A 56897-nucleotide genomic window follows, 5' to 3' on the forward strand; every position below is an offset into this window, starting at 1 on the left:
CTTTGACTATTTCAGCCAAGTTGGATCAGTTAAATTCTGCATAGCAGACTGCTATTTTTACTCTTGACCAGATGGACCAACGCCTGATTGTCGCCAAAGACTTGAATCTTGAAAGACCACTCTACCAGTCTTGCCTACCAGCGTTTAACTGTTGCTAAGAGGCCCAGGCTGATCCGGCCCAGGGTCCGCTACATACCACACATAGCGAATATCAGTGGAGAACTCGTCACAGCTTGACACCGTTGCCGGGTAACCTCGGCCTCTCTGTGGGAAATCCTCGCCCGGAAGTCGTGTATCATCCGGCGCTGACCACAGCGGCCTCCAGCTGAACGGCATCATCTCTGCAGCGATGCTCCATTCAAAGTAGGCTCGAGTCAAATCTGCTGCCTTTGATAAGAGCTGATGTCAAATAGCAATCTGAAATCTTACTTTTAAGCCTTAGAGAGATTTTAGTCGTTTCATAGCACCCCGCCTTCTCCGGTAGTTCTGAAATCACCTACTAAGCTGCACCATCGCCAAATTAAGTGATATCTAGTATTTTACCAGTTGAAAGCAATTTCACTCACTTATTGAATTCTAGTTTTCCATTTAAGTTGATTATCGTTGCCTCATTTATTCATCTGCTCATTCATTTATCAACTTATTCATTTATGCAATTGTTGGTAGACATTCAGCCAGTAATAAATGATTCTGTTACTGAAAGTCGTTACATGCGTGTATCTCTAAAGTAGAATCAGAAATCCTTGTAATCGTAAATTTACAATTACATTTCAGTCAGTGAAGTATAAGTTTACCCAATTATTCAAACATAAGTAAATGACCTGAACAAAAGAGCATATGTCTGTGAAACAAAACGAAACATTTGTGACTTCCATCCTTGAAGTGTTAACTCAACTTCTACGTTGGGAGGGGAACCCCTTAACCCTGAAAGTGCCCCTCCCTGTACCACACCATATCTCTGACATCAGACCGATGCACATAGAAAACTAGGCTTCAGTTCCCAGACCCAGACATACAAGCAGTTTAACTGGATCATGTCAAAGTAGGAAAATTCGCCTGATTATACAATACAATGCAATCAGATCTGGTGTTAGATATGATAATCTTACCAATCTCTGTAGTTTAATCTTGCATTCACAGTACAGGAAGTCCTCATGAAGCACCCTTGTTGCGTCGAAACCCCTTGAGCTTGTCTTGGATATGCTTGAGACGGGCTTCTCGGCGTTGGCGTGATTTTGCGCGCGCTGTTTCCCAGGTAGGTTGTTTTGGTCTCGCCGAAGGTGTGTTTTGCACGGAGGTCTCAGCTCCACTGGATGAATCCCCTTTTCTTCAAATCGTCCCTCCTGCGTGCTGTTGTACTCAGCTGGGCCAATGTCGAAGAACATTGAATTTCAGTGGGTCTGGAAACGAATTTCCTTCTCCTTAAGTGCTTTTCTAAAGAAGGAGTACGCCTTTCTTTTCATGAGTATCTCGGTCGTGTAGTGCTGCTCAAAAACAGACTCTTCTTCCACCGTAGTGGATCTCTTTCTTTCTCCAAGTGGAGCAGAGAACAGACTCTTTAGTTGTGTACTCCAGGAAATAGACGAGCATGGACCTTGGGTTAGAGCCTTGCGACGGTCTGGGTTCCAAGCAGTGACCGGTGGCAGCGGTTTCCTGCCACGATTTCATTATTCAGTGATGATTTTGTGCAACGTGTAGGAAGGACGACAAGGAGACTTGGTGGTGGAATGAGGAAGTACAGAAAATTATACAGAGGAAGAGGTTGGCAAAGAAGAAGTGGGATAGTCAGAGAGATGAAGAAAGTAGACAAGAGTACAAGGAGATGCAGTGTAAAGTGAAGAGAGAGGTGGCAAAGGCAAAGAAAAAGGCGTATGGTGAGTTGTATGAGAGGTTAGACACTAAGGAAGGAGAAAAGGACTTGTACTGATTGGCTAGACAGAGGGACCGAGCTGGGAAGGATGTGCAGCAAGTTACGGCGATCAAGGATAGAGAAGGAAATGCACTGACAAGCGAGGAGAGTGTGTTGAGAAGGTGGAAGGAGTACTTTGAGGGGTTGATGAATGAAGAAAATGAGAGAAAGAGAAGGTTGGATGATATCAGGAAGTGCAGTGGATTAGCAAGGAGGAAGTGAGGGAAGCTATGAAGAGGATGAAGAGTGGAAAGGCAGTTGGTCCTGATGACATACCTGTGGAGGCATGGAGGTGTTTAGGAGAGATGGCAGTGGAGTTTTTAACTAGATTGTTTAACACAATCTTGGAAAGCGAGAAGATACCTGAGGAGTGGAGAAGAAGCATACTGGTACCGATTTTCAAGAACAAGGGTGATGTGCAGAACTGTAGCAACTACAGAGGTATAAAGCTGATCAGCCACAGCATGAAGATATGGGAAAGAGTAATAGAAGCTAGGTTAAGAGGAGAGGTACAATTAGTGAGCAGCAGTATGGTTTCATGCCATAAAAGAGCAGCACAGGTGCAATGTTTGCTTTGAGAATGTTGATTGAGAAGTATGGAGAAGTCCAGAAGGAGGTACATTGTGTCTTTGTGGTTTTAGAGAAAGCATACGACAGGGTGCCGAGAGAGGATGTGTGGTATTGTATGAGGAAGTTGCGAGTGGCAGAGAAGTATGTAGGAGTGGTGCAGGATATGTATGAGGGCAGTGTGACAGTGGTGAGGTGTGTGGTAGGAACGACAGATGGGTTCAAGGTGGAGGTGGGACTACATCAAGGATCGGCTCTGAGCCCTTTCTTGTTTGCAATGATGATGGACAGGTTGACGGACGAGATCAGGCAGGAGTCTCCGTGGACGATGATGTTCGTGGATGACTTTGTGATCTGTAGCAAGAGAAGGGTGCAGGTGGAGGAGAGCCTGGAGAGGTGGAGGTATGCACTGGAGAGAAGAGGAATGAAAGTCAGTAGGAGCAAGATGGAATACCTATGTGTGAATGAGAGGGAGGACAGTGGAATGGTGAGGATGCAAGGAGTAGAGGTGACGAAGGCATACGAGTTTAAATACTTCGGGTCAACTGTCCAAAGTAACGGGGTGTGCAGAAGAGAGGTGAAGAAGAGAGTGCAGGCAGGGTGGAGTGGGTGGAGAAGAGTGTCAGGAGTGATTTGCGACAGAAGGGTACCAGCAAGAGTTAAAGGGAAGGTTTACAAGATGGTTGTGAGACCAGCTATGTTATATGGTTTAGAGACAGTGGCACTGACGAAAAGACAGGAGGCGGAGCTGGAGGTGGCAGAGTTGAAGATGATAAGATTTTCATTGGGAGTGATGAAGAAGGACAGGATTAGGAATGATTATATTAGAGGGACTGCTCAAGTTGGACGATTTTGAGACAAAGCAAGAGAGGCAAGATTGAGATGGCTTGGACATGTCTGGAGGAGAGATGCTGGGTATATTGGGAGAAGGATGCTGAATATGCAGCTGCCAGGGAAGGGGGAAAGAGGAGGTTTATGGATGTGGTGAGTGAAGAAGGAGCTGAGCCGGAAGGCAAAGCTCTCAATTTACCTGCTAATCTTCGTTCCAATCCTCACCTATGGTCATGAGCTTTGGGTAGTGACCGAAAGGGTGAGATCGCGGATACAAGTGGCTGAAACGAGTTTCCTCCACAGGGTGCCCGGGCTCAGCCTTAGAGATCGGGTGAGGAGCTCGGACATCCGGAGGGAGCTCGGAGTAGAGCTGCTGCTTTTTCGCATCAAAAGGAGCCAGTTGAGATGGTTCGGGCATCTGATCAGGATGCCTTCTGGGCGCCTTCCTTTGGAGTTTTACCGGGCATGGCCAACTGGTAGGAGATCCCGGGGTAGACACAGAACTCGCAGGAGGGACTGCACGTCCAATCTGGCCTGGGAACATCTTGGGATCCCTCGGGAGGAGCCGGAGGGTGTTGCTGGGGAGAAGGACGACTGAAGTGCCCTACTTAGCTTGCTGCCACTGCGACCCGACCCCGGAAAAGCGGCTGACGATTAGATGAGATGAGAGATGAGGGAAGACATGCAGGTGGCTGGTGTGACAGAGGAAGATGTAGAAGACAGTAAGAAATGGAAACGGATGATCCGCTGTGGCGACCCCTAGCGGGAGCAGCCGAAAGTAGTAGTAGTAGTAGTAGTAATAGTAGTAGTAGGTAAAGCAGTGGTTAGCGCGGTCGCCTGACAGCAGGAAGGTCCTGGGTTCGGGCCCCGGGGTAGTCCAATCTTGGGGGTCGTCCTCTGGAGTTGCATGTTTTCCCCATGTCTACTTGGGTTTCCTCCGGGTGCTCCGGTGTGGAGTTTGTGTGTTTCTTCCGGGTGCTCCGGTTTCCTTTCACAGTCCAAAGACATGTAGGTCAGGTGAATCTGCCGTACTAAATTGTCCCTAGAGGTGTGTGTGTGTGTGTGTGTGTGGGGGGGGGGGTTATCCTTATCATGGATTGGCGGCCTGTCCAGGGTGTCTCCCCGCCTGCCGCCCAATGACTGCTGGGATAGGCTCCACCATCCCCGTGACCCTGAGCAGGATGAGCGGTTTGGATAAAGGGGGTGCAGCATCAAAGGTCTGTCAGAGACAGAGGACAAACAATTACAGGTGTAATAGGCTTAATTTATTCAAATACTTAAACTCAGCAGGTTTACTAACGTCATGACGTTACACGCTCCAGTAGGTGGCGGCATGAATCTTTTAAGGTGTGTTTTGTAGTCCGCCAGTAAAACCGAGGAAGAAGCAGAAGAAGAAGCAGAAGAAGAAGAAGACGTCGCGTTTGTTGTCTTTTTCTCGTCCAGTCGCGTCGCCTCGGTGAGCCGCCTTGCCAGCTATGGACATACGGAAGAGTGTCATGAGGAGTCCGCCTCAGCCCCCGTCCCCAGAACCTGGTTCGGCAGCATCAGCCAGTGAGCCGCGGCCAGAGGGTTTTTCAGGTTTGTGGATCCGCAGCTGTAACTTCGGCTAGTAGCAGTGAGTTGGAGAGGCGACGTCCCTGATATGGATTGCTGGCTAGCTAGCTAACGTTAGCTACCCGCGGGACGACCCGCACATCAGTACTAGCTAACTAATATTAGCTAGCTAGTGGTGATGCGCGGGTCGGGCGGGTTCGGGTGAGCTTATTAGAAAATATGACGGGTTCGGGCGGACGGTACCAAAAGTGACAAAGCAGCGCTCCGAGTGAGTCATACATAACTTACAGAAACCTGGCGTGCAGTAGGCTATGCTGTGTATTACCAGTCCACCTCTCCCTCTCCCTCTCTCTCTCTCTCTCTCTCTGTCTCTCTCTGTCTCTCTCTCTCTCTCTCTCTCTCTCTCTCTCTCTCTCTCTGCCTCTCTCTCTGTCTCTCTCTCTGTCTCTCTGTCTCTGCCTCTCTCTCTGTCTCTCTCTCTGTCTCTCTGTCTCTGCCTCTCTCTCTCTCTCTCTCTCTCTCTCTGTCTCTCTCTGTCTCTCTCTCTGTCTCTCTCTCGCTCTGCCTCTCTCTCTGCCTCTCTCTCTGTCTCTCTCTCTGTCTCTCTCTCCCTCTCTCTCTCTCTCTCTCCCTCTCTCTCTGTGTCTCTCTGTGTCTCTCTCTCTCTCTCTCTCTCTCTCTCTCTCTCTCTCTCTCTCTCTCTCTCTCTCTCTCTCTCTCTCGCAAACACGCACGCGCGCAAGCAGCTTCGTCATCATTGTTGTCGTTGCATGTGTTTTGAGGTGTTGATTAACACTGTTGTCCATGACATCAACATGAGTTGCACGTGATGGCACGTAGTATCATGTGCAACACGTTTTATACAAACCCCAATTCCAATGAAGTTGGGACGTTGTGCAAAACGTGAAAAAAAACAGAATACAATGACTTGCAAATCCTTTTCGACCTATATTCTATTGAATACGCTACAAAGACAAGATATTTAATGTTAAAACTGATAAACTTTATTGTTTTTTTTTGCAAATATTCACTCATTGTGAATGTGATGCTGCAATACGCTCCAAAGAAGCTGGGACAGGGGCAACAAAAGACTGGGAAAGTTGAGGAATGCTCAAAAAACACCTGTCTGGAACATTCCACAGGTGAACAGGTTAACTGGAAACAGATGAGTGTCCTGATTGGGTAAAAAAGGAGGATCCCCGAAAGGCTCAGTCGTTCACAAGCAAGGGTGGGGCGAGGGTCACCACTTTGTGAACAACTGCGTGAGCAAATAGTCCAACAGTTTAAGAACAACGTTTCTCAATGTACAACTGCAAGGAATTTAGGGATTTCATCATCTACAGTCCATAATATCATCACAAGATTCAGAGAATCCCGAGAAATCTCTGCATGTAAGCGGCAAGGCCCAAAACCAACACTGAATGCCCGTGACCTTCGACCCCTCAGGCAGCACTGCATTAAAAACCGACATCATTGTGTAAAGGATATGATCAAGTGGGCTCAGGAACACTTGGGAAAACCATCGTCAGTTAACACAGTTGGTCGCTACATCTACAAGTGCAAGTTAAAACTCTACCATGCAAAGCCAAAGCCAGATATCAACACCACCCAGAAACACCACCCGCCGGCTTCTCTGGCCCGAGCTCATCTGAGATGGACTGACCCAAAGTGGACAAGTGTGCTGTGGTCTGATGAGTCCACATCTCACATTGTTTTTGGAAATCATGGACGTTGTGTCCTCCGGGCTAAAGAGGAAAAGGACCATCCAGATTGTTATCAGCCCGAAGTTCAAAAGCCAGCATCTGTGATGGTATGGGGGGTGTTAGGGCCCCATGGCATCATGGGTAACTTGCACATCTGTGAAGGCACCATTAATGCTGAAAGGTACATACAGGTTTTGGAGCAACATATGCTGCCATCCAAGCGACGTCTTTTTCAGGGACGTCCCTGCTTGTTTCAGCAAGACAATGCCAAGCCACATTCTGCAGGTGTCCCACCAGCAGGGCTTCGTAGTAAAAGAGTGCGGGTACTGGACTGGCCTGCCTGCAGTCCAGACCTGGCCCCCATTGAACATGTGTGGCCCATTATGAAGCGCAAAATACGACAACGGAGACCCCGGACTGTTGAGCAACTGACGTCGTACATCAAGCAAGAATGGGAAAGAATTCCACCTACAAAGCTTCAACAACTAGTGTCCTCAGTTCCCAAACGCTTATTGACTGTTGTTAAAAGGAAAGGTGGTGTAACACAGTGGTGAACATGCCCCTGCCCCAGCTTCTTTGGAATGTGTTGCAGGCATCACATTCAAAATGAGTGAATATTTGCACAAAAAAAACCCAATAAAGTTTATCAGTGTGAACATTAAATATCTTGTCTTTGTAGTGGATTCAATTGAATATAGGTCGAAAAGGATTTGCAAATCATTGTATTCTGTTTTTATTTACGTTTTACACAACGTCCCAACTTCATTGGTATTAGGGTTTGTAGATGTATAAATTGGACCTTCTATAACACCAATTCAAAGAAAATTGAAAATGAATAGACAGCTATGGCCTAACTAGCCGTTAGCTCAAATCTGCTCGGAATCATATCTAGATTGATTGGACACAGTAGGGCACATTGTTGGGCGTAATTTCATCACCAATTACCAAAATTTTGATAATTAAAAAAGTGGACTTTACAATTTGATTGATTTGAAAATAAAATAATATCGTGTGTGTGTGTGTGTGTGAGATGGCCCGGCAGCCTGTCCAGGGTGTCTCCCTGCCTGCCGCTCAATGACTGCTGGGATAGGCTCCATCATCCCCGCGACCCTGACAGCAGGATAAGCAGTTTGGATGGATGGATGGATGGATGATGCCATGTTTGATGACCGCCTCTCTAATAGCGAGTTCATGCACAGCACTGACAATATTTGGCCAAATACAGATGGCAAATCTAAACTTTTGGACGAAGTGATAACAGAGATGATTGTTAGTGACAACCAACCTTTCACAGTGGTGTCTGATGCTGGCTTCAAGCTCCTCATGGCGGTAGCTGAACCAAGATATACACTGAAAAGCAAAAAGTATTACCACACAGAAATGATGGAAGAAATTTACTGCAAGGTTGTAAAGAAGATAAAAAACTTACCGATAACTGATATTGGTATTGTCCCTGGAAAAAAAAAGAAATATCGGTCGACCCCTAATTAGGATGTAGGAAGATGGCCTGAAGAAATGTCTTTCCAGGGCAGCACTGATGGTATGAATGGCAAAAGGGTGGAAAAGATTGATCAAATGTGAATGGAAAATATCAAGACTTTTTCAATTCACGATAACCTATGGATTCAAAAATAGTCAATATTAAAGCTTGAATCGGGCCTGAAAATTCTGACTCAGCCATGGCTTGACAACATTCTATTCAAGCCCAACCACCAACATCAATAAAGTTTGAAACTGAACTTCATTACAGCCCAACATTTTCTTACAAATGGCATTTTCCCATTGACGAGGGAAAAAAGCTTCCTCGTTAACTCTTACGTTGATGTTGACCAAGAACAGGCCTTGAAAACATTCTTAAAATAGCCTGAAACAAAGGCCACATAAAATAATTTCATCCATCCATCCGTTATCCAAAGCACTTATCCTGGTCTGAGGGTCGTGGGGATGCTGGAGTAATCAAAAATGTGTATTGATCACGATAACGGGTATGGAGCAGGACATTGGACAATTTTGTAGTTTGATTACACTCAGTCTAAAAGAAATATGAGTCTTCCAGGCCTATAAAATAAATGTTCTAGCCTTAGGTTTACAACAGGCTGTATAACTAGGTTATCAGAAAAAAAATATTAGTATAAAGCAGGTCTGAGGAAGAAACTTATAATTTTTTCGGTGGGCACAAATGAAAAAGTATGGGTTTGGTTTTTTTGGGGGGGGTGTCTTTTAAAACTCTCGATTAGAATACATTCTGGTTGTTTTTGAGTATGAAATACTTCACTTACAAGTCTTTATTGCTTAGAACTTTATTTAAAGCATCCAGTAATGCACTTTTTCTCTCACCTCCAGACTTCCAGTTGGTCTTAGTTTCTAAAGAGAAGATTCACTCTGTGAAGCAGGAGTGGAGCCCCAGTCTGGGGCAGGAAGAGCCAGATCTCCCACATATTAAAGTGGAACAGGAGAAACTCTTGATCAGCCAAGAGGGAGAGCAGCTTCAAAAACAGGAGGAGACTGATATCAAGTTTCCATTCACTCCTGTCCCTGTAAAGAGTGGACATGATGAAGAGAAACCTCATTCCTTACAGCGTCATCAAAGCCAAACTGAGGAGGACAAACAGGCAAAGCCATCAGACAATACTTCAACTCAACAGATGAAAACAGAAGTTGATGGAGAGGACTTTGGATTGTCAGAACCAGCCAGTAACCAAGATCAGGATGGTGATTTAGAACCAGCTAGTAATGGTGAGTCCATCTCTTCAGACTATTTTGAAAGTGAGACTGAAGACAGTGATGATGACTGGAACAAAACTAGAGAACCTCAGTCCAGTTTGCATACAAAAGATGACAATAACATAAGTCACCAGAGATCTATTAAAAAAAAAAAGGTTTATTTGCTCCATCTGTGGCAAAGTATTTACTCAAAGAACAGATATGCTGAGACACATGAGAATACATACTGGAGAGAAGCCATGGGTTTAGTAGAAGTGAACATTTGAACACAGGAAAACACATATTGCAGATAAGGCCTTTAGTTGCTCAGTCTGTGGCAAAAGGTTTTCTCAGAAAAGAATATGCAGACACACATGAAAACACACACAGGAGAGAAACTTTTTAGCTGACAGTTTGTGGGGAAATATTTTCTCAAAGAAGAAAAATGCAGACACATGAGAATACATACAGGAGAGAAACCTTTCACCTGCTCAGTTTGTGGTAAAGGCTTTACTCAAAATGGAAATATGCAGGCACACATGAGAACACATGCAGGAGAGAAGCCATTTAGTCGTACAATCTGTGATAAAGGGTTTTCTCAAAATAATACTTGTGCAGATATACATAAGAATGCATACAAGAGAGAAACCTTATAGTTGTACTACCTATGATAAAGGGTTTCTTACAAGCAACCAATTGAAGACACGTAGGAATACATACAGGAGAGAAATCATTTGCTTGCTCAGTCTGTGGCAAAAGGTTTTCTCAAAGAGGAGATGTGCAGATCCATAAGAACGCATACAGGAGAGAAACCTTTCATTTGTTCAGTTTGTGTTAAAGGGTTTTAACAACAACAACAACAACAAAAAACGTGCAGATACACATGAAAATACATACAAGAGAAACAACTACTGTTTGTGTCAGGACTGTGGTGAACGTTGTCGGCAGAACTGTTAGACAAAACACATGACATATCACAGAGAAGAAAACTGGATTACTTGGCTCAGCTTGTGTAATAAAAACTGTTCACATGCCGTGATCAGATCATCATTTCAGTGGAGTGAAGGAAGAAAGCCGCGCTTATTTTACAATGACATTTGTTTCACCCATCATATTGTATAGGAGCAGTAGGCAGCTGCAGCTCCCGGGGACCAACTCCAGTTCTTTTTCTTATTGCCTTTGAATTTTTGTACTTCGGTCCTTGTCGCACGGTACTAGTATTACCTGGGGACCTCTTGTAGTTTGTAATAATTGCGGAGGCCATCTGTGATCTTAATCACAGGCTAATCAGTAATTTGTAAAGTAAAAATTCCAGCGCAAATTACCAACCATATTTCCGTGAACACAGAGGTCATTTGATGATTAGTGCTGATCGGCATCTCAGGGTCATTTGGGGTCTTTCTTTTTTTTAACTCTAGAACGACCAAGACGGTCATTATGACTGTTTTGGATTTTCAAAGTTTAATAACTCTGTGGTAGAAAAAAAATGATTCAGACCTGTTGCTCCCCGAATTCTCCTAAAATTGCATATATTTGCATTAAAATTAGTTTTAGATCAATTGCATTAAAAAAAAAGTTGTGCTAAGATCTACCTAAAATGACTCTGGCTGGTCAAAATGACCGTCTCGTAATTTACACGTGATCGTGTGCGTCATGTCAGTATTTATGACGTTTGTTGTTGCATCATTTCCTTCGTGAAGTTCGTTGCTCTGTCCTCGAACAAAAACTAGCGTTCTCCAGTGCAGAGAAATAGTCTAAACTTGATTTTTGAGTATTTCCAACATGTCTGGTTACACACGCCGTTACAGACACACCATGACTACCACTGAGGCATTGCAGTATTTACAGGCGTTGGACAGCAGCCATTTTAAATTATTTGAAAAAAGTTTTAAATTTATTAAAATTTTACTTTTGGCGTCAGTTAGTTTCTTAACAGACATACTAATGTATGTAATGCACTAATATCTCAATTGGGTATTTATCTTGACAGAATATAGAGTAAAAATCGTGGCGGTCAAAATGACGATCCACAATCGTTCTGGGCATAGTTTTGAACTGTTTCAATATTTAATGTCGGTTCTTTTTACATTTAACGTTTTATAGGCTTTGTTAAGTTTGTTAGATTAACAATTTGTGTTTTCCATTTTGTTTTTCATGTACTATTTTCACTTCCTTAATTTTGCTAATCAAGTTTGACCATGTCTCTCTGAAGTTTAAATTGTGTAAAAATAGTATTATGGTTGTTAAAATGTTAATTTTGGTATCAGTTGTTTCCTAACAGACACACTAACATGGGCAATGCATTAATATCTCAATTGGGTATTTATCTTGACAGAATGTAGAGTTTAAAAACCGGCCGCCATTTGGACCGCCCATGGTCGTTTTAGGTAGGAGTGAAATCCTGGTTGTTCTAGTGTTAAGCAAGATTTTGTTTTCTCTGTGCCTTTCTTCTGCCCCTTTCCCAGTCAAGAATTGTGGGGGCTGTGGTGGGAGTTATGAATGAAAGTTTTGACAGCATTTTGGGTGCAGATTTAGGAGGCTCATCTCGCTACACAGCATGGAGATCCATTTGCCGAATGAGCGAGCTCTAATCCACCAGAAGAGCGAAGTCTCTGCAATTGAATTGAGAGCTGGTGTGCACCGGCTTAGGTGGGGGCCCATATCGCCCGCACCCTCGGGGAGGTGGCACGTGCAGTAGTACCTGAGAGATGGTGAACTATGCCTGGGCAGGACGAAGGCAGAGGAAGATTTCAGAAGTGGATGTCAGGCGGAGCCTTGACATTTTCAAATATGGGGGGGGATAATGTCAGTACATCTGAGTAAAATACAGACTTAGCTTATACCATGTGAATGCGCTGCACGAAACACAGACATGGGGGGGCGGGGGTTTCTAAATCACATGAGATCCCCAGGTAGTATTAGTCCGGTGCGAATAGGACTTCAGTTGTAGTGAGGACTTTGTTCGGTTTGGGTACCGAACTCGATACTTTTAAGGGTATCAACCGAATTACATCTGTACTAGAGAGTACATATTGATGTTGGATCAGTTGGTGACAATTTTTGGTACCTTGACACTGGGTCGTGTTGTGAATTAAAATAAACTTTGATAAGCCAAAGAAGGTTGAATCAGTTCATCTGGATGCAACATTTATGGACAGATACGTTTCATCATTCAAGTAGTTGACATCTTCAGTGTAAACTGACTGCAGGTATCCCCACCCTTATAAACAATACAGTTCAATACAGTTGCCAAACGACGACGCTAACGACCAGTTTCATATGTAAATGTGGGTGTGACCATTAATTGGAACTTAAAAGGCCATGTGTGCTATTCACAAAGGACAAGGGAATTTTGCAATCACAGCATTGTTAGATGGCGACAGATGTATAACGGCTGAAATCAAGGACCAGTTTCATATGCAAATATGGTTGTGACCATTAACTAGCGTTTCGGTGGCCATGTGTACTATTCACAGAGGATTTGGGGATGTTTGCAATCACAGTATTTTAAGACGCATCAAGGATGTGCACATCCTCATCCCTGAGAGGGTGGCCACTGGCCTGTAGATGGTGTAGACTGTGGAGTCCTGGCCTGACGTGTTAGCTCCCCTGTGTTGTGCCATTCTTTTGTTCAGCGTCTGTCTAGTTTCCCCAATGTACAAGTCATGGCAATCCTCCTGGTACTTAACAGCGCGCACTATATTGCTCTGTTTGTGCCAGGGGACCTGATCCTTGGGGTAGACCAACTTCCGGCACAGCGTGTTTTGGGGTTTGAAAGCAATTGAGACGTGGTGTTTTGACAATAGGCACCTCGGCTTTTTCGACACTCCCACCACATACGGACTCACCACTGGTTTAGGCTTACGTAGCTGTTGTCCTTCTCCTCTCTTCGATGAGCTGATGCACTGTTTGGGCATCTTCCTGGCTTTGACAAAAGCCCAGTTAGGATAACCACACTTAACCAGGGCCTGTTTAATGTGGGATTTCTCCCCTTCCCCGGACGCTGTGTCGGTGGGGACGTTGTCAGCTCAGTGGTCCAGTGTCCTGGTGACTCCTAGTTTGTGCTCCAGTGGATGATAAGAGTCAAACCTTTAGTACTGATCAGTATGTGTTGGTTTACAGTAAACATCAACAATCAGATGTCCCTCATCACCAATTGCAATTTCACAGTGTCAGAAGGCTACCCTGTCATGTTCCTCATCCTCCCTGGTGAACTTGATGTGGTGTCCACAGAGTTCATGTGGTCGGTTAAACGTGGTACATCCTGAGATTTAATGTTAACCCAGGTGTCGTCCACAAATCTGAACCAATGGCTAGGTGATGTCCCTGGATAGGACATCAGAGCCTCTTTTCCACTTCCTCCATATACAAGTTGGCCACTACAGGTGAGACTGGGGAACCCAGAGCACACCCATGCCTCTGCCTATAGTACTGCCCCCTGTATGTGAAGTACATGGACTGAAGACACAGTTTCAGGAGCAAACACACTTGGTCAGTGTTAAGGGTGGTCCTAATGCTAAGGGTGGGGTGGTTTTATTATTTCATATGGACCACCTCCACCGCTTCATCAACAGGAACGCACGTGAAGACAGACTTAACACTAGAACGACCAAGGCCGTCATTTTGACGATTTTCAAAGTTTAGTAACTTTGTGGGCGGAAAAAAAAGATACAGACCTGTTGCTCCATGAATGCTCCTAAAATTGCATTTATTTGAATTAAGATGACTTTTACATTATGTGCAAAAAAAATTATGGTACGATCTACCTGAAACGACCATGAGCCGCCAAAAAGACCGCTCGTAATTTGCACTTGATTGTGTGCGTCATGTCATTTTTTACTGTGTGTTGGTTGCATCATTTCCTGCGAGAAGTTCATCGCTCTGTCCTAGAAACACACCAGCGCCCCCCAGTGCAGAGAAGTAGTCTAAACTTGATTTTTGATGATTGCCAACATGTCTGGTTACAGACACCGTTGCAGACGCAACATGACTACCACCGAGGCATTGCAGTATTTACAGGTGTTGGACAGCGGCCATTTTAAATTGTTTGAAAAATAGTATTGAAGTTTTTAAAATGTTAATTTTGGTGTCAGTTAGTTTCTTAACAGACATAACATATGTAATGTATTAATATCTCAACTGGGTATTTTCCTTAACAACCGTGATCTTGACAAAAAACAAAAAACACTGCGGTATATTTTTCGTGCGACACCATTCATACGTAAAAGAGGTAACAAATATACAGTTACAGTTTGTCATGCTGTCTACATGAATGAGTTTGCGTGAGCCAGATGAGCAGCGGTGATGTGGCCTGAGGAGGTGGCGATGAGAGTGTGACAGACAGCAAGACTTGAGGCAGAAAAGACTTCTGACTGATGGCGAGATGAGTCCGCCGTGTTTTAACGTGTCACTGGAAGGCCTGGTTTTTGGACAGGCAGAAGAGCTCTGGCCAGGTGCAGACACTAAGTCCACTCTTCTTCTCCCCACAGGGAGGTAGATGACCTAGCTACATGTGTGGTGCTTTTCATGTGTTTTTTTCCTTCCCCAGGAGGGTTTGGGTATCTTTGAAGTTAAAAATTCTAAGCTTCTTTTGTTGATGGTAGTGTCTTGCTCCACTGCTCTTCTTGCACCATTAGCACAGTCATACACCTCGTGAGCTTTTAGGCTTGTTAGATGACATTTACTCTTTGTATTTTGACAATTTGTAGTCTGTCATTTCTTGCACGTAGATACAAATACATAGCAAACCTATTCAGACCGTTTTTGTTTTTTTCCCATTGTGGTTGGAATCTGGCTGTTGTACATCTGATTTTGTTCCATTTGCTGTCATCAAACACAGATGTGTGAATGTTAGTTCCCTTCTGTGCTTTGCTCGTGCATAATGTGTCTCCACTTCACTAAGCTGTAAGTTAAGGACATGGTGGTAGGTAGCTCTCTGTACATTGGTTAAAATGTAAGAGCAAGTGAGGATTTTTCTAATATAGTACTCTAAAGTCTAGTCTTGGCCTCAAGCAGGCCATATAATTTTAAATAAATCTGTCAACAGAAAAAAAAAATTATGATTGCTCAAACCTTCTTTAATTTAAAGCAACCACTAATGTATATTTCTCTCTCACCTCCAGACTTCCAGCAGCTCTTAGTTCCTAAAGAGGAGGTTCACGCTGTGAAGCAGGAGTGGCGCCCCAGTCTGGACCAGGAGGAGCCAGATCTCCCACACATTAAAGTGGAACAGGAGAAACTGTTGATAAGCCAAGAGGGAGAGCAGCTTCAAAAACAGGAGGAGGCTGATGTCAGGTTTCCATTCCCTCCTGTCCCTGTAAAGAGTGGAAGTGATGAAGAGAAACCTCACTCCTCACAGCTTCATCAAAGCCAAACTGAGGAGGACAAACTGGTAGAGCCACCAGACGGAACTTCAACTGAACAGATGAAAACAGAACCTGATGGAGAGGACTTTGGACTGTCAGGACCAGCCAGCAACCTAGATCAGGATGGTGATTTAAAACCAACTAGTGATGGTGAGCCCCTGCCTTCAGACTATGATGAAAGTGAGACCGAAGACAGTGATGATGACTGGAACAAAACTAGAGAACCTTGGTCCAGTTTGGATGCACAAGATAACAATGAAAAAAGTCAACAGAGATCTGGTAAAAAACAACTTTCATTTGAAAAAGTCTTTAGTTACTCAGTATGTGGTAAAAAGTTTTCTCAAAGAGAAATGCAGAGACACACAAGATCACATAGAGGAGAGAAACCCTTTAGTTGCTCAGTCTGCGGTACAGGATTTTCTAAAAATGTAAATATGCAGACACATATGAGAACACATACAAGAGAGAAGCCATTTTGTTGCACAGTCTGTGGTAAAGGGTTTTCTAAAAATGGAAATATGCAGACACATATCAGAACACATACAAGAGAGAAGCCATTTAGTTGCTCAGTCTGCGGTAAAGGGTTTTCTCTTAAGGGAAATATGCAGACACACATGAGGACACATACAGGAGAGAAGCCATTTAGTTGCTCAGTCTGTGGTAAAGGGTTTTCTCAAAGAGGACATATCCAACTACACATGAGATCACATACAGGAGAGAAGCCATTTAGTTGTACAGTTTGTGGTAAAGGGTTTTCTATGAATAGAAAAATGCAGGAACACATGAGAACACATACAGGAGAGAAACCATTCACGTGCTCAGTCTGTGGTAAAGGGTTTTCTCTTAAGAGAAATATGCAGACACATATGAGAACACATACAGGAGAGAAGCCATTTAGTTGCTCAGTCTGTGGTAAAGAGTTTTCTCAAAAAAGAGTTCTGCAGACACACGTCAGAATACATACAGGAGAGAAACCTTTCACCTGCTCAGTTTGTGGTAAAGGGTTTACTCAAAATGTAAATATGCAGGCACACATGAGAACACATGCAGGAGAGAAGCCATTTAGTCGTACAATCTGTGATAAAGGGTTTTCTCAAAATAACACGTGTGCAGATACACATAAGAATGCATACAAGAGAGAAACCTTATAGTTGTACTACCTGCGATAAAGGGTTTCTTAGAAGCGACCAATTGAAGACATGTAGGAATACATACGGGAGAGAAATCATTTGCTTGCTCAGCCTGTGGCAAAAGGTTTTCTCAAAGAGGAGATGTGCAGATCCATAAGAACGCATACAGGAGAGAAACCTTTCATTTGTTCAGTTTGTGGTAAAGGGTTTTAACAACAGCAACAAAAAACGTGCAGATACACATCAACATACATACAAGAGACACAACTACTGTTTGTGTCAGGACTGTGGTGATCGTTGTCGGCAGAACTGTTAGACAAAACACATGACATATCACAGAGAAGAAAACTGGATTACTTGGCTCAGCTTGTGTAATAAAAACTGTTCACATGCCGTGATCAGATCATCATTTCAGTGGAGTGAAGGAAGAAAGCCGCTCTTATTTTACAATGACATTTGTTTCACCCATCATATTGTATAGGAGCAGTAGGCAGCTGCAGCTCCCGGGGAACAACTCCAGTTCTTTTTCTTATTGCCTTTGAATTTTTGTACTTCTGTCCTTGTTGCATGGTACTAGTATTACCTGGGGACCTCTTGTAGTTTGTAATAATTGTTGAGGCCGTCTGTGATCTTAATCACGGGCTAATCAGCCATGTCCGTAATTTGTAAAGTAAAAATTCCAGCGCAAATTACCAACCATATTTCCGTGAACACAGAGGTCATCTGATAATTAGCGCTAATCGGCATCTCAGGGTCATTTGGGGTCTTTCTTTTTTTAACTCTAGAACGACCAAGACGGTCATTATGACGGTTTTGGATTTTCAAAGTTTAATAACTTTGTGGGGAAAAAAAGATTCAGTCCTGTTGCTCCCCGAATTCTCCTAAAATTGCATATATTTGCATTAAAATGAGTTTTAGATTAATTGCGCAAAAAAAAGTTAAGATACGCTCAACCTAAAGTGACCATGACTGGTCAAAATGACCGTCTTGTAATTTGTGCGTGATCGTGTGCGTCATGTCAGTATATATGACGTGTTTTGCTCACATCATTTCCTTCGTGAAGTTCGCTGCTCTGTCCTCATAAAAACTAGTGTTCTCCAGTGCAGAGAAATAGTCTAACCTTGATGTCTGATTATTTCCAACATGTCTGGTTACAGACACCGTTACAGACGCAACAAGACTACCACTGAGGCGTTGCAGTATTTACAGGTGTTGGACAGCGGCCATTTTAAATTGTTTGAAAAATAGTATTAAAATTGTTAACATGTTAATTTTGGTGTCAGTTGTTTCTTAACAGACATACTAACCTATGCAATACATTAATATCTCAACTGGGTATTTATCTTGACAACCGTGATCTTGACAAAAAAAACAAAACACCGGTATATTTTTCGTGTGACACCATTCATACGTAAAAGAGGTAAAAAATATACAGTTACAGTTTGTCATGCTGTCTACATGAATGAGTTTGCGTGAGCCAGATGAGCAGCGGTGATGTGGCCTGAGGAGGTGGTGATGAGAGTGTGACAGACAGCAAGACTTAAGGCAGAAAAGACTTCTGACTCATGGCGAGATGAGTCCGCCGTGTTTTAACGTGTCACTGGAAGGCCTGGTTTTTGGACAGGCAGAAGAGCTCTGGCCAGGTGCAGACACTAAGTCCACTCTTCTTCTCCCCACAGGGAGGTAGATGACCTAGCTACATGTGTGGTGCTTTTCATGTGTTTTTTTCCTTCCCCAGGAGGGTTTGGGTATCTTTGAAGTTAAAAATTCTAAGCTTCTTTTGTTGATGGTAGTGTCTTGCTCCACTGCTCTTCTTGCACCATTAGCACAGTCATACACCTCGTGAGCTTTTAGGCTTGTTAGATGACATTTACTCTTTGTATTTTGACAATTTGTAGTCTGTCATTTCTTGCACGTAGATACAAATACATAGCAAACCTATTCAGACCGTTTTTGTTTTTTTCCCATTGTGGTTGGAATCTGGCTGTTGTACATCTGATTTTGTTCCATTTGCTGTCATCAAACACAGATGTGTGAATGTTAGTTCCCTTCTGTGCTTTGCTCGTGCATAATGTGTCTCCACTTCACTAAGCTGTAAGTTAAGGACATGGTGGTAGGTAGCTCTCTGTACATTGGTTAAAATGTAAGAGCAAGTGAGGATTTTTCTAATATAGTACTCTAAAGTTTTGAAATATATGTTGCAGTATTGTCCCATAGCACCCACAGGACCATGATGTACTGCCTAGTTTGCTGTGGGCTACTCTTTAAACAATAAATCATTGATTTCCACCCAGTTGTGTACACAAACAAACTGTTTAAATGTAAAAGTCAGATGGAATGAAGTGTTACATCGGCATATGGCTGTGATTCGTCATGGCATGTTTGTTTTTGCCATCATTGGTTGGCAGTTGGTCCATACCCCCTCCAGTCAAACATTACAAGAGGCACAGATGAAAGAAGCCATTAGGACATTGAAAATTACAACACTGAAAAGTACAAAAAACTTTTTTTTTTAAGTTTTTGTTTCATAAATTTCCCAAATGCCTTTTGAATTTACAAAATCCATTCAAAATAGGTATTTGGGGATCTGAAAAAGACAATTGATAATAACAAGCTCTTGTTTATATTTTAATACAGGAAATAGAGGAAAAGATACCTGAAAAGGTATCTGAAAAATGTATTTCCAGGGCAGCACTGATGCTATAAATGGCAAAAGTGTCAAATAATTCATGATAACCTATGGATGCAAAAATGGCTGCTATTAAAGTTCAAATTGGGCCTGAAATTTTGGAGCTGACCGTGGCTCGACAATATTCTATTCAAACCCGTCCACCAGCATCAATTAACTATGAAACCGAACTTGATTACAGCCCAACATTTTCTTGCAAATGGCATTTTCCCATTGATGGAAAAAAAAGGCTTCTGAATTAAATCTTAAATCAATATTGGCCAAGAACAGGAGTTATTCTGTCATTTTAAATGTTATTTAGTCATGAAAACATTCTTACAATGGCTTCTAACAAAGGCCACATAGATTAAAATCAGAGTAATAAAAAATGTGTAAACTATTGACCACGATAACGGGTATGGGGCAGGACATCGGAAATTTTGAAGTGTGATTAAACTCTCAGTCTTAAAGAAATTCAAGTCTTACAGGCCTATGAAATAATGGTCTAGTCTTGGGCTTCAAGCAGGCCATATAATTTTAAATAAATCTGTCAACAGAAAAAAATTTTATGATTGCTCAAACCTTCTTTAATTTAAAGCGACCACTAATGTATATTTCTCTCTCACCTCCAGACTTCCAGCAGCTCTTAGTTCCTAAAGAGGAGGTTCACGCTGTGAAGCAGGAGTGGCGCCCCAGTCTGGACCAGGAGGAGCCAGATCTCCCACACATTAAAGTGGAACAGGAGAAACTGTTGATAAGCCAAGAGGGAGAGCAGCTTCAAAAACAGGAGGAGGCTGATGTCAGGTTTCCATTCACTCCTGTCCCTGTAAAGAGTGAAAGTGATGAAGAGAAACCTCATTCCTCACAGCTTCATCAAAGCCAAACTGAGCAGGACAAACTGGTAGAGCCACCAGACAGAACTTCAACTGAACAGATGAAAACAGAACCTGATGGAGAGGACTTTGGACTGTCAGGACCAGCCAGCAACCTAGATCAGGATGGTGATTTAGAACCAACTAGTGATGGTGAGCCCCTGCCTTCAGACTATTGTGAAAGTGAGACCGAAGACAGTGATGATGACTGGAACAAAACTAGAGAACCTTGGTCCAGTTTGGATGCACAAGATAACAATGAAAAAAGTCAACAGAGATCTGGTAAAAAACAACTTTCATTTGAAAAAGTCTTTAGTTACTCAGTATGTGGTAAAAAGTTTTCTCAAAGAGAAATGCAGAGACACACACGATCACATAGAGGAGAGAAACCCTTTAGTTGCTCAGTCTGCGGTAAAGGGTTTTCTAAAAATGTAAATATGCAGACACATATGAGAACACATACAAGAGAGAAGCCATTTTGTTGCACAGTCTGTGGTAAAGGGTTTTCTAAAAATGGAAATATGCAGACACATATCAGAACACATACAAGAGAGAAGCCATTTAGTTGCTCAGTCTGCGGTAAAGGGTTTTCTCTTAAGGGAAATATGCAGACACACATGAGGACACATACAGGAGAGAAGCCATTTAGTTGCTCAGTCTGTGGTAAAGGGTTTTCTCAAAGAGGACATATCCAACTACACATGAGATCACATACAGGAGAGAAGCCATTTAGTTGTACAGTTTGTGGTAAAGGGTTTTCTATGAATAGAAAAATGCAGGAACACATGAGAACACATACAGGAGAGAAACCATTCATGTGCTCAGTCTGTGGTAAAGGGTTTTCTCTTAAGAGAAATATGCAGACACATATGAGAACACATACAGGAGAGAAGCCATTTAGTTGCTCAGTCTGTGGTAAAGGCTTTTCTCAAAAAAGAGTTCTGCAGACACACGTCAGAATACATACAGGAGAGAAACCTTTCACCTGCTCAGTTTGTGGTAAAGGGTTTACTCAAAATGTAAATATGCAGGCACACATGAGAACACATGCAGGAGAGAAGCCATTTAGTCGTACAATCTGTGATAAAGGGTTTTCTCAAAATAACACTTGTGCAGATACACATAAGAATGCATACAAGAGAGAAACCTTATAGTTGTACTACCTGCGATAAAGGGTTTCTTAGAAGCGACCAATTGAAGACATGTAGGAATACATACGGGAGAGAAATCATTTGCTTGCTCAGTCTGTGGCAAAAGGTTTTCTCAAAGAGGAGATGTGCAGATCCATAAGAACGCATACAGGAGAGAAACCTTTCATTTGTTCACTTTGTGGTAAAGGGTTTTAACAACAGCAACAAAAAACGTGCAGATACACATCAACATACATACAAGAGACACAACTACTGTTTGTGTCAGGACTGTGGTGATCGTTGTCGGCAGAACTGTTAGACAAAACACATGACATATCACAGAGAAGAAAACTGGATTACTTGGCTCAGCTTGTGGAATAAAAACTGTTCACATGCCGTGATCAGATCATCCTTTCAGTGGAGTGAAGGAAGAAAGCCGCTCTTATTTTACAATGACATTTGTTTCACCCATCATATTGTATAGGAGCAGTAGGCAGCTGCAGCTCCCGGGGACCAACTCCAGTTCTTTTTCTTATTGCCTTTGAATTTTTGTACTTCGGTCCTTGTTGCATGGTACTAGTATTACCTGGGGACCTCTTGTAGTTTGTAATAATTGCGGAGGCCATCTGTGATCTTAATCACAGGCTAATCAGCAATGTCCGTAATTTGTAAAGTAAAAATCCCAGCGCAAATTACCAACCATATTTCCGTGAACACAGAGGTCATCCGATGATTAGTGCTAATCGGCATCTCAGTTATTTGGGGTCATTTTCCTTTTTTCAACCCTAGAACGACCAAGACGGTCATTATGACCATTTTGGATTTTCAAAGTTTAATAACTTTGTCGGGGAAAAAAAGTTTCAGACCTGTTGCTCCCCGAATTCTCCTAAAATTGCATATATTTGCATTAAAATGAGTTTTAGATTAATTGCGCAAAAAAAAGTTAAGATACGCTCAACCTAAAGTGACCATGACTGGTCAAAATGACCGTCTTGTAATTTGTGCGTGATCGTGTGCATCATGTCAGTATTTATGACGTGTTTTGCTCACATCATTTCCTTCGTGAAGTTCGCTGCTCTGTCCTTGTAAAAACTAGTGTTCTCCAGTGCAGAGAAATAGTCTAACCTTGATGTCTGATTATTTCCAACATGTCTGGTTACAGACACTGTTCCAGACGCAACAAGACTGCCACTGAGGCGTTGCAGTATTTACAGGCATTGGACAGCGGCCATTTTAAACTGTTTGAAAAATAGTATTAAAATTGTTAAAATGTTAATTTTGGTGTCAGTTGTTTCATAACAGACATACTAACCTATGCAATACATTAATATCTCAACTGGGTATTTATCTTGACAACCGTGATCTTGACAAAAAAAACAAAACACCGGTATATTTTTCGTGTGACACCATTCATACGTAAAAGAGGTAACAAATATACAGTTACAGTTTGTCATGCTGTCTACATGAATGAGTTTGCGTGAGCCAGATGAGCAGCGGTGATGTGGCCTGAGGAGGTGGTGATGAGAGTGTGACAGACAGCAAGACTTAAGGCAGAAAAGACTTCTGACTCGTGGCGAGATGAGTCCGCCGTGTTTTAACGTGTCACTGGAAGGCCTGGTTTTTGGACAGGCAGAAGAGCTCTGGCCAGGTGCAGACACTAAGTCCACTCTTCTTCTCCACACAGGGAGGTAGATGACCTCGCTACATGTGTGGTGCTTTGCATGTTTTTTTCCTTCCCCAGGAGGGTTTGGGTATCTTTGAAGTTAAAAATTCTAAGCTTCTTTTGTTGATGATAGTGTCTTGCTCCACTGCTCTTCTTGCACCATTAGCACAGTCATACACCTCGTGAGCTTTTAGGTTTGTTAGATGACATTTACTCTTTGTATTTTGACAATTTGTAGTCTGTCATTTCTTGCACGTAGATACAAATACATAGCAAAACCATTCTGACCGTTTTTGTTTTTTTCCCATTGTGGTTGGAATCTGGCTGTTGTACATCTGATTTTGTTCCATTTGCTGTCATAAAACACAAATGTGTGAATGTTAGTTCCCTTCTGTGCTTTGCTCGTGCATAATGTGTCTCCACTTCACTAAGCTGTAAGTTAAGGACATGGTGGTAGGTAGCTCTCTGTACATTGGTTAAAATGTAAGAGCAAGTGAGGATTTTTCTAATATAGTACTCTAAAGTTTTGAAATATATGTTGCAGTATTGTCCCATAGCACCCACAGGACCATCATGTACTGCCTAGTTTGCTGCGGGCTACTCTTTAAACAATAAATCATTGATTTCCACCCAGTTGTGTACACAAACAAACTGTTTAAATGTAAAAGTCAGATGGAATGAAGTGTTACATCGGCATATGGCTGTGATTCGTCATGGCATGTTTGTTTTTGCCATCATTGGTTGGCAGTTGGTCCATACCCCCTCCAGTCAAACGTTACAAAGAGGCACAGATGAAAGAAGCCATTAGGACATTGAAAATTACAACACTGAAAAGTACAAAAAAAATTTTTTTTAAAGTTTTTGTTTCATAAATTTCCCAAATGCCTTTTGAATTTACAAAATCCATTCCAAAATAGGTATTTGGGGATCTGAAAAAGACAATTTATAACAGCAAGTTCTTTTTCATATTTTAATACAGGAACTAGAGGAAAAGATACCTGAAAAGGTATCTGAAAAATGTATTTCCAGGGCAGCACTGATGTTATAAATGGCAAAAGTGTCAAATAATTCATGATAACCTCTGGATTCAAAAATGGTCACTATTAAAGTTCAAATTGGGCCTGAAATTTTGGAGCTGACCGTGGCTCGACAATATTCTATTCAAACCCGTCCACCAGCATCAATTAACTATGAAACCGAACTTGATTACAGCCCAACATTTTCTTGCAAATGGCATTTTCCCATTGATGGAAAAAAAAGGCTTCTGAATTAAATCTTAAATCAATATTGGCCAAGAACAGGAGTTATTCTGTCATTTTAAATGTTATTTAGTCATGAAAACATTCTTACAATGGCTTCTAACAAAGGCCACATAGATTAAAATCAGAGTAATAAAAAATGTGTAAACTATTGACCACGATAACGGGTATGGGGCAGGACATCGGAAATTTTGAAGTGTGATTAAACTCTCAGTCTTAAAGAAATTCAAGTCTTACAGGCCTATGAAATAATGGTCTAGTCTTGGGCTTCAAGCAGGCCATATAATTTTAAATAAATCTGTCAACAGAAAAAAAATTTATGATTGCTCAAACCTTCTTTAATTTAAAGCGACCACTAATGTATATTTCTCTCTCACCTCCAGACTTCCAGCAGCTCTTAGTTCCTAAAGAGGAGGTTCACGCTGTGAAGCAGGAGTGGCGCCCCAGTCTGGACCAGGAGGAGCCAGATCTCCCACACATTAAAGTGGAACAGGAGAAACTGTTGATAAGCCAAGAGGGAGAGCAGCTTCAAAAACAGGAGGAGGCTGATGTCAGGTTTCCATTCACTCCTGTCCCTGTAAAGAGTGAAAGTGATGAAGAGAAACCTCATTCCTCACAGCTTCATCAAAGCCAAACTGAGCAGGACAAACTGGTAGAGCCACCAGACAGAACTTCAACTGAACAGATGAAAACAGAACCTGATGGAGAGGACTTTGGACTGTCAGGACCAGCCAGCAACCTAGATCAGGATGGTGATTTAGAACCAACTAGTGATGGTGAGCCCCTGCCTTCAGACTATTGTGAAAGTGAGACCGAAGACAGTGATGATGACTGGAACAAAACTAGAGAACCTTGGTCCAGTTTGGATGCACAAGATAACAATGAAAAAAGTCAACAGAGATCTGGTAAAAAACAACTTTCATTTGAAAAAGTCTTTAGTTACTCAGTATGTGGTAAAAAGTTTTCTCAAAGAGAAATGCAGAGACACACACGATCACATAGAGGAGAGAAACCCTTTAGTTGCTCAGTCTGCGGTAAAGGGTTTTCTAAAAATGTAAATATGCAGACACATATGAGAACACATACAAGAGAGAAGCCATTTTGTTGCACAGTCTGTGGTAAAGGGTTTTCTAAAAATGGAAATATGCAGACACATATCAGAACACATACAAGAGAGAAGCCATTTAGTTGCTCAGTCTGCGGTAAAGGGTTTTCTCTTAAGGGAAATATGCAGACACACATGAGGACACATACAGGAGAGAAGCCATTTAGTTGCTCAGTCTGTGGTAAAGGGTTTTCTCAAAGAGGACATATCCAACTACACATGAGATCACATACAGGAGAGAAGCCATTTAGTTGTACAGTTTGTGGTAAAGGGTTTTCTATGAATAGAAAAATGCAGGAACACATGAGAACACATACAGGAGAGAAACCATTCATGTGCTCAGTCTGTGGTAAAGGGTTTTCTCTTAAGAGAAATATGCAGACACATATGAGAACACATACAGGAGAGAAGCCATTTAGTTGCTCAGTCTGTGGTAAAGGCTTTTCTCAAAAAAGAGTTCTGCAGACACACGTCAGAATACATACAGGAGAGAAACCTTTCACCTGCTCAGTTTGTGGTAAAGGGTTTACTCAAAATGTAAATATGCAGGCACACATGAGAACACATGCAGGAGAGAAGCCATTTAGTCGTACAATCTGTGATAAAGGGTTTTCTCAAAATAACACTTGTGCAGATACACATAAGAATGCATACAAGAGAGAAACCTTATAGTTGTACTACCTGCGATAAAGGGTTTCTTAGAAGCGACCAATTGAAGACATGTAGGAATACATACGGGAGAGAAATCATTTGCTTGCTCAGTCTGTGGCAAAAGGTTTTCTCAAAGAGGAGATGTGCAGATCCATAAGAACGCATACAGGAGAGAAACCTTTCATTTGTTCACTTTGTGGTAAAGGGTTTTAACAACAGCAACAAAAAACGTGCAGATACACATCAACATACATACAAGAGACACAACTACTGTTTGTGTCAGGACTGTGGTGATCGTTGTCGGCAGAACTGTTAGACAAAACACATGACATATCACAGAGAAGAAAACTGGATTACTTGGCTCAGCTTGTGGAATAAAAACTGTTCACATGCCGTGATCAGATCATCCTTTCAGTGGAGTGAAGGAAGAAAGCCGCTCTTATTTTACAATGACATTTGTTTCACCCATCATATTGTATAGGAGCAGTAGGCAGCTGCAGCTCCCGGGGACCAACTCCAGTTCTTTTTCTTATTGCCTTTGAATTTTTGTACTTCGGTCCTTGTTGCATGGTACTAGTATTACCTGGGGACCTCTTGTAGTTTGTAATAATTGCGGAGGCCATCTGTGATCTTAATCACAGGCTAATCAGCAATGTCCGTAATTTGTAAAGTAAAAATCCCAGCGCAAATTACCAACCATATTTCCGTGAACACAGAGGTCATCCGATGATTAGTGCTAATCGGCATCTCAGTTATTTGGGGTCATTTTCCTTTTTTCAACCCTAGAACGACCAAGACGGTCATTATGACCATTTTGGATTTTCAAAGTTTAATAACTTTGTCGGGGAAAAAAAGTTTCAGACCTGTTGCTCCCCGAATTCTCCTAAAATTGCATATATTTGCATTAAAATGAGTTTTAGATTAATTGCGCAAAAAAAAGTTAAGATACGCTCAACCTAAAGTGACCATGACTGGTCAAAATGACCGTCTTGTAATTTGTGCGTGATCGTGTGCATCATGTCAGTATTTATGACGTGTTTTGCTCACATCATTTCCTTCGTGAAGTTCGCTGCTCTGTCCTTGTAAAAACTAGTGTTCTCCAGTGCAGAGAAATAGTCTAACCTTGATGTCTGATTATTTCCAACATGTCTGGTTACAGACACTGTTCCAGACGCAACAAGACTGCCACTGAGGCGTTGCAGTATTTACAGGCATTGGACAGCGGCCATTTTAAACTGTTTGAAAAATAGTATTAAAATTGTTAAAATGTTAATTTTGGTGTCAGTTGTTTCATAACAGACATACTAACCTATGCAATACATTAATATCTCAACTGGGTATTTATCTTGACAACCGTGATCTTGACAAAAAAAACAAAACACCGGTATATTTTTCGTGTGACACCATTCATACGTAAAAGAGGTAACAAATATACAGTTACAGTTTGTCATGCTGTCTACATGAATGAGTTTGCGTGAGCCAGATGAGCAGCGGTGATGTGGCCTGAGGAGGTGGTGATGAGAGTGTGACAGACAGCAAGACTTAAGGCAGAAAAGACTTCTGACTCGTGGCGAGATGAGTCCGCCGTGTTTTAACGTGTCACTGGAAGGCCTGGTTTTTGGACAGGCAGAAGAGCTCTGGCCAGGTGCAGACACTAAGTCCACTCTTCTTCTCCACACAGGGAGGTAGATGACCTCGCTACATGTGTGGTGCTTTGCATGTTTTTTTCCTTCCCCAGGAGGGTTTGGGTATCTTTGAAGTTAAAAATTCTAAGCTTCTTTTGTTGATGATAGTGTCTTGCTCCACTGCTCTTCTTGCACCATTAGCACAGTCATACACCTCGTGAGCTTTTAGGTTTGTTAGATGACATTTACTCTTTGTATTTTGACAATTTGTAGTCTGTCATTTCTTGCACGTAGATACAAATACATAGCAAAACCATTCTGACCGTTTTTGTTTTTTTCCCATTGTGGTTGGAATCTGGCTGTTGTACATCTGATTTTGTTCCATTTGCTGTCATAAAACACAAATGTGTGAATGTTAGTTCCCTTCTGTGCTTTGCTCGTGCATAATGTGTCTCCACTTCACTAAGCTGTAAGTTAAGGACATGGTGGTAGGTAGCTCTCTGTACATTGGTTAAAATGTAAGAGCAAGTGAGGATTTTTCTAATATAGTACTCTAAAGTTTTGAAATATATGTTGCAGTATTGTCCCATAGCACCCACAGGACCATCATGTACTGCCTAGTTTGCTGCGGGCTACTCTTTAAACAATAAATCATTGATTTCCACCCAGTTGTGTACACAAACAAACTGTTTAAATGTAAAAGTCAGATGGAATGAAGTGTTACATCGGCATATGGCTGTGATTCGTCATGGCATGTTTGTTTTTGCCATCATTGGTTGGCAGTTGGTCCATACCCCCTCCAGTCAAACGTTACAAAGAGGCACAGATGAAAGAAGCCATTAGGACATTGAAAATTACAACACTGAAAAGTACAAAAAAAATTTTTTTTAAAGTTTTTGTTTCATAAATTTCCCAAATGCCTTTTGAATTTACAAAATCCATTCCAAAATAGGTATTTGGGGATCTGAAAAAGACAATTTATAACAGCAAGTTCTTTTTCATATTTTAATACAGGAACTAGAGGAAAAGATACCTGAAAAGGTATCTGAAAAATGTATTTCCAGGGCAGCACTGATGTTATAAATGGCAAAAGTGTCAAATAATTCATGATAACCTCTGGATTCAAAAATGGTCACTATTAAAGTTCAAATTGGGCCTGAAATTTTGGAGCTGACCGTGGCTCGACAATATTCTATTCAAACCCGTCCACCAGCATCAATTAACTATGAAACCGAACTTGATTACAGCCCAACATTTTCTTACAAATGGCATTTTCCCATTGATGGAAAAAAAGGCTTCTGAATTAAATCTTAATGCAATATTGGCCAAGAACAGGAGTCATTCTGCCATTTTTAAACATTCTTTAGTCATTAAAACATTCTTACAATGGCTTCTAACAAAGGCCACATAGATTAAAATCAGAGTAATGAAAAATGTGTAAACTATTGACCACGATAACGGGTATGGGGCAGGACATCAGACAATTTTGAAGTGTGATTAAACTCTCAGTCTTAAAGAAATTCAAGTCTTACAGGCCTATGAAATAATGGTCTAGTCTTGGGCTTCAAGCAGGCCATATAATTTTAAATAAATCTGTCAACAGAAAAAAAAATTTATGATTGCTCAAACCTTCTTTAATTTAAAGCAACCACTAATGTATATTTCTCTCTCACCTCCAGACTTCCAGCAGCTCTTAGTTCCTAAAGAGGAGGTTCACGCTGTGAAGCAGGAGTGGCGCCCCAGTCTGGACCAGGAGGAGCCAGATCTCCCACACATTAAAGTGGAACAGGAGAAACTGTTGATCAGCCAAGAGGGAGAGCAGCTTCAAAAACAGGAGGAGGCTGATATCAGGTTTCCATTCACTCCTGTCCTTGTAAAGAGTGGAAGTGATGAAGAGAAACCTCACTCCTCACAGCTTCATCAAAGCCAAACTGAGGAGGACAAACAGGTAGAGCCACCAGACAGCAATTCAACTCAACAGATGAAAACAGAACCTGATGGAGAGGACTTTGGACTGTCAGCACCAGCCAGTAACCTAGATCAGGATGGTGATTTAGAACCAACTAGTGATGGTGAGCCCCTGCCTTCAGACTATGGTGAAAGTGAGACCGAAGACAGTGATGATGACTGGAACAAAACTAGAGAACCTCGGTCCAGTTTGGATGTACAAGATAACAATGAAAAAAGTCAACAGAGATCTGGTAAAAAACAACTTTCATTTGAAAAAGTCTTTAGTTACTCAGTATGTGGTAAAAAGTTTTCTCAAAGAGAAATGCAGAGTCACACACGATCACATAGAGGAGAGAAACCCTTTAGTTGCTCAGTCTGCGGTAAAGGGTTTTCTAAAAATGTAAATATGCAGACACATATGAGAACACATACAAGAGAGAAGCCATTTAGTTGCTCAGTCTGTGGTAAAGGCTTTTCTGTTAAGGGAAATATGCAGACACATATGAGAACACACACAGGAGAGAAGCCATTTAGTTGCTCAGTCTGTGGTAAAGGGTTTTCTGTTAAGAGAAATATGCAGACACATATGAGAACACATACAGGAGAGAAGCCATTTAGCTGCTCAGTCTGTGGTAAAGGGTTTTCTCTTAAGAGAAATATGCAGACACATATGAGAACACATACAGGAGAGAAGCCATTTAGCTGCTCAGTCTGTGGTAAAGGGTTTTCTCAAAAAAAAGTTCTGCAGGCACACAGAAGAACACACACACGAGAGAAACCTTATAGTTGCACTGTCTGCAGTAAACGGTTTTCTGAAAATGGAAATATGCAGACCCATATGAGAACACATACAGGAGAGAAACCTTTCACCTGCTCAGTGTGTGGTAAAGGGTTTACTCAAAATGGAAATATGCAGGTACACATGAGAACACATGTAGGAGAGAAGCCATTTAGTGGCAGTCTGTGTTAAAGGGTTTTCTCAAAACAAGAACACACACAGGAGAGAAACCTTATAGTTGCACTACCCGTGTTAAAGGGTTTTGTTGAAGCACTGAATTGAAGACACGTGAGAATCCGTATGGGTGAGAAATCATTTGATTGCTCAGTCTGTGGAAAAAGTTTTTTTCAAAGAGGAGACGCGCAGACCCATAAGAACGCATACAGGAGAGACACCTTTCATTTTTTCAGTTTGTGGTGAAGGGTTTAAGAAGAAAAAAAGTGTGCCGATACACATGAAAATACATACCAGAGATAAAACTACTGTTTGTGTCAAGACTGTGGTGACAGTCGTCGGCAGAACTGTCAGACAAAACATGACATACCACAGAGAAGTGAATTGGATTACTTGGCTCAACTTGTGGAAAAAAAACTAGTCACATGCTGTGATCAGATCATCGTTTGAATGGTGAGACAGAAGAAAGCCACTCTATTTTGTCATTGTAGGTTACAATGATTTTGTAGGTTACAATTTGTTTGCTGTTTGTTTGTTTTTGTTTTTTCATTTAACCCATCATATTACATTGGAGCAGAGGGCAGCTGCAGCCCCCGGGGACCAACTCCAGTTCTTTTTCCTATTGCCTTTGAATTTTTTTAATTATGTTCTAGTCGCATGGTACTAGTATTACCTAGGGACGTCTTGTAGTTAAACTAATTGTGGAGGCTGTCTGTGATCTTAATCTCGGGCGAACCGGCAATGTCTGTAACTTGTAAGGAAAATATTCCAGCCCAAATTACCTACCATATTTCGGTGAACACAGAGGTCATCTGATTAGTGTCATTGTTCTAGTGCAGGGTGCCCAACTCCAGGCCTCGAGGGCCGCAGTGGCCACAGGTATTTGTTGCAACCATGCGCTATACCACCCGATTTAACTAATTGCTTTCCCTCCTTGGTCCAAGAGTTGAGCTAATTAGTTAAATCAAGTGGTGTAGTGCATGGTTGGAACAAATACCCGCAGACACTGCGGCCCTGGAGGCCTGGAGTTGGGCACCCCTGTTCTAGTGTTAAGTAAATTTTTTGTGTTCTCTGTGCCTTTCTTCTGCCTCTTTCCCAGTCAAAACTAGAGAACCTCGGTCCAGTTTGGATGCACAAGATAACAATGAAAAAAGTCAACAGAGATCTGGTAAAAAACAACTTTCATTTCAGGACAAACTGGTAGAGCCACCAGACAGAACTTCAACTGAACAGATGAAAACAGAACCTGATGGAGAGGACTTTGGACTGTCAGGACCAGCCAGCAACCTAGATCAGGATGGTGATTTAGAACCAACTAGTGATGGTGAGCCCCTGCCTTCAGGCTATTGTGAAAGTGAGACCGAAGACAGTGATGATGACTGGAACAAAACTAGAGAACCTTGGTCCAGTTTGGATGCACGAGATAACAATGAAAAAAGTCAACAGAGATCTGGTAAAAAACAACTTTCATTTGAAAAACTATTTCGTTACTCAGTATGTGGTAAAAAGTTTTCTCAAAGAGAAATGCAAAGACACACGAGATCGCGTAGAGGAGAGAAACCCTTTAGTTGCTCAGTCTGCGGTAAAGGATTTTCTAAAAATGTAAATATGCAGACACGTATGAGAACACATACAAGAGAGAAGCCATTTAGTTGCTCAGTCTGTGGTAAAGGGTTTTCTGTTAAGGGAAATATGCAGACACACATGAGAACACATACAGGAGAGAAGCCATTTAGTTGCTCAGTCTGTGGTAAAGGGTTTTCTGTTAAGGGAAATATGCAGACACACATGAGAACACATACAGGAGAGAAGCCATTTAGTTGCTCAGTCTGTGGTAAAGGGTTTTCTGTTAAGGGAAATATGCAGACACACATGAGAACACATACAGGAGAGAAGCCATTTAGTTGCTCAGTCTGTGGTAAAGGGTTTTCTGTTAAGGGAAATATGCAGACACACATGAGAACACATACAGGAGAGAAGCCATTTAGTTGCTCAGTCTGTGGTAAAGGGTTTTCTCGAAAAAGAGTTCTGCAGACACACGTCAGAATACATACAGGAGAGAAACCTTTCACCTGCTCAGTTTGTGGTAAAGGGTTTACTCAGAATGGAAATATGCAGGTACACATGAGAACACATACAGGAGAGAAGCCATTTAGTCGTACAGTCTTTGGTAAAGGGTTTTCTCAAAATAACACTTGTGTAGATGCACATAAGAACACACACAGGAGAGAAACCTTATAGTTGCACTGTCTGTGGTAAAGGGTTTTTTAGAAGCGACCAATTGAAAACACATGAGAATATGTACAGGAGAGAAATCATTTGCTTGCTCAGTCTGTGGTAAAAGGTTTTCTCAAAGAGAAGATGTGCAGACCCATAAGAACGCATACAGGAGAGAAACCTTTCATTTGTTCAGTTTGTGGTAAAAGGTTTTAGCAAAAACCCTTTGCTAAAACCCTTTGCAGATATACATGAAAATGCATACTAGAGACAAAACTACGGTTTGTGTCGAGACTGTGGTGAACGTATTTGGCAGAACTATTGGAGAAAACGCTGTTCACATGCCATGATCAGATCATCATTTGAGTGGAGAGAAAGAAGAAAGCCACTCTTATTTTGTCATTGTAGGTTACAATTTGTTTTGTTTTGTTCTTTGTTTCATTTCACCCATCATATTGTATAAGAGCAGAGGGCAGCTGCAGCTCCCGGGGACCAACTCCAGTTCTTTTTCGTATTACCTTTAAATTTTTCTAATTATGTCCTAGTCGCACGGTACTAGTATTACCCGGGGACCTCTTGTAGTTTGTAATAATTGCAGAGGCCATCTGTGAGCTTAATCACGGACGAAACGACAATGTCCATAATTTGCAAAGTAAAAATTCCAGCCCAGATTACCTACCATATTTCAGTGAACACAGAGATCATCTGATAATTAGTGTGGTCGTTCTAGTGTTAAGCAAGGTTTTGTTTTCTCTGTGCCTTTCTTCTGCCTCTTTCCCAGTCGAGAATTGTGGGGGCTGCGGTGGGAGTTAGGAATGAAAGTTTTGACAGCATTTTGGGTGCAAATTTAAATCACATGAGATCCCCAGGTAATATCAGTCCAGTGCGAATAGGACTTCAGTTGTAGTGAGGACTCTGTTATGGTTGGGTACCAAACTCGATACTTTTGAGGGTACTGACCAAATTACATCGGTACTGTCGAGTACCTATTGGTGCTAGATCAATTGGTGACAATTTTTGGTACCTTGACAATGGGTGGCGCAGTGGTTTGCATGGTCGCCTCACAGCAAGAAGGTTCTGGGTTTGAGCCCTGGGCTAGTCCAACCTTGGGGGTCGTCCCGGGTCGTCCTCTGTGTGGAGTTTGCATGTTCTCCCCATATCTGTGTGGGTTTCCTCCGGGTGCTCTGGTTTCCTCCCACAGTCCAAACTCATGTAGGTGAGGTGGATCGATCGTATTAAATTGTCCCTACTTATGAATATGTGTGTGTATCTCGGCCCTGTGTGATGACCTGGCGGCCTGTCCAGGGTGTCTCCCCACCTGCCGCTGAATGACTGCTGGGATAGGCTCCAGCATTCCCACGACCCTGAGAGCAGGATAAGCGGTTCGGATGATGGATGGATGGGTGGATGGTATCCGCAGCTCTTGTTTACACCGCCAAAACTCTTTTTGGTCAGAAAAAGAGGCTTGTGGTGAGTGAGTGAGTGAGTGAGTGAGTGAGTGAGTGAGTGAGTGAGTGAGTGTGAGAGAGAGAGAGAGAGTTCATGTCTTTAATGAATGGCTCCTTGTTTTGCTGCTATTCAACAATAAAGAATACCGTTTGGAACAATTCGTCTGTTTATTTAGTAGCCTAGTACCAGACGCTGTTAGACTGAGATACAATAGGCTATGCCTTGTTGCAGTCAACGTATCGTGCTGAGCAAATAGCCCAAAAAGGAAACAGTGCAACGCTGCTCACTTCGCTTGTAGCCTAGGCTAAATTTGGAGGTTTGTGGGTTGGGTCAGGTTCGATGTGTTAATCAACCTATATTTTAGCAGGTCGGGTGGTGCGGATTGGCTCTCATAACGGTTGGGGGGTTGTGGGTAGGGGGGTTCGGAACCAGGAGGGGGGGGGGCGTAGGGGACAAGTCCCCCTCAATGTTGGAGGGAGGCAAAAAAGTCCCCTCCCCCCCAATAAACAAGAACATCCACTACTAGATGTATGCATAAATGTATATCATATTGGACATATTCTCCCTGTACGTGTCAGCATTCATGTCATTCCCATCCCACAATATGTAAAAGTATTAGTTTTTAACAATAACAAGAAATCCCCCCCCCTCCCCATGTCTTTGGTACTGGCAGCAGCCTGCTGGGACGTGACTGCGGTGACGTGGCAGTGCTACTCACAACTTTTCAAGGCAGCAACGATGAGTCCTCCTCTGTTCACCATCACTCACAGGTTTGTAAATTCCCTCACGAACAAAGTGTACTTTGTACAAAGTGTACATTTTTAAAAGATAAACATGTCGTTATGATGAAACCTGAGGTTGAAGCATATCTATTAAATTAAGTGAATGTATTTTTGCCATCTCCTGTCAATGCTAGTCAGTGAGCAGGAAGGCTAACTTTAGCTAGCAGAGAACACACATTTCAGAGTACTGTGTTTTATATAGCATGTACATTCATTTCAGAGTACTGTGTTTTATATAGCATGTACATTCATTTCAGAGTACTGTGTTTTGGTAGTTTGGTAACTTCATAATGTGTTGCTAAGCTGTTGGGTAACTTTGCTAGCTAGTTAAGCTTAATGTGAGAAATGAAAACGTTGCATACAGTACAGCAACCTGACCTGACAAGGCTGTACAGCATTTACAGTATACAGTACAGGCAGGGTAAATGCATATTTTGTTGCACTTTGTTGCATATTGCTTTCTTGCATTGTTCTCTTTGTTATCAATACAATCTTCCGGGGGAGGCCTTATCATATGGCCACCATGAAACATGTTTTTCAATGCTGAGAACTGTCATGAAATGGCAGTTTAAAACTGTTTTTAAAAAAATGTTCTGCGGTAGCATTACCCCGGACCCCCTACAGGGTTTTGTCCTCCTCTAATATCAAACTCTCTTACACTGAAAACAGTTAATGATGAAAGAGTTGATAGCTTGTCTGTGCTTCTGGATTTTCAGGAGTCTGTAATTCCTGAAAAAGTTGAAATCAGGGATATGAGCTTTCCAGTTGGGCCCTATATCCCTCCTCTGCTTCGCTGTTACCAGTGCCAGAGATATGGACATGTGGCAGCAGTTTGCAAAGGAAAGCAGAGGTGTCCCAAATGTGGAGGTGAGCACAGAATTGAAGATTGCAAAGATAATGTGCAGGAAAAGTGTTGTGATTGTGGTGGATAACACAGGGTAACATATGGTGGTTGTGAAGTCAGAAAGAGGGTTGTGGAAATTGGGCAAGTGAAAGTTATTAACAACATAAGCTTTGTAGAAGCAGTGAAGAGGGTACAAGGACAAAGGAGAAGGGATGAAATGGACAAAATTAATCAACCTTTGAGATCAGAAGTCGGTCAAACAGAGAAACCTAACACAGCACTGACGGGGGATAAACTGATTCTGTTCATTGCCTATGTTATCAACTGTTCTGATCATTCAAACACAAAACAAAGAAAATTAGAATAATTGTCAAAGGAGCTGAGAAGTTTTTGGGTATAAAAGATGTATCCTGGGAGCATATTACTAAAAGACTCGAAGCAGATGGAAAGCCGGGAGGACCAGGTGATAGGACAATCTGATCATTTTGCAATGGAATGCAAGAAGTTTGACATCGAATTGCCAAGAGTTTAAAGGATTCATTAAAGAGCTTAAAAAGAAGCCAGAAATCATGTGTTCAGGAAACCTGGCTTAAACCAGAATTAGAATTTATTATCAGAATCAGAAACAATTTATTGTCATCTCAGTCATGTACTCTCATACACACAAAAGAGACGAAATTTCGTTTCTCAGCCCACAGCAGTGCAACACGAAAGACAAAAAACACATATCCAAAAGAAAATGACACCACCAAAAACATACAAAAACGAAGAGAACAAAGAAGGAAAAAAAACACAAACGGTCAACAACACAGTCCATTTAGTAAATTTGCAACACAGTCCAAAAATGTCACTGTCCAGAGAATGAACACCAGCCAGGAGGACTGTCAAAACCACCGGTCTGCATGGGCTAGCACTTAGCCTAGCCTGCCCCGCTTCCACGTCCAGTCAGACCGCCCTCGGTGTTTCCTCTTTGGGCGCAGCTCTAGGCAGGGCCGTGGTCCCTGGGCCCACAGGACGCAGCAGACCAGGCTCCCTCAGCCAATCCAATTCCAGTTCTCCCAGCCAGACATCTCCCCCGTACTCCACACGATGACACAACCGCAGACGCAGACAAACCACTGCACAGCTGATGCTAGGTGAAGCCGCCGCCAAACCGCCCTCGGTGTTATCGGAACCGCAGGTCTGCATGGGCTAGCAGCTAGATTAGCCTGCTCTGCATCCCCACTTCCCTGTCCTGTCAGACCGCCCTCGGTGTTTCCTCTTCGGGCGCAGCTCCAGGCAGGGCCGTGGGCCCACAGGACGCAGCAGACCAAGCTCTCCCAGCCATCAAACGAAATCGACGATCACAGACATCATTCTTCACACAATGACACAAACTCAGATGAAGACATGGATAAAGACACTGCATAGTCGGAACTGGGGGAGGCCACCGCCTCCCCAAGTTCGCGCCGCCATTTTCCCATGTGTTCTTACCAAGGGATATGATAGTTTCCACAGAGATAGGGGGGAGGGCAACGGAGGAGGGTGTATTATATTTTTGAAGCAAGGGGTGCAATATAGAGTTTTGAGGAAATGAACAGAGATGGAATATTTGGTAATTGAAGTTTGGAAAAGAGAGGGAAATGTTAAAGTTGTTAACTTTTACAATCCATGTAAGAAGCTATCGAAAGAATTAATGGATGAGCTCACTGCATATTTAGGAGGGAAAGTGATGTGTTGTGGTGATTTTAACGCCCATAGCACGTTATGGGGTAGTGGTAATGATGACAATGGAATGGTGATTGAAGAGTTCATGGAGAATAAAAACTAAGTGTGCCTAAATGACGGAAGTGGTACAAGAATTGATATCAGAACAGGCACAGAATCGGCATTAGATCTTTCACTAGTAGTGTCAGATTCATTGGCAGGTGTTTGCTCGTGGGAAGTAATTAGAGCAACGACTGTAGGACCGTGACCACTATCCTATAGTCACTGAAGTAGGGTTGAGTTTGGAAGAACATGATGCTGATAGGTTACAGAGATGGTCTTTCATTGGTGCTGATTGTGAAATTTTTTTAAATATCAGTGAACAAGAAATGCAAAAAATTGATATTAATGAAGATATTGATAGTTTAAATGATTATATTTGTAAAGCTATTCTGGAGGCTGCAAAGAAGTCCAGTCAGATGAAGGGAGGTAAGCACAAAAGGAAGATTGCACCATGGTGGACAAAGGAATGTGATAAAGCAATTAAGTCTAAAAATACAGCTTTTAAAATATTGAAAAGAAATCACAATTTCTTTTCAAGCAAATGCAAGAAGAATCATAAAAAACGCAGAGAAGGAATTTTGGAGGTCATTTTGTAACTCAGTGGGAAAGGAAACAGAAATTGCTAACATTTGGAGAGTGATAAAAAGAATGAATTGGATCAAAAGCGAATAAGGGTATCCAGTATTAAGTGATGGTGAAGTAACAGCAGTGAGAGATGAAGAGAGGGCAGAGATGCTGGCAAAAACGTTTTGCAAGGAAGATCAATACAAGTTAGAATAGGAAAGAAATATTCAGCAAATTGTATTGTTAAAAATGGAACACCTCAAGGAAGCATAGTAAGCCCTCTAATATTTTCCATAATGGTAAATGATGTATTTATGGAAATGGGCCTTCCGCTTTTTCCAGACGGTGGGGCAATTTGGAAGAGGGAAAGAAATGTGGAATTCATTATAAAGAAACTGCAGGGGGGCTATTATGAAAGTAGAAGAATGGTCATATAAATGGGGTTTTAAATTTTCAGTTGATAAGAAAAAGACAATGTTCTTTACAAGGAAAAGAATTGATAATGAAATTAAACCAAAATTATATAATCAAGAATTGGAAAACGTGAAAAACATAAGTTTTTAGGGATATGGTTTGATGAAATAATTACATGGTTTATACATATTCAGAAAGTCGTGGACAAATGTAAGAGGGTACTAAATGTAATGAGGTGTTTAGTTGGAAGTGAACGGGGGACAGATAGAACTGCTTTGAAGGCCATATACAGTGGTTTAATTGGGTCAGTATTAGATGGTGGTTGTGTGGTGTATGGGTCAGCAGCAAACACTTCTCTAAAAAATGAGATAAGATGCAGTATCAGGCTTTGAGATTATGCACAGGTGCATTTAAAACAACCCCAGCAGCAGCATTACAGGTGGAAATGGAAGACATGCCACTAGAAATGAGAAGGATACAGCTATCCTTGAACTACTGGGTTCATTTACAGGGCCATAGTCAGGATCATCCAGGAGAGGAGGGAAACAAAAAGCTTTGGATGGACAATGACACAGAAAGCAATAGAACTTGAAGTAGATCATTAAACATTAGTCCAACAGCGCCTTTGCCAGCAATACCACCTTGGCTACTTCCAGATGCCATCGTAGATTTCACATTATTAGAAAAGAAGAATAAGGATGAAGAGTTTAATTATGATTCACATACCATACAGGCTTATATTGATAATCACCACAGTTACGTCCAGATTTATACGGCTGCATCAAAGAGTTCAGTAAATAAAGTAGGAGTAGCATTGATTGTTCCAGAATTTCATATTAAAGTAGGGGAAAGGATCAATGAGGAAATATCATAATGATAGCAGTATTGTTAGCAGTGCAGTGGATAGAGGAAACGAGACCGTTGAGAGAAATGATTTGTTCAGCCTAAAGTTCACCACTAGCCAGTTTACAATACAGCCATTCAGACAGCAGACCAGGCATTTTAATACAGGTACAACAAACATGATATAGGACTCAAATGATGGGTCTTACAGTATCATTTTTATGGGTACCGGCACACATTGGCATTGAAGGAAATGAAACAGCAGATAAGGTTGCAAAGAAGGCTACACAACGTAATCACATTGATTTGGTAGTTACTTTAAGCAAGACAGAAATAAAGAGCATCGTTAAGCACAGACTGAAGGAAAGGTGGCAAAAGCAATGGGAGGAAGCGAGGAAAGGACGGTGGTTTTACAGAGTTCAAAGGAAAGTGGGAGACATGAGGTGTGCAGGAAGGAACAGGAGAGATGAGATGATAATGTCAAGACTCAGATTCGGACACACTGGACTAAACAGTACACTTTTCAAAGCAGGCAAACACAATCCAGGCAGATGTGACTCCTGTGGACAAGAAGAAACGATAGACAAGGTATGATATATTGTCAGACATATGAGGCAGAAAGAAGGCGTCAAAATCCCAGGAAAATAAAAGTACAACTTGATTTAGTAGATATTCTACAGAAGAACTCAACTGAGTGTTATAAAATCTTGTTTCAGTTTCTTAGAGTAACTAATTTAATTAACAAGCTTTGAGGGTTTTTTGGGGGGGGGCGTAAATAATAGATATTCTGATCCACACTCCATACCAGCTGGTGGCGGTAATGCACCAATTCGTTGTTTACCAACAGCCAATAAACACGAAGAAGAAGACGCAGCAGCGGAAGAAGATGACGATGACGAGAAAGACGTCGCGTTTGTTGTCTTTTTCGCGTCCAGTCGCGTCGCCTCGGTGAGCAGCCTTGCCAGCTATGGACATACGGAAGAGTGTCATGAGGAGTCCGCCTCAGCCCCCGTCCCCAGAACCTGGTTCGGCAGCATCAGCCAGTGAGCCGCGGCCAGAGGGTTTTTCAGGTTTGTGGATCCGCAGCTGTAACTTCGGCTAGTAGCAGTGAGTTGGAGAGGCGACGTCCCTGATATGGATTGCTGGCTAGCTAGCTAACGTTAGCTACCCGCGGGACGACCCGCACGTCACTATTAGCTAGTTAGCTAGCTAGCTAGCTAGCTAGTAGTGATGCGCGGGTCGACCCACAACCCGCGGGTTCGGGTAAGCTTATTAGAAAATATCACGGGTTCGGGCGGACGGTACCAAAAGTGACAAAGCAGCGCTCCGAGTGAGTTATATACATAACTTACAGAAACCTTGCGTGCAGTAGGCTATGCTGTGTATTACCAGTCCACCTCTCCCTCTCTCTCCCTCTCCCCCTCTGTCTGTCTCTCTCTCCCTCTCTCTCTGTGTCTGTCTCTCTCTCTCCCTCTCTCTCTCTCTGTGTCTGTCTCTCTCTCTGTGTCTGTCTGTCTCTGTCTCTGTCTCTCTCTGTGTCTCTCTCTCTGTGTCTGTCTCTCTCTCTCTCTCTCTCTCTCTCTCTCTGTGTCTGTCTCTCTCCCCCTCTCTCTCTGTGTCTGTCTGTCTGTCTCTCTCTCTCTCTGTCTGTCTGTCTGTCAGTCAGCCAAACACGCACGCAAGCAGCTTCGTCATCAATTGTGGTCTCTGCATGTGTTTTGAAGTGTTGATACCGCCTGACCTCGCCGGGTGGGATTAACACTGTTGTACATGACATCAAAATATGTTGCACATGATAGCACGTATCATGTGCAACATATTTTCTAGATGTATTAATTGGACCTTCTATAACGCCAATTCAAAGAAAATTAATAGACAGCAATGGCCCAACTAGCCATTAGCTCAAATCGGCTCGGAATCATATCTATATTGATTGGACACAATAGGGTACATTGTTGGGCATAATTTCATCAACAATTGCCAAAATTATGATAATTAAAAAAGTGGACTTTACAATTTCATTGATTTGATAATATAATAATTGTGTGTGTGTGTGTGTGTGTGTGTGTGAGTGTGAGTGTGAGAGCCCTGTGATGGCCTGGCAGCCTGTCCAGGGTGTCTCCCTGCCTGCCGCCCAATGACTGCTGGGATAGGCTCCAGTATCCCCGCAACCCTGACAGCAGGATAAGCGGTTTGGATGAAGGATGGATGGATGGATGGATGGATGGATGGATGATACCACGTTTGATGACCGCCGCTCTAATAGCGCGTTCATGCACAGCACTGACAATATTTGGCCAAATACAGATGGCAAATCTAAACTTTTGGACAAAGTTTGTTACCTCTATCCTCCCTACACCTGAATCTTTCTCTCTCCTAACCCCTAACACTGCTACTGATCTTCTTCTCTCTACCTTCTCATCTTCTCTGGAAAATCTCTGTCCCCTCACCTCCAGGCCTGCACGTCCAACTTCACCTGTCCTTTTGCTGTCCGACTCAGTACATACTGACAGATGGAGCCTAAGAGTGGCAGAGCGCAAATGGAGAAAAGGCAGACTCCCAGAGGACCTTCTCAACTTCCAGTCTCTTCTTTCCACTTTCTCCTCCTCCCTTTCTGCTGCTAAAGCTACCTTCTATCGCTCTAAAATCCTACCCTCTACCTCTTATCCTAAGACACTCTTTGAAACCTTTTCTACACTTGTTCAACCTCCTCCTCCTGCTTCTTCCCTTCTCCCTGATGACTTCGCTAACTTCTTTGACAAAAAGGTAAACGACATCAGATCCTCCTTTTCTCACCACCAGTTAGCGCTCCTTGCACTAGCCCACCCTCTGCACCCTCCGTCACCTCTCCACGTCCACCCTATCCCACCTCGCTCCCCTCTCCCCCGGCGGAGACCTCAACCTCATCACATCCAGTCGCCCCACCACATGCTCCCTTGACCCGGTCCCCTCCCCTCTTCAGTCTATAGCACCTGAACTCCTTCCCTTTCTAACCCACCTCATCAAAACCTCCCTCCAGGCAGGATGCTTTCCATCTGCCTTCAAGACTGCTAGAGTCACCCCCCTTCTCAAGAAACCATCACTTGGTCCACACACACAGTCAACTCTGACAACAAAAACTACAGGCTGGTTTCCCTTCTATCCTTTCTATCCAAAACTCTGAAACGTGCTGTCTTTTACCATCTTTCTTTGTACCTCCACCAGAACAACCTCCTGGACCCCAAACAGTCTGGTTGCAGGGTGGGTCACTTGACAGAGACGACCCTCCTTGCAGTGACAGAATCGCTGCACTCTGCGAGAGCAAACTCTCTCCTTTGTCCTGATACTCCTGGACCTGTCAGCTGTGTTCGACACGGTGAACCACCAGATCCTTCTCTCTACCCTCGAGGGGCTGGGTGTCACAGGCTCTGCACTCTCAATGTTTGCATCCTACCTGGCGGGTCGCTCCTACCAGGTGACATGGAGGGGATCTGTGCCGGAGCCTCACAGACTGACTACAGGCATTCCACAGAGTTCGGTTCTGGGACCTCTCCTTTTCTCCCTGTACACGACATCCCTGGGTTCTGTTATTTGCACGCATGACTTCTCATTCCATTGTTATGCCGATGACACCCAGCTGATCTTGTCCTTTCCTCCCTTTAACCCACAAGTAGAGACACGCATTACTGCGTGGTTGACTGACATCTCGGAGTGGATGGCGACACACCACCTGAAGCTCAATCTGGACAAGACAGAGCTGATGTTCCCCCCCGGGGAAAGGTTGCCCGCACCGAGACCTGGCCATTACCACTGACAAGACCGTGGTGACGCCAACTCGGACTGCGAGGAATCTCAGTGTGATCCTGGACGACCAACTGTAGTTTGCTGCAAACGTTGCATCAGTTGCTCGCTCCTGCAGATTTCTCCTCTGGGCAAATCCTTCTGATGTCATATTCTTCACCGACGAGACAGCACAGGTGCTCGTCCAGGCTCTGATCATCTCCCAGCTGGACTACGGCAACTCCCTCCTTGCTGGTGCCCGGCGTCGGCCATCAGACCTCTGGAGCTTGTTCAGAAAGCTGCAGCTCATCTGCTGTTCAACCGCCCTAAGTTCCCCAATACAACTCCCCTTCTCATGTCCCTACACTGGCTCCCAGTAGCTGCTCGCATCCAGTTTAAGACTCTGGTGCTAGCCAACAGGGCAGTGAAAGGAACAGCTCCTTCCTATCTCCAGGCCCTAGTCAAGCCCTATACCCCCACCCAACCACTTCGCTCTGCTGCCTCGGGACGCCTGGTTGCCCCGTCGCTCAGAGGCCCCTGCTGCTGATCGACCCGGTCACGGCTCTTTTCTGTCCTGGCCCCACAGTGGTGGAATGAACTCCCCACTGTTGAAAACTCACCTCTTCAAGAACTACTACCCTGTTACATGCTCGTAGCACTTACTGTATTCACTCATTAAAAAAAACAAACCTCTCTTGCGCTTTTACTTTAGCACTGGTTTTGCTCTTAGATGCTTGTTTAGAGAGAAGATGCACTTATGACTTCTGATGACTATTAGTTCTCCTGATTTCCTACGTTAAATGGACTTATAGTAAGCCACTTTGGATAAAAGCGTCAGCTAAATGACTGTAATGTAACGTAACGTGATAACAGAGATGATTGTTGTTGACACCCAACTTTTCACAGTGGTGTCTGATGCTGGCTTCAAGCGCCTCATGGCAGTAGCTGAACCAAGATATACTCTGAAAAGTGAAAAGTATTACCACACAGAAATTATGGAAGAAATGTACTGCAAGGTTGTAAAGAAGATAAAGGCTCTGATCCAACCAGAGAATGCCAGTGGCCACTCATTCTCTTTCACAACTGACTGTAAAACAGTCAATGTTTTAAGTCAATCGTTAACAATGTAACGGTTTCAAATGGGTCTCAGCACCAGTGTAGTGGATGTGGATAGGGCACAGAAGGAGGCAACTCTCAAGGACTGTTTTTCAACATTTATTGGCTCTTCAGAAGATAACGATAACACATTTTTAGTCTCTCTTCTTCATCTCTGCTTCTTATCAATGCAATATGGCACTGTCATATTACATTTTTCTTAAAATACATGCATTTCTCTAACTTGACACTTCAATATGTATTTAAATCAACAGTGTATACAACCATATATAGAGCCATACAAATTAGCCAAAGGACATCTTTTCTTAATTATAACTCATTTCTTGTCATAACCATGAAAAACAGTATGTGTAGCACAGTTTCACCTACTGGACAGAAAACAAAACGACACATTAAACAGAAGAAAATGCATACCTGCAGAAGATAATGATAACACATTTTTGGTCTCCCTTCTGCACCTCTGCTCCCACACATCCAAAATAATAAATAAATAAATAACACAGTTTAACAGTTGGCATTTAACCAATTGATATGGAGTTATTTTAATATTGTAGTTATTCAGTTTGATCAGAGTTTACTGGCTGCTGTCTGTGCAGTTTAATTCATTCCATTTTCATTTTTTGGGAGTTATTTATTTTTAATTTGAAAAGAATTCCCCTCAGATTGTTATCTAGTGCCTGAACATCATGTGCTTTATTTTTTTCAAATATTTTCTGTTTTACACAAGATTCAATCAAACCTATGTTCATTTAAAGGCAGCCTTGTGTTAGGGTTTGTGTTGCTGTAAATTTTGGCACATTTTTTTTTACATTTACTGCAACTGAATATCTGCCCCAAATATCGATCATTGGCCGCCAAACTTACCGATAATTGGTATCGGCCCTGAAAAAAAAAACCCATATCAGTCGACCCCTAATTAGGATGCAGGAAGATGGCCTGAAAATGTCTTTCCAGGGCAGCACTGATGCTATGAATGGCAAAATGGTGGAAAAGATTGATCAAATGTGAATGGATAATATCAGGACTTTTTCAATTTATGGTAACCTATGGATTCAAAAATGGTTAATATTAAAGCTTGAATCGGGCCTAGAATTTTGGACCCAACCATGGCTTGACAACATTCTATTCAAACCCAACCACCAACATCAATAAACTTTGGAACCGAACTTCATTGCAGCAAAAAGCTTCCTCATTAACTCTTACATCAATTTTGACAAAGCCTAGGCCACCAAAACGTTCTTAAGATGGCCTGGAACAATGGCCTGATTACACTGAAATACGAGTCTTCCAGGCCTATAAAATAAATGGTCTAGCCTTAGGTTTGGAACAGGTTGTATAATTAGGTCGTCAGAAAAAAATGTTAGCATAAACAAAGCTCAGCGTTTTCGATTTTCACCAAAAAATACCCAGATTTTTAAACTGATTTTCACCCGGATTTTATGTTTCCACGGGTCCAAAAGTTGTCCCTGTTTGTGTGAGGTTATGTAACAGTGTCCTCTTGTGGCGAAATTCGGCATGCTGGATGTCTTTGAAAAATAAAAAGCGAAAACGCTGAGCCTTGATTATAAAGCAGGTCTGAGGAAGAAACTATTGTTTTTTTCCGGTGGGCGCAAATGAAAAGTGTGGGTTGGCTCGTTTAAAACTCTCGATTAGAATACATTCTGGTTGTTTTTGAGTATGAAATACTTCACTTACAAGTCTTTATTGCTTAGAACTTTATTTAAAGCATCCAGTAATGCACTTTTCCCTCTCACCTCCAGACTTCCAGTTGGTCTTAGTTTCTAAAGAAGAGATTCATTCTGTGAAGCAGGAGTGGAGCCCCAGTCTGGGCCAGGAGGAGCCAGATCTCCCACTCATCAAAGTGGAACAGAAGAAACTCTTGATCAGCCAAGAGGGAGAGCAGCTTCAAAAACAGGAGGAGGCTGATATCAAGTTTCCATTCACTCCTGTCCCTGTAAAGAGTGGACATGATGAAGAGAAACCTCATTCCTTACAGCGTCAACAAAGCCAAACTGAGGAGGACAAACAGGCAAAGCCATCAGACAGCACTTCAACTCAACAGGTGAAAACAGAAGTTGATGGAGAGGACTTTGGACTGTCAGAACCAGCCAGTAACCAAGATCAGGATGGTGATTTAGAACCAACTAGTGATGGTGAGTCCGTCCCTTCAGATTTTTGTGAAAGTGAGACTGAAGACAGTGATGGTGACTGGAATAAAACGAGAGAATCTTGGTCCTGTTTAGATACAAAAGATAACAATGATGGAAGTCATCAGAGATCTATTAAGAAAAAAGGTTTATTTGCTCCATCTGTGGCAAAGTGTTTACTCACAGAACAGATATGCTGAGACACATGAGAATACATAGAGGAGCGAAGCCATTCACTTGCTCAGTTTGTGGTAAAGGGCTTTCTCATAATGGAAATATGCAGAAACACATGAGAACACATACAGGAGAGAAGCCATTTAGTTGCACAGTCTGTGGTAGTGCGTTTAGTAGAAGCGAACATTTGAAGACAGGAAAACGTTGCAGAGAAGCCCTTTAGTTGCTCAGTCTGTGGCAAAAGGTTTTCTTGAAAAGGAATTATACAGACACACATGAAAGCAGACACAGGAGAGAAACCTTTGAGTTGCTCAGTTTGTGGCAAAATGTTTTCTCAAAGAGGAGAAATGCAAAGACGCATGAGAACACATACAGCAGTGGTGCCCAACCGTGCTCCTGGAGAGCTACCCTCCTGCCAGTTTTCACTCCAACCCTGATTTAACACACCTGGTTCAATTAATGAAGGTCTTGGTCAGTCAGTAGTTAGTAGAATTGCGTGTGTTAAATTAGGGCTGGAGTGAAAAACGGCAGGATGGTAGCTCTCCAGGAGCAGGGTTGGGCACCACTGGCATACAGGAAGAGAAGCCATTCACTTGCTCAGTTTGTGGTAAACGGATTTCTTTAAATGGAAATATGCAGAAACACATGAGAACAGATACAAGAGAGAAACCTTTTAGGTGCTCAGTCTGCAGTAAAGGGTTTTCTAAAAGAAGATATGCAGAAACACACATACAGGAGAGAAACCGTTCACTTGCTCAGTTTGTGGTAAAGGGTTTTCTCAAAATGGAAATATGCAGGAACACATGAGAACACATACAGGAGAGAAACCCTTTAGTTGCTCAGTTTGTTGTAAAGAAGGTTTCTCAAAAAAAAAAGTTCTGCAGACACACATTAGAGAAACCTTATACGTGCACTATCTGTGGTAAAGGTTTCTTAGAAGCAATCAGTTGAAGACGTGAGAATACATACAGGAGAGAAACCTTTCATTTGTTCAGTTTGTGGTAAAGAGTTTGAGCAACAACAACAAAAAACGTGTGCAGATACACATGAAAATACATACAAGAGACAAAACTACTGTTTGTGTCAGGACTGTGGTGAACGTTGTCGGCAGAACTGTTAGACAAAACACATGACATATCACAGAGAAGAAAACTGGATTACTTGGCTCAGCTTGTGGAATAAAAAACTTTTCACATGCCGTGATCAGATCATCATTTCAGTGGAGTGAAGGAAGAAAGCCGCTCTTATTTTACAATGACATTTGTTTCACCCATCATATTGTATAGGAGCAGTAGGCAGCTGCAGCTCCTGGGGACCAACTCCAGTTCTTTTTCTTATTGCCTTTGAATTTTTGTACTTCTGTCCTTGTTGCATGGTACTAGTATTACCTGGGGACCTCTTGTAGTTTGTAATAATTGTTGAGGCCGTCTGTGATCTTAATCACAGGCGAATCAGCAATGTCCGTAATTTGTAAAGTAAAAATCCCAACACAATTTCCCAACCATATTGCGGCGAACACAGAGGTCATCTGATAATTAGTGCTAATCGGCATCTCAGTCATTTGGGGTCATTTTCCTTTTTTTAACTCTAGAATGACCAAGACGGTCATTATGACCATTTTGGATTTTCAAAGTTTAATAACTTTGTGGAAGAAAAAAAAGGATACAGACCTGCCGCTCCCCGAATTCCCCTAAAATTGCATATATTTGCATTAAAATTGGTTTTAGATCAATTGCACGAAAAAAATGACAATAAGGTCAACCTAAAGTGACCATGACTGGTCCAAGTGGCCGCTCATAATTTGTGCGTGATCGTGTGCATTTTTGACGTTTTTTTCCGTATCATTTCCTTCTTGAAGTTCGCTGCTCTGTCCTTGGAAAAAACTAGTGTTCTCCAGTGCAGAGAAATAGTCTAAACTTGATTTCTTATTATTGCTAACATGTCTGGTTACACACGCCTCTACAGACGCACCATGACTACCACTGAGGCGTTGCAGTATTTACAGGCGTTGGACAGCAGCAATTTTAAATTGTTTGAAAAATAATATTAAAATGTTAATCTTGGGTGTGGCACAGTGGTTATCGCGGTTGCCTCACAGCAAGAAGGTCCTGGGTTTGAGCCCTGGGGTATTCCAACCTTGGTGGGTCATCCCGGGTCGTCCTCTGTGTGGGGTTTGCATGTTCTCCCCGTGTCTGTGTGGGTTTCCTCCCACAGAACAAAGACATGTAGGGTCAGGTGAATTGGCCGTCCTAAATGTTTCCTAGGTGTGTGTGTGTGTGTGGCCCCTGTGATGGCCTGGCGGCCTATCCAGGGTGTCTCTCCATCTCCGCCCAATGACTGCTGGGATAGACTCCAGCATCCCCGCGACCCTGAGAGCAGGATAAGCGGTTCAGATAATGGATGGATGGATGTTAGTTTTGGTGTCAGTTAGTTTCTTAACAGACATACTAACATATGTAATGTATTAATATCTCAACTGGGTATTTATCTTAACAACTGTGATCTTGACAAAAAACACTGCGGTATATTTTTCGTGAAACACCATTCATACGTAAAAGAGGTAAAAATATACGATGACAGTTTGTCATACTGTCTACATGAATGAGTTTGTGTGAGCCAGATGAGCAGCGGTGATGTGGCCTGAGGAGGTGGCGATGAGAGTGTGACAGACAGCAAGACTTGAGGCAGAAAAGACTACTGACTGATGGCGAGATGAGTCCGCCGTGTTTTAACGTGTCACTGGAAGGCCTGGTTTTTGGACAGGCAGAAGAGCTCTGGCCAGGTGCAGACACCAAGTCCACTCTTCTTCTCCACACAGGGAGGTAGATGACCTCGCTACATGTGTGGTGCTTTGCATGTTTTTTTCCTTCCCCAGGAGGGTTTGGGTATCTTTGAAGTTAAAAATTCTAAGCTTCTTTTGTTGATGATAGTGTCTTGCTCCACTGCTCTTCTTGCACCATTAGCACAGTCATACACCTCGTGAGCTTTTAGGCTTGTTAGATGACATTTACTCTTTGTATTTTGACAATTTGTAGTCTGTCATTTCTTGCACGTAGATACAAATACATAGCAAAACCATTCAGACCGTTTTTGTTTTTTTCCCATTGTGGTTGGAATCTGGCTGTTGTACATCTGTTTTTGTTCCATTTGCTGTCATCAAACACAAATGTGTGAATGTTAGTTCCTTCTGTGCTTTGCTCGTGCATAATGTGTCTCCACTTCACTAAGCTGTAAGTTAAGGACATGGTGGTAGGTAGCTCTCTGTACATTGGTTAAAATGTAAGAGCAAGTGAGGATTTTTCTAATATAGTACTCTAAAGTTTTGAAATATATGTTGCAGTATTGTCCCATAGCACCCACAGGACCATCATGTACTGCCTAGTTTGCTGCGGGCTACTCTTTAAACAATAAATCATTGATTTCCACCCAGTTGTGTACACAAACAAACTGTTTAAATGTAAAAGTCAGATGGAATGAAGTGTTACATCGGCATATGGCTGTGATTCGTCATGGCATGTTTGTTTTTGCCATCATTGGTTGGCAGTTGGTCCATACCCCCTCCAGTCAAACGTTACAATGAGGCACAGATGAAAGAAGCCATTAGAACATTGAAAATTACAACACTGAAAAGTAAAAAAAAAATTTGTAAAAAGTTTTTGTTCCATAAATTTTCCAAATGCCTTTTGAATTTACAAAATCCATTCGAAAATAGGTATTTGGGGATCTGAAAAAGACAATTGATAACAGCAAGCTCTTTTTCATATTTTAATACAGGAAATAGAGGAAAAGATACCTGAAAAGGTATCTGAAAAATGTATTTCCAGGGCAGCACTGATGCTATAAATGGCAAAAGTGTCAAATAATTCATGATAACCTATGGATGCAAAAATGGCCACTATTAAAGTTCAAATTGGGCCTGAAATTTTGGACCTGACCGTGGCTTGACAACTTTCTATTCAAACCCGACCACCAGCATCAATAAACTATGAAACCGAACTTGATTACAGCCCAACATTTTCTTAGAAATGGCATTTTCCCATTGATGGAAAAAAAGCTTCCAAATTAAATCTTAAATCAATATTGGCCAAGAACAGGAGTCATTCTGCCATTTTTAAACATTCTTTAGTCATGAAAACATTCTTACAATGGCTTCTAACAAAGGCCACATAGATTAAAATCAGAATAATAAAAAATCTGTAAACTATTGACCACGATAATGGGTATGGGGCAGGACATCAGACAATTTTGAAGTGTGATTAAACTCTCAATCTTAAAGAAATTCAAGTCTTACAGGCCTATGAAATAATGGTCTAGTCTTGGGCTTCAAGCAGGCCATATGATTTTAAATAAATCTGTCCACAGAAAAAAAAATTATGATTGCTCAAACCTTCTTTAATTTAAAGCAACCACTAATGTATATTTTTCTCTCACCTCCAGACTTCCAGCAGCTCCTAGTTCCTAAAGAGGAGGTTCACGCTGTGAAGCAGGAGTGGCGCCCCAGTCTGGACCAGAAGGAGCCAGATCTCCCACACATTAAAGTGGAACAGGAGAAACTGTTGATCAGCCAAGAGGGAGAGCAGCTTCAAAAACAGGAGGAGGCTGATATCAGGTTTCCATTCACTCCTGTCCTTGTAAAGAGTGGAAGTGATGAAGAGAAACCTCACTCCTCACAGCTTCATCAAAGCCAAACTGAGGAGGAAAAACTGGTAGAGCCACCAGACAGAACTTCAACTGAACAGATGAAAACAGAACCTGATGGAGAGGACTTTGGACTGTCAGGACCAGCCAGCAACCTAGATCAGGATGGTGATTTAGAACCAACTAGTGATGGTGAGCCCCTGCCTTCAGACTTTTGTGAAAGTGAGACCGAGGACAGTGATGATGACTGGAACAAAACTAGAGAACCTTGGTCCAGTTTGGATGCACAAGATAACAATGAAACAAGTCAACAGAGATCTGGTAAAAAACAACTTTCATTTGAAAAAGCCCTTAGTTACTCAGTATGTGGTAAAGGGTTTTCTCAAAGAGAAATGCAAAGACACACAAGATTACATAGAGGAGAGAAACCCTTTAGTTGCTCAGTCTGCGGTAAAGGGTTTTCTAAAAATGCAAATATGCAGACACATATGAGAACACATAGAGGAGAGAAACCCTTTAGTTGCTCAGTCTGTGGTAAAGGGTTTTCTAAAAATGCAAATATGCAGACACATATGAGATCACATACAGGAGAGAAGCCATTTAGTTGCTCAGTCTGTGGTAAAGGGTTTTCTAAAAATGCAAATATGCAGGAGCACATGAGAACACATACAGGGGAGGAACCTTTACGTTGCACAGTCTGTGGTAAAGGTTTCTCTCATAAGGGAAATATGCAGACACACATGAGAACACATACAGGAGAGAAGCCATTCATGTGCTCAGTCTGTGGTAAAAAATTTTCTCAAAGAGGACATATGCAACTACACATGAGTTCACATACAGGAGAGAAGCCAATTAGTTGCACAGTCTGTGGTAAAGGGTTTTTTGGGAATGGAAAAATGCAGGAACACATGAGAACACATACAGGAGAGAAACCATTCATGTGCTCAGTCTGTGGTAAAGGGTTTTCTCTGAAGGGAAATATGCAGAAACACATGAGAACACATACAGGAGAAAAGCCATTCATGTGCTCAGTCTGTGGTAAAAAATTTTCTCGAAGAGGACATATCCAAGTACACATGAGAACACATACAGGAGAGAAGCCAATAAGTTGCACAGTCTGCGGTAAAGGGTTTTCTATAAATGGAAGTATGCAGGAACACATGCGAACACATACAGGAGAGAAACCATTCACATGCTCAGTCTGTGGTAAAAGGTTTTCTCATAAGGTAACTATGCATACACACATGAGAACACATACAGGGGAGAAACCTTTTAGTTGCACATTGTGTGGTAAAGGGTTTTCTCATAAGGGAAATATTCAGACACACATGAGAACACACACAGGAGAGAAACCGTTCACTTGCTCAGTTTGTGGTAAGGGGTTTACTCAAAAAAATCGTTTGCAGACACACATAAAAATACATGAGAAAAAAACCCATGTGGGTGTCAAGACTGGGGTGTAGGTTTTCGGCAAAAGAACTGTCAGACAAAACGCAAGACATATCAAAGGGAAGAAAATTTGATTACCTGGCTTGTGTTAAAAATATTTTTTTTAAAAACTTTTCACGTACCACGATCTGATTATTTAAATTTGTGTACGGAGGACTAAACTAATGGTCAAGTTGGAGCTCTAAAATGGATGTTGAATATCACATTATTGGAAAGAACAATATTCTGTAGTCAATTGCGAGAAGCCTGCCATGAATTTATTCAGTTTCAGATTCTGTACTGGACAAGACTTTTATGAGACATGAGTGAGAGTACAGTGATTGACTAGCCACTGAAATGGTGATCAAGTCAATTTTATTTCTTGAAGTAAATTAAAAGCAATAAATTCTCCATCTGTACCCAAATTTCGTTTTGTGTGGTGAAATCCATTTTCTGAAACATGGCAAGCATTTCATGGGATGAACGGGGTTCTGCGGATCGGAGCAGGGGCCTACAAACAGCCTGTGGCCATTCTCCCAAGCATGGATAGCTTGAAAATATAATCGACTGACACAATATGTAGGCTACCCTCTTTCTGTAATTGCTGTGCATTATTTGAATGTCTACTTTTACTGAATTTAAGTAAACCATGCTAGAGATGTTAGCTAAGTTGGTTATCCAGTAGCCATTAGCGTCTTGTGTGTCCAAAGCTATGTGTATGGCTTTTTGCTACCTAGCATGAGCTAGCTGGCTAAGTGGGTGGCTAAACTCATGCTGCCTTCGAGTCATGTCGGAGAACTTGTCTTTATGAAATGAGGGCATCTGATGTCCCAACGGTGTCATAATTAAACTTGTATAGCCCTAAAATCACAATTTAGTCCTAGAGAGTTTTAAAATCACAAATACATTCTACACAATGTACCACACCCACCTGTCCTTAGACCCTTGATTTAGATGAGGAGAAACTCTACTAAATAACAACCTTGTCAGGTAATAAATGGGAGAAACCTTAAGAAGAAAGACAGTGGAATCTTTCGGGATGGGTAGATACGCAATGGGTGCATTCACAGATCTACAGTCAAACAGATGAGAGCAGACAAGCAGTAACAGATTTACAATAACCACTTAATGAGGCACGGAATTACACGTTTGGGATGCACACCGATCAGCCAAAACATTAAAACCACTTGCCTAATATTGTGTAGGTCCCCCTCGTGCCTCCAAAATGGCTCCGACCCATCGAGGCATGTGCTCCACAAAATCTCTGAATGTGTCTTCTGGTATCTGGCACCAAGATGTTAGCAGCAGATCCTTTAACTCCTTTAAGTTGCAAGGTGGGGCCTCCATGGATCGGACTTGTTTTTCCAGAAACTCCCACAGATGCCTGATCACATTGAGATTTGGGGAATTTGGAGGCCAAGGTAACACCTTGAACTCTTTGTCATGTTCCACAAACGGGGCACATTATCGTGCTGAAAGAGGCCACTGCCATCGGGGAATACCGTTGCCATGAAGGTGATGTACCTGGTCTGCAACGATGTTTAGGTAGGTGGTACGTGTCAAAGTAGCATTCACATGAATGTCAGGACCCGGGGTTTCCCAGCAGAACATTGCCCAGAGCATCACACTCTCTCTCTCAGGCTGGCCTTCTTCCCATAATGCATCCCGGTGCCATCACTTCCCCAGCTAAATGACACATGCATCCAGCCGTCCACATGATGTAAAAGAAAATGTGATTCATCAGACCAGGCCACCTTCTTTCATTGCTCGATTGTCCAGTTCTGATGCTCACATGTCCATTGTAGGCGCTTGTGGTGGTGGACAGGGGTCATCGTGGACACTCTGACTGGTCTGTGGCTATGCAGCCCCATACACAGTAAACTGATGCACCATGTGTTGTTTCCTTGTGTACCATCTTCCAAGTCCATCCATTATCTGAACCGCTTATCCTGCTCTCAGGGTTGCGAGGATGCTGGACCCTATTCCAGCAGTCATTGGGCGGCAGGCAGGGAGACACCCTGGACAGGCCGCCAGGCCATCACAGGGCACCCACACACACATTCATACCTAGGGACAATTTAGTACGGCCAATCCACCTGACCTACATGTCTTTGCACTGTGGGAAGAAACCCACGCAGACACGGGGAGAACATGGAAACTCCACACAGAGGACGACCCACCAAGGTTGGACTACCCCGGGGCTCGAACCCAGGACCTTCTTGCTGTGAGGCGACCATGCTAACCACTACGCCACCGTGCCGCCCCATCTTCCAAGTATTTCTGATAAAACACAGATCCTCTGAAATAAGGATAACACATTCATCCCAAAGATTTTGATCTGGCATGATTCTCTCATGAACCAAACCTGTAATGTTTTCTTGGAAGCCACAGACAACGAAGTCACAATATGAATGACTGACTATGAAGTTGCTCCTGAACCTGACAATAATAGCTGTGGTTCCTTTTCAATACATATTTTGAGCTAAACCTTTCCAAACATGAAGATTTCTTTTGAATGTATGATTCAAAATCTATGCCCTCAATACAAAAAGGGCATTTCATCTCCCCACATCCCTCACCACAACAGTCACAGGGACAAAGGAAGTCTGGTGTCGCATGGAGAAACCGGTAGCTTCTGTTGATAAATGTGCCACATTTTGAAAGCTTGAAATTCTTATGCAGAGGTTTCACCAACTTTTCATATTCAGAAATAGCAAGGTCCTTGTGGTCACACCCATGCCTTGTAGCTGCTGTGCTGAATTTAAAAACATCTGGGTAGCTTGTAGTCTTGATGAGTGACTGAGATGGTCGGGCTGGGTCAGTATGACAAGCTGCACAACACTTGGATGCACCAACCCTTCCAGCTGTGTGTTTATAAAAACCACCTCCCTTTGACTGTGAAATTGTTTCCCTTCCCACAATTTTCACGTCCTGGTCTGTGATGTTCAGCTCTACTTTGTGGGACTCCCTGAGAGGCTCCTTATACTCCAGCGTAGTAAACTTTTCATCGAAAAGGTCTCTGGTTGATTTGACATTTCTTGGTTTTGACAGAAGCGACTCTGAATAAGGTGAAAGACAGCAGGGCTTTACCTCGCATTGATTCAGGGAGCTGTAAAACTCTTCGGGTTCAGCTCTACTCGGCTCTTCAGCCTTCTCAGAGCTCTTCTCTTCCCTGTAGTCGCAGCTTCGTTGGTGTTCGTTGTGTTTAATGAGCGCTCCATATCTTCCTTCAGTTTTTTTTTGCAGATCTGAAACGAGTGGCATTTACCTCTGCATAACCAACGTGCTTGACATAGGAAGGCAAAAGCCATGTGCAGTTCACTTGAGTGCATGATAGTTTGCCATGAAGTCGCATCCACACTTCTACATAAAACAAGACACTTGATATGTGCAAGCAACATTCACCCAATCCGGCCAAACAGCCAGTACAGTGGGCAGAAAGAACTACCCCACCTTCAGCTGTTATGCCCCACAACTGGACAAGTGGACCACTCATCCGTTGAGAAGGCCAAACTCTCGCAGCCAAAACATACGCCTTGTTTATAATACTGCTATTAATAAATCCAGAAACCACGTGATTGTGGGCTTGAAGGCCTCGAAGTGCTTTGAACTGATTATTTTTTTTGTGTAAAAGCTTTTGTCCAACACCAGACATGAAAGACTGTCACAAGATCCAACTGGTGGTGGACATTGTGGACTGAACCTTGGAGCAGGAATGGGCAGTGGATCTATTCCAGTCTTTTCTATCTTCTCTTGCTAGCGACTCTTTTATTCCCCCCCCCTTTTTCTCCCCAACTGTATCAGGCCAATACCCCGCTCTTACTTTCTGAGCCACCCCGGTCGCTGCTCCACCCCCTCTGCCGATACGGGGGCGCCCCGACCGACCAGAGGGGGCGCTAGTGCAGCGACCAGGACAAATACCCACATCCGACTTCCCACCCGCAGACACGGCCAACTGTGTCTGTAGGGACGCCCGACCGAGCCGGAGGTAACACGGGGATTCGACCCGGTGATCACCGTGTTGGTGGGCAACGGAACAGCCCGCCACGCTGCGCTACCCGGAAGCCCCCTGGTAGCGACTTTTCACACCTCCTTCGACTTTATCCGCATATGCCGACAGCGTGAGTTTCCTACAC

At 42.5% G+C, this 56897-nt stretch overlaps 3 protein-coding genes across 3 annotated transcripts; all 3 read left to right on the plus strand.

Moving 5' to 3' along the window:
* The first annotated feature begins 24712 nt into the window (after positions 1–24712).
* LOC130130955 (zinc finger protein 84-like) lies at positions 24713–30655 on the plus strand. Its single transcript, XM_056300819.1, is given in 5 exon segments — positions 24713–26086; positions 26088–26173; positions 26175–26309; positions 27737–27795; positions 29415–30655. Coding segments are annotated over 5 exon segments (2895 nt in total).
* Positions 30656–32161: 1506 nt separating this feature from the next.
* LOC130130956 (gastrula zinc finger protein XlCGF7.1-like) lies at positions 32162–33667 on the plus strand. Its single transcript, XM_056300820.1, has 2 exons — positions 32162–32807; positions 33636–33667. Exons 1-2 carry the CDS (start codon positions 32162–32164, stop codon positions 33665–33667), a joined length of 678 nt encoding a protein of 225 aa, XP_056156795.1.
* A 6798-nt stretch (positions 33668–40465) lies between these two features.
* Positions 40466–53179, plus strand: LOC130130957 (zinc finger protein 436-like). Its single transcript, XM_056300821.1, has 4 exons — positions 40466–40569; positions 46135–46527; positions 51133–52157; positions 52242–53179. The coding sequence occupies exons 1-4, from the start codon at positions 40467–40469 to the stop codon at positions 52794–52796; spliced, it is 2076 nt and encodes a 691-aa protein (XP_056156796.1). The 5' UTR covers position 40466; the 3' UTR covers positions 52797–53179.
* The last annotated feature ends 3718 nt before the right edge of the window (positions 53180–56897 follow it).

This window comes from Lampris incognitus, chromosome 20 (genome assembly GCF_029633865.1).
Source record: "Lampris incognitus isolate fLamInc1 chromosome 20, fLamInc1.hap2, whole genome shotgun sequence".
NCBI lineage: Eukaryota > Metazoa > Chordata > Actinopteri > Lampriformes > Lampridae > Lampris > Lampris incognitus.

Excerpts from the sequence above, each read along its gene's own strand:
- LOC130130956 (XM_056300820.1), top strand. The coding sequence starts at position 32,162 with ATGCAAAGACACACGAGATCGCGTAGAGGAGAGAAACCCTTTAGTTGC. Across the intron at positions 32,808-33,635 it reads ATTTAGTCGTACAGTCTTTG|TCGAGAATTGTGGGGGCTGC; the intron begins GTAAAGGGTTTT and ends CCTCTTTCCCAG.
- LOC130130957 (XM_056300821.1), top strand. The coding sequence starts at position 40,467 with ATGGACATACGGAAGAGTGTCATGAGGAGTCCGCCTCAGCCCCCGTCC. Across the intron at positions 46,528-51,132 it reads TTTAGAACCAACTAGTGATG|ACTTCCAGCAGCTCCTAGTT; the intron begins GTGAGTCCGTCC and ends TCTCACCTCCAG. Across the intron at positions 52,158-52,241 it reads GAGGACATATGCAACTACAC|ATGAGAACACATACAGGAGA; the intron begins ATGAGTTCACAT and ends ATGCAGGAACAC.